Source organism: Emys orbicularis, chromosome 24 (genome assembly GCF_028017835.1).
Source record: "Emys orbicularis isolate rEmyOrb1 chromosome 24, rEmyOrb1.hap1, whole genome shotgun sequence".
Taxonomy (NCBI): Eukaryota; Metazoa; Chordata; order Testudines; family Emydidae; genus Emys; species Emys orbicularis.
Window position 1 is genome coordinate 3,759,381 of NC_088706.1, and position 69,473 is coordinate 3,828,853.

The 69,473-nt window shown below is 55.8% G+C and overlaps 3 protein-coding genes across 3 annotated transcripts in view; 1 reads left to right on the forward strand and 2 right to left on the reverse strand.

Annotated features, from left to right (window-relative positions):
* The window catches only part of TBXA2R (thromboxane A2 receptor), a 5,824-nt gene extending 2,437 nt beyond the window's left edge, over positions 1 to 3,387 (forward strand). Inside the window, exon 2 of the mRNA XM_065422383.1 lies at positions 3,118 to 3,387. Coding sequence (XP_065278455.1) covers positions 3,118 to 3,387 — 270 coding nt within the window. The remainder of the gene's footprint in view (positions 1 to 3,117) is intronic.
* Positions 3,388 to 6,852: 3,465 nt separating this feature from the next.
* Positions 6,853 to 16,113, reverse strand: GIPC3 (GIPC PDZ domain containing family member 3). The gene is made up of 6 exons (XM_065422223.1): positions 15,817 to 16,113; positions 13,823 to 14,008; positions 11,595 to 11,775; positions 8,500 to 8,612; positions 7,412 to 7,493; positions 6,853 to 7,004 (listed from the first exon to the last, which is right to left on the reverse strand). The coding sequence occupies exons 1-6, from the start codon at positions 16,111 to 16,113 to the stop codon at positions 6,853 to 6,855; spliced, it is 1,011 nt and encodes a 336-aa protein (XP_065278295.1).
* Positions 16,114 to 25,388: 9,275 nt separating this feature from the next.
* On the reverse strand, positions 25,389 to 33,611 carry HMG20B (high mobility group 20B). The gene is made up of 9 exons (XM_065422171.1): positions 33,466 to 33,611; positions 30,595 to 30,700; positions 29,962 to 30,165; positions 29,370 to 29,490; positions 29,130 to 29,182; positions 28,202 to 28,280; positions 27,311 to 27,526; positions 26,543 to 26,675; positions 25,389 to 25,472 (listed from the first exon to the last, which is right to left on the reverse strand). Exons 1-9 carry the CDS (start codon positions 33,501 to 33,503, stop codon positions 25,460 to 25,462), a joined length of 963 nt encoding a protein of 320 aa, XP_065278243.1. The 5' UTR covers positions 33,504 to 33,611; the 3' UTR covers positions 25,389 to 25,459.
* Positions 33,612 to 69,473: the final 35,862 nt, after the last annotated feature.

Genomic DNA, 69,473 nt, shown 5'->3' on the forward strand with positions numbered 1-69,473 from the left:
GTGATCCCCCCAGCCGCTGGCGCCCCTCAGCCCAGCCTGCTCTTGCCAGGGCTCCCCCCCCTCGCCCGGCCTCCCTGCGGCTTGGCCCCCATCAACCCTGAGCTGGGCCCCCCCCCCAGTACGGACAAGCAATAATCACCATCAGGATCTGGCTTCCCTCCTCCGCCCCCATCCTCACAGCCGCTCCCTGGGCTTTAGCTCCCCTCTCCTCACTGGAACGCACCAACCTCTGCCCCACCTCCCACCCCGTCCTGTCCCCCCCCCCGTCCCCCCCGGCCTTTCTGACCCCGTCCTGTCCCCTCCCGTCCCCCCCAGCCTCTCTGACCCCGTCCTGTCCCCCCCACCCCCCCTCAGCCTCTCTGACCCCGTCCCCCGGCCTGCTGCCCCCTCCCTGTCTGCCCAACAGCCGCTCCCTTAGCCTGACCTCACTGACCCCCCCGCACACGTCTCACCCCCTCCCGACCTGACAGACCCTCCCCACCCCGCTCCAGCACCCCCGCTCCCGCCTGCCCTATCCCACCCGATATGGACAAAGCCGAGCACCTGATGGTCCCTCCCAGGCTGTTCCCAGCCCCTCCCTCGGCCCACAATGTGGGGGTTCACCTCCCCTCCCCCGCTCTTCACAGCCAGGCTGCAGCCTTCACCCCATTGCCAGGATCCTCCCTCCCCCCCGACTCCTCTGTGCCTGCCTGGGTTACAGCAACACCCCCTTCCCCCGCTGCAGCCCCAGCTGCTAGACTCCCCTCCTGCCCCCCCAGTGAACCCCCCCCCCTTTGACACTTCTAGTCCCTCCATAGCCCCCCCAGCCCCGGACTGGGCCATTTGCCTCCCAGTCCCCAACCGTGCCGGCCTCGAGATCCCCACAGCGTAGCTCACCCCCTCCACCAGCCCCCTGCTCTAGGTGCCTGCCCACCCACCACAGCTGGTGCTTGATTTATAACTGCCCAGCCTCCTTGGCCGCTGTGCCCCCCGCCTGGTGTGCTCTGACCCACTGCCCCCCACTGTGCCCTGCCTACCCCCATCTCCCCCCCCCCCGGCTGTGCCCTGCCAGCCCCATCCGGCTAGGTGCCCCCCGCCTGGTGTGCTCAGCTCCATCTCCACCCCTAGTGTTCCCTGCCTACCCCCATCTGACCCCCCCCACTGTGCCCTGCCTACCCCCATCCTACCCCACCCCCCGGGCCCTGTATACCCCGTCTCTGCCCCCTGCCGTGTCCTGCCTACCCTCATCTTCCCCCCCTGTTCCCCGGTGTGCCCTGCCTGCCCTGTCCGGCTAGGTGCCCCTCCTACTCAGTGTGCCCTGCCTACCCGCATCTCCTGCCCCGCCTGGCGAGGCACACCCCACCCCATGTGCCTCAGCCCCTCAGGCAGGCTCCCCCATGTAGCGGGGGAAACTGAGGAACAGGGCGGCTAGGGGCTCGTCCATGGAGGCTGGCAGAGCAGGGTCCCAATGCTCCTGAGGCCCATCCCCGTGCACTAGTCACAAAGCCGCCCTCGTGTCAGTGAGCGGCACCGCACTGGGCAGGACCCGATCCTGGGGGGGTCCTGCCCAGTGCCCTGTGCACAACCGGAATAGAACTAAATAATAAACCCAACCCCAGGGGGCGCCAGCGTCCCCAGCCACAGCCCCACTGAACGGTAATGGAGGGGTTGGATGGCTCTAGATGGCCCCTTCGCCAGGCCAGGACTCGGAGAGACCCCGTGCAGGGATCCCCAGCTAGGAGCCAGAGCCAGAGAGCCCAGAGTCTGGGTGCACCCAGCAGACGCCCCTTGGGAGTCCTTGGCCAGACAGATGCTGCGCGGCTGTAGGCGGATGGGGGGGATGGACAGACAGACGCTGTGTGACCCCCTGTGGTGGGATGGCCAGACAGACAGACGCTGCGTGACCCCCTGTGGTGGGATGGCCAGACAGACAGACGCTGCGTGGCCGTAGGCGGATGGGGGGGATGGCCAGACAGACAGATGTTGCGCGGCCGTAGGCGGATGTGGGGGATGGACAGACAGACGCTGTGTGACCCCCTGTGGTGGGATGGACAGACAGACAGACGCTGCATGACCCCCTGTGGTGGGATGGCCAGACAGACAGACGCTGCGTGGCCGTAGGCGGATGTGGGGGATGGCCAGACAGACAGACGCTGCGTGACCCCCTGTGGTGGGATGGACAGATGCTGCGCGGCCGTAGGCGGATGGGGGGGATGGCCAGACAGACAGACGCTGCGTGGCCGTAGGCGGATGTGGGGGATGGCCAGACAGACATCCGGCTGCGTGGCCGTAGGCGGATGGGGGGGATGGCCAGACAGACAGACGCTGCATGACCCCCTGTGGTGGGATGGCCAGACAGACAGACGCTGCGTGGCCGTAGGCGGATGTGGGGGATGGCCAGACAGACAGACGCTGCGTGACCCCCTGTGGTGGGATGGACAGATGCTGCGCGGCCGTAGGCGGATGGGGGGGATGGCCAGACAGACAGACGCTGCGTGGCCGTAGGCGGATGTGGGGGATGGCCAGACAGACATCCGGCTGCGTGGCCGTAGGCGGATGGGGGGGATGGCCAGACAGACAGACGCTGCGTGGCCGTAGGCGGATGGGGGGGATGGCCAGACAGACAGACGCTGCGTGGCCGTAGGCGGATGTGGGGGATGGCCAGACAGACAGATGCTGCGCGGCCGTAGGCAGATGGGGGGGATGACCAGACAGACAGACACTGCGTGACCCCCTGTGGTGGGATGGACAGACAGACAGATGCTGCGCGGCCGTAGGCGGATGGGGGGGATGACCAGACAGACAGACACTGTGTGACCCCCTGTGGTGGGATGGACAGACAGACAGACGCTGCGCGGCCGTGGGCGGATGGGGGGATGGACAGACAGACAGACACTGCGTGACCCCCTGTGGTGGGATGGACAGATGCTGCGCGGCCGTAGGCGGATGGGGGGGATGACCAGACAGACAGACACTGCGTGACCCCCTGTGGTGGGATGGACAGACAGACAGACGCTGTGTGGCCCCAGGCAGGCGGCAGGACATGGGCCATGGGGCATGACATAGCCGTGGTCGCAGGACCACTGAGACCCTCTGCCCGCACCTGTTCCTCCCCCTAACCTCTCCCCTCCCCCCCAGATATTTATCATCCAGACGGTCCTGCAGGAGCCCGCCCCCGACTTGCTGCCCCGCCAGATCCCTCGGAAGACCGAGGAGATGCTGCTGATCTACCTGCGCATGGTCACCTGGAACCAGATCCTGGACCCCTGGGTCTACATCCTCTTCCGCAGGGCCGTGCTGAAGCGCATCTACCCCAGCCTCAAGACACGGCCCTCCATCGTCTCCCTCTACCCCATGCTCAACCCCTCGCTGCGCCGCAAGCTCACCCAGGAGTCCGTGCTGCAGTAGCAGGGGGCATCTGGGCGGGCAGCGAGCAATGGGCCCAGAGTGGGCACTGCCAGAGCCACCTGCTCGGGGCACGAGGGAGAGACGGGTCCCAGCCTGGACTCAGCCTGCCCCAGGGACAGATGGCTTGGGTTGGCACCTGAACTGATGTTGCCTCCAATCTCTGGGCCTGGCCCGCCTGGCAGCAGGGAGCTGTGGGGCTGAGTTCCCTGCCTGACCCCTGCCAGGAAGCATGAGGTTGGATGCCTGAGCCGTGGGCTGGGAGAATGGGGATCTCAGCACCAGCTCCAAAAGCCACACCCCATCCTGGATGGTGCCAGCACCCATGGCCCATGGTGCTCCTGGGATGGGTGCTGAGAGCCCCGGGATGGAGATTCCCTCCCTGATTCTTGGCTTTACAACTTGGGCAGAAAAACTTCATTTAAAACCCCACAATCCTTGGAGTAGGAGCCGCCCCCTCCCACTGCGCACCCCAGCTGCACCCACCGCCAGTGTCCCCCCCCCCCCGCCCCGGACTGCAAGTGCACCCACTGGCGCGTCGCTCACAGGCTCACCCCGGCTTCGCTCCCGGTGTCTGCCGAGATGCTGCGTCTGGCGCCAGACGGGCCGGGGGTCACGGCTGGAATTTCCTGCCTGGGCCTCGGCTGGGTGTCAGACTCGGCCCCATGGACGACAGCCCCCGCTGCTGCTTGGAAGGGAGCCATTGTCCCTGCAGCCTGGGGTGGGGGCAGGAGAGGGCTGGGGTGGGCAGGAAGGAGATGGGGCTATCTAGAGGGGCAGGACAGGGATGGGGGCTGTCCAGGGGGCAGGAAGGGGACAGGCTGGCTGGGGGACAGGGGTTGTCTCGGGGCGCAGGGGGGCACAGAAAGGTGGAAGGTTGGCTGGGGGAGAGGGACGGGGGGCTGTCCAGGGGCAGGGGGCTGTTGGGGGCAGGAAGGGGACAGGCTGGCTGGGGGAGGGGGACTGACCAGGGGCAGGGGGCTGTCCAGGGGGCAGGAAAGGGACAGGCTGGCTGGGGGACAGGGGCTGTCTCGGGGCACAGGGGGGCACAGAAAGGGGGAAGGTTGGCTGCGGGAGGGGGACGGGGGGCTGTCCAGGGGCAGGAAGGGGACAGGCTGGCTGGGGGAGGGGGATTGACCAGGGGCAGGGGGCTGTTGGGGGGCAGGAAAGGGACAGGCTAGCTAGGGAACGGGGGCTGTCTCGGGGCGCAGGGGGGCACAGAAAGGGGGAAGGTTGGCTAGGGGAAGGGGGCTGTTGCGGGGCACAGGGGGGCACAGAAAGGGGGAAGGTTGGCTGGGAGGCAGGCGATCACACCGGACCGTGGCACCCCAGCACAATCCGCATGCTCATTCCAGCAATAAAAGCCTGGTTGGTTCCGCTCTTGGCGCCTGGCTCTGCCCGGGGAAGGGGCGCGATGAACACCTGGGAGTGAGTTTGTTTTTAACACGGGCTGTCCGGCCTCCGGGCCCTGGGAGACTCTGTGGCCGACTGGAGAGCTGCCGGGCAGGCCCAGCCCTGGCACGCCGCATGGGGAAGGGGCTTTAATTCACACCCCTTAAAGCTCGTTGAGGTTGGCTTGTCAGCATTAACGCGGGGGAGGAGAGAGCTCCTGGCCCCCCAGCCCAGGGACTCCGCAGCCCTTCCCCCACCTGACAGGATTTAACTAACTGGGGGGCTTGTGCTTTGGATTTGGGGCCCTTTAGGCCGTTCACCTTCCACCTTGGGTAAGAATGGTGTCCCTAGCCTCTGTTCGTCAGAGGATGGAGATGGATGGCAGGAGAGAGATCACTTGATCATTGCCTGTTAGGTTCACTCCCTCTGGGGCACCTGGCATTGGCCACTGTCGGTAGACAGATACTGGGCTAGATGGACCTTTGGTCTGACCCAGTACGGCCTTTCTTATGTTCTTATGTTCCACGTTTCCCACTGTTTCCCCCACAACCACAGGAGCCAGAAACTGACCTTTTTTGTTTGCTTTTAATGAACGCCCAGATTGTCCCACGATCCCGAGACTCCAGGAGCTGGGGCTCTGAGAACCTCATCACATATCACGAGACGTGAGCTCACATGGCGACTCCTCCCCGCTCCGGGCTCTGAGGAGCCCAGGCCCGTCTCTCTCCCATCAGCTGCCGCTCTCATCTCAGCCTCCCCTGAGCAGCCTGCGGCCAGGGCAGCCCTTCGCCCTCATGGCCTCCCTTGAGGCTGCCACCCAGAATGGTCCCTGCCCGGCGAGGAGCCCGGCTGGGCCCAGCAAGCCGGCTCCACGGGGCTGGCCCACGCCAGCAGTCGAGGTGGGATCTGACCCGCGCCCCCAGGCGGGGAGGGCGCTGGAGCCCGACTGGCCCCGCAGCCGCAGGTCTCCACAAGAGAGACCCCCCACAGCAGGCCTGCGGAGCCGGCATCCCCACCACGATCTGCTGGGGGGGCTGAGTCCCCTCCCTCCCCCCGACTGCCCCCCATGCCGGCCGGGGCTGGCTGCTGCCTTCACGCCGCTCCCCACCTCCGCAGGACCTCAGATGACTGCAACAGCCGCTAAGCCAGGACCCTGGGCCCCTTCGGCGCTGGACAGCCAGAAAGTGCCTCGAGGGCTCCCTGCCCCAGCCCTGTGAATGGCTGGGGGGCCCACTGCTGCCCCCCGGCCCAGTCTGGGGCACAGCCCGGGCTTGCCGTGGGTCCAGGGGTGGTGGGCAAAGGACCCCCACAGCGATGCTTGGCCGTGCAGCGGCCAACAAGCCCAATGGGGGAGGCTGCTGCACTGACCCCTCGCCCCCAGAGCCAGGCCCCTGCCCCCCTCACCCCCACAGCTGAGTCCCTGCCCCCCTCACCCCCAGAGCCGGGCCCCTGCCCCCCTCACCCCCAGAGCCGGGCCCCTGCCCACCTCAGCCCCCAGAGCAGGCCTCCGCCCCCCTCGCCCGCTGGCTGCGGGTGGGGGAAGTCATTGCGCAAAGGGCGAGGAAAAGGTCAGAGTCACACCAGCCCCACGTCCCCACATGGGTCCTGGCCTGTCCCCCCCTCCCCAGGGTTCCCCCAACTGCCCCCTGGGTTCAGCCCCAGCCCTGGCCGCTATGCAGGGGGCGGAAGAGGGAGGCAGCGATGGACGGTGGCTCCAGGGGAGGGACCCACTGAGGCCCTGAGGAGCTGCCAGCTCTTGGGCTCATAGCCAGGATGGGCAGCACGGCCTGGACTAGCCCCGGGCCTGCAGGGACTGCCCCTCCCTCCCCCCGGGCCCACCACCCCATCTAACTGGGGCCTGAGGCAGATCCCCTGGGTTCCTTGGAGGGGGCCTCACCAGCCCGTGCCCAGCTCGGTGTGGGGCCTCTCTGGGGCAGGAGCTGGGCCCAGCCAGCCAGTGCGGGCACCGCAGGGCTCCCCCCCGGAGCAGGAGGACAGGGGCTGCAGCTGGGACAGGAGGGAGCGCATGGCCGGGGGACAGGCATCACAGGCCAAGTGCTCAGCCCCCCCCCCCCCCTATTTCCTGCCCCCCTTGGCTCCACTGATGGCGGCCCAGACCTCGGCCACGAACTCGCCCGGGAACGCGAACTCGCCCAGCACTGAGTCCAGGCTCTTGGCAAACTCCGCGGGGCTCAGGCACTCCCGGGCCACCTCCACCATGGTTGAGGCTAAGGAGAGAGGACAGAGCTCAGCCGGGGGGTCAGGGCTACGGGCCGGACCCTCATGACCCCAAACAGGCCCAGGGGCCAAGGGACCTGCTGAGAAGGGCAACGAGGCACTGGCCCAGCCTGGCCTCCCTTGTGTGACCAGAGCTCAGCCCCTGGCCTCCCCCCCCCATCACTGGGGCCCAGCCCCTGCCCTTCTCCTATCACCAGAGCTCAGACCCTGGCCTCCCCCCACATCACCGGGACCCAGCCCCTGGCTTCCCCCCATCACCGGGGCCCAGCCCCAGCACTCCCCCATGCCAGCCCTTGCCCTCCCCAGGACCCTGGACCTGCCCTCCCCTCCTCCCTGGGGCCTGGAACCTGCCCTCCCCCGCAATCCGCCCCCCACCCCGGGGCCCAGCCCTGCTCACCCAACTCCACGTCCCGGATGCCCATGTAGCTCTCCAGCAGGTCGTCCACCCTCCGGGCAGCCTCCTCCTCCCAGGCGCTGGGCTGTGGACGGGGGCCAGGTCAGCAGAGTCACTGTTGGCTCAACCATCTCAGCCCCTAATCGCTGCAGGGAGCTGGATCGGAGGCCCTGGGCCAGGCCCGGTGACAGCCCTGGGCTCCATGGGAGGGGCCTTCGTGGACTGGGGCGCAGCCCCCACAGGCACAGGGGCTGGTGGAGGGGAGCCCACTGGGGCGGGAGGGGCCTTGGCCAGATGGACCCTACTGTGCATCAAGGGGGTTCCCTGGCCCAACTCGGACCAGCTTTTTGCTCCTTGCTAGTTTCGGACCCCCCACGGGGTCACCTCCCCCACCCCCCGGCGACAGGATGCTGCTCAGGATCGGGGCCCCTGGCATGGAGAGCGGCTGCACTGGTCAGGCCCTGAACTCCGCCCCCCCCCCCAGGCGGATAGCAGGAGGCCCGGACAGGAAACGGCCCCTTTGCAGCACCAGGGTGGGGTGGGGAGCAGGTACCCGCCACTCCAGCCCTGCCTGGCCAGTGAGTACACACGCGTGACTGTGGGTGCACATCCAGGTGCATGCGTGACTAGGGGCATCTCTGGGGCCGTGCACGTTTGCACATGACTGTGTCCCCCCTGGCATGGGCCATGGGCGGTGACTGCGTGTACAGCACCGTGCGCACATGGGACCGACTGCACCCACCTGTGTGAGCACGTGTCATGTGTGCACATGCAATGTGTAGTCACTGGCACCCGTGCCCAGGTCCCTGGCTCCCTCACCCTGCAGGTCCTGGAGCTGCCTCCTCTCGCTAGGACGCCTGGGTCCTTGGACAGAGCTCCAGTGAACAGCGATTCTAGGCGCTCCCCACAGGGAGCCAGAGCTGGGGGGCTGGGCCAGGGAGCGGGAGTGGCAGCAGCCTGTGTTGGGGAATAGCAGTGTGAGCCCCCCCTCACACCCACAGGCCCCTGGGGATTTCGCTCCTTACACGTATCCTCCCCTTCGCCTCCTCCCCCAATTCAGTCGTGGGGAGGGGATACACCCCCCAACTTACCACCTCCTCCAGGCTGGCGGTGCCCCGGGCACGCAGCCGCAGGGTCTCCTTGCCACTGGCCACCTTGCCCTCGCCCGGGCACTTGCTGCTCTTGGTCCTCTGCCCGATCATATCTGGGACACAGATGGGGGGTGAGAGGGCTGTTCAGAGCGGGTACCAGGGTGGGCACAGGGTCCTGGTGTCTTTCCCTAGTGCCAGGGCACCATGCCCACCTGGGGAGCAAAGACCCAGCTCCACCCGGGACACCCCCTGGGGGCCAGGCAAGCCCTGGGCAACGGCCCAACACCCCCCATCCTCCCGCACAGGAAGTCCCAGGAAGTGACTGACCTCTGGCAGTGGGTGGAGGTGGATTGGCCCGCTGGGGTGTATCACACTCTTGGGCACAGAAAGGGGCTCTGTCAACTGGCCTACCCAGGGAGAACAGCCTAAGCTCCATTGAACATCGCCCCAAAACGAGAGCACAGAGCCCTTCTCTCGGCATCACTGGAATGCAGCCACCTCTGGGGTGGAACGTGGCAGCTGATCCACAGCAGCACATCGTCAAGGGCTGCGTGAGAACCAAGTATCCCTTGGATGCCTGCAGCCTGGGGGTGATGAGGGGCAGTGTGGAGGGCAGTAGTGGGGGGGGGGAAATCAGTGTCGGGGGATGTGGGCTGTGGAGGGTTGCAGGCTGTGGGGAGGCGTGGGGGATGTGGGAGGGGCAGTTGGGTGTTGGAGGGCAGTGGGAAGGATTCAAAGCTGCAGCGAGGCTGAGAACGGCATTAACTCGTTCTAGCGATAGCTCAGCCGGTGCAGGCAGCCCCCGGCCCCAAGGGGGTGCACAGTCGCAGTGGGTGGAAGCAGAAAGGCCCCGAGCTGGTCCCAGGCCTGAATTAATGGGATCCGAGCTCCCTTCCCCAATGAACACAATTAATTCCCACCTCAAACTAGGGTTGCCCACTTTCTAATCACTGAAAACTAAACATCTTTGCCCGCCCCCTGCCCTGAAGCCCCGCCCCTGCCCCGAAGCCACGCCCCCGCTCCCTCCATCCTTCCTCCCTCCATCGCTCACTCTCCCCCACCCTCACTCACTTGCTCATTTTCACCGGGCTGGGGCAGGGTTGCAGGAGGGGGTGAGGGCTCTGGCTGGGGGTGCAGGCTCTGGGGTGGGGCCGAGGGGTTTGGAGTGTGGGAGGGGGCTCTGGGCTGGGGCAGGGGGTTGGGGCACAGGAGGGGTTTGGGGTGCAGGCTCTGGGCAGCACTTCCCTGGGGCGGCTCCTGGAAGTGGCTGGCATGTCCGGCTCCTAGGTGAAGTGATGGCCAGGGATCTCTGCGTGCTGTCTCCGCCTACGGCCAATGGAGCTGCAGAGCCAGCACTCGGGGCGGGGGCAGCGCACAGAGCCCCCGTGGCTGCCCCTGCGCCTAGGAGCCAGACATGCCGGCCACTTCCGGGAGCTGCGTGGAGCCAGGGCAGGCAGGGAGCCTGCCAGCCCCATGCCAACCAGACTTTTAATGGCCCGGTCAGCAGTGCTGACCGGAGCCTCCTGGGTCCCTTTTTGACTGGGTGTTCCGATCGAAACCCGGATGCCTGGCAACCCTACCTCAAACCAGGGGCCAATGGCCGGGCCCAGCCCCGGGGGAGTCACTCAGCCCCCAGCAGCGCCCCCGGAGGCAGCAAGTCACACCGCCGGGTACAGGGCTAGCTAGGCTTCAGCACCGGGCCCAGCTGCGCTGTCAGCGCCCCCTGGTGGGAGACACTGACATGGGCTGCCCGACGTTCCCCAGGGGAACAGCAGAGAGGGGGCGGGTGGAGGCCGGTGGGGAGGAGCGGGGGAATGGAAGAACCCCAGGGCTAGGCCACGGCTTCCTGGTGACCCAGCCCAGCGACCTGGCTTCCAATGCTGGGATTGCAGCTCCACACGCATGTGCATGTGCACACACCGGTGCACACGTGGGCATACACACACGGGCATGCGGAACTGCACAGATCTCGGAACAGCCCGAGCAGGTCCAGGCCATGTCTCTCTGGGGCAATCGGGTTGGTCGCACCCCTTGCAGGAGGGGCTACCCAGGGCGACAGGCTCCCCCAGAGGAGATACAGGGACTCGCTCACCCAGCAGCCTCTGGGCCAGGCCTGGCCCAAGCCTGAGGAGTCACAGGGGCCCCATGGCGCCCCCAAGGGGCTGGGTTGGGTCCCTTTGTAAGCTCCTCACTGGAGGGGGCAGAGGGTCCTGGGGAGGTCGCGGGAACACACCCAATGCCAGGGTGGAGCGGAGGGTGACGCAGGCCAGGGCTGAGAGGCACTACTAGAGCTGGGTTGGAGACTCAAGGCTGGAGCGGGCAGGAGGGGCTGAGGGTCGGGATTGAGGAGCGCCGGCAGAACTGCGGAGGAGCGGTTTGGCTGGCCCAGGCGGCAGCTGTTTAATGTTCTCTGTACCATTCGCTGGGAGATGGGCTGCAGGGGCTAAGGGCTTTCCCACCTCTAGCATCACTGGTCCTACAAACCCAGGCCAGCTGTAGGATAGACTCATGGGGCAGACACTCTGGGCTGGGACCCAGGATCGGGGCTCAGTGCCCAGCTTGGCCATAGACTCGCTGTGACCTCAGACCACATCCCCTCCTTGCACCCATCTGACAATGGAGAGGCTGCCGTCACAGTCCTAAAGCCTGCCACAGTAATGCCCCTCACTCCTGACCCGCAGCCCACTGCTAGCCCAGCCCTGGGCTCCCCCCACAGCTCTGCCAGTGCCCCTCACTCCCGACCCGCAGCCCCTGCCAGCTCAGCCCTGGGCTCCCCCCACAGCTCTGCCAGTGCCCCTCACTCCCGACCCACAGCCCCTGCCAGCTCAGCCCTGGGCTCCCCCCACAGCTCTGCCAGTGCCCCTCACTCCCGACCCACAGCCTGGGGTCTCTACTGACAAGTGATTCCCAGTTATTCTGAACGCTGGTTCTGTGATAAGGGCAAATCTGCAGCAGACTGTGATGCTCAGGCAGCCGGTTTAACCCCCATCCGCTGGATCAAAGGCCGGGGGCAGCAAACACTTCACCCTGCGGCAGCGGAGTGTCTGTGCGCGCGCGTGCACGTGTGTGTGCTTGTGCGCGTGTGTGTAACTCACCAAAGGCCCGTTTGGGCTGCACCAGCCGCAGGGTGAAGGGCCGGGCCCTGGGCAGCTCCCGCAGCATCTTGGCAACTTCGTAGTGGCGGCAGCCCACGATGCTCTGGTCGTTGATGGCCTCGATGCTGTCGCCCACGCGCACGGTCTGGACGCGGTTCATGATGCTCCCGTCCTTGATCCTCTGCAGCGCGGGACACGCCGGTCAGCGGGGGGAGGGAGTGGTGCGAGGATACGGCCGGGGGGGGGCAGCGAGGGGTCGCGGCCGGTTGCGGGGGGGGACGGACGGACACAGCCGGGCTAAGCTGCTCCCGGTCCTTACACACAGGGCTGCCCAGAGGATTCAGGGGGCCTGGGGCAAAGCAATTTTGGGGGCCCCTTCCATAAAAAAAGTTGCAATACTATAGAATACTATATTCTCGTGAGGGCCCCTGTGGGGCCCGGGGCAAATTGCCCCATTTGTGTGTCCCCCCAGGCAGCCCTGCTTACACATCGGGGGGCCGCACAAGCGCCTCCCAGCCCTCAGGGGCGGTGCTGCTGGGCAGGGGGTGACCTAGATCTGCCCCCTGGGGTGGGGGCTGGGGGGTGACTGCAGGAGCGGGTGTTTCTCCAGCGCCACCCGGAACCGCCGGGGGAAGTCACCGCCCGGCCGGGAACGTGGCTGTTGGGCTCGGCTCTGGGTCCGGGCAGCACCCGGTGCCGTGGGGCCAGCTGGGATCTGGGGCCCCGGGCCCGGCCTTGCCCCTGTGTGAGCCTAGGCTGGACTGGAGAGACCCAGCCCCCGGGAAGGGCAATGGGGGGACTCCCCTCCCCTCCCTCCTCTGCAGGGGGAAGGGCCGTGTCCAGCTGAGCAAAGCTTCAGGCTACTTTCCCGGGGGGGGGGTATTTGCCTCCCTCCCCCCAACTCCAGGACTCTGTGGGGATGGGGGCAATCCGCAGGGCTCTGATTGACACCCCCCCCCCCCAGGCTCTCACACAGAAAGCAGCTCCCTGGGTATTTTTGTCTTCAGCTGAGGTTCCCTGGCTCCTCAGGCATCGCCCTGCTGGCCCCCCCCCCCCCCCCCGCCCAATCTCCCAGCACCGGCACTGGGGAAGGTGCGAGAATCCCTGAAGGCAGCCCGGCCCCTACAGTAACCTGTCCTGGGGCCAGGTCGCTCCTGACCCCCCAGCTAGAGGCTGGCTCATGCCCTGAAGCAGGGGGGCTGCAGGTTGAGAACCGCTGCTCTGTAGCCATGTCCACACCCTTTTCTGAGTCCTGCCAAGCGCTTGGCCTCCCTGGTATCTTGTGGCAGTGAGTTCCACAGGCATCACCTTGGATCAGTTTCAAATTTTCTGCTTTTCCATGTCATTGAACGACCCCTGCTCTCACCCCATGAGAGGGGGAGATCAGAGGCCCCCAACTCTGCCTTCTCTAGAGCAGCCCTGCTCTCAGAGCCTCTCAGCAACGCGCTCTCAGCCGCCTCCTCCAACGAGGCTCTCTCTGTTTGGTGCCATTTCTTCCATGTCCCCACTCATCCCCATCTGACTCCGTGTGCTGGGAGATTCCCTACTGTGTGCAGTGAATGGGATAGTTACATTGTGTGGGGAGGTGATTTTAATGAGAATAAATATCTGTAAACTCTCTGCTCCCGGCTCAGCAGTCCCAGGGCCGAACTGCATGAGCCGCCCCATGGGCCATCTCCTGGAAACCAGCCTTCCGTGCCCCCTGGCCCCGTCCTGGACTTTCTGACCTGAAAAGTCCCCGTGCTCCCGCCCCAAGTTTGACTTTTCAGCAACAAATAGAAAACAGAAATATTTTGATTGAGAAACGCCACCTGGTGCCTCATGGGAGTTGCAGTTCAGTGATTGTTGCTCCCACCCTCCTCTAGGCGCCGGCTTGCCTGGTTGGACTACTACTTCCATGATGCACCAGGCTCTCCCCTCTTGGTGAGGCATCATGGGAGATAGCGTCCAGCTGGGGAGTAAGGCAAATGGGAACATGAAACATCCAAACTACGGCTCCCAGGAGGCACCATGGCAGGGTTCCCAACTCCAGACAGTTTGGGTGTCGGGGGTGCAGTTTTTTAACAGAGACTGGAGGTTTCTCACAAGAAGCCGACAGCCACTTTTCACCAAAACCCCAATTTTCCATTAAAAAAACCCAAACCCCTCCTGATGGATAATTCTTGGATGTCCCTGGCACGATTTCCCCTCCACCACTGCGGCCCCTCCAGCCCATGGCCCTCACCCACCTTGATGAAGGCATAGCCCGCCCCGTTGTCGGTGATGGTCAGCCCCAGCGCATCCTCCGTCTTGGTCACCTCCACCTCCTTGGTCTCGCCCCGCACATGTGCAAAGATGAAATCCTCCAGGCCGATCTGGCCCCCCAGCAGCTTCTGCATGTCCACCTTGTGGGTGTTGAGGGTGCAGAAGAGGATCTGCCAGAGAGCAGCTCCCTCACCGTTCTGCCCACCGGGGTGGGGAGCTTGGAACACACTTTGCCCGACAGCTCAGCAGGGTAGCGGCTGGCATACACCAGAGGGGCACAGAGCACCCAGAACCATGGTGCCCCCACCCGCGTGTGGGAAATTACCTCTTTTTGCCCATTTTGAGTTGCAGACCTTGGAATTCTGCTTTTTGCCTGGGGGGGGGAACAAGCTGGTCCTGGGGCTTATTTTATCTATTTTTGTGCATTGATGATCACGTGAAAGGCGTTTGCCTCAAGAAAAGGGAAATGGGCCAATCGGGGAAGCGAGCCTTGCGTTTGTTGGAGACGTTCCCATTCCCGACTGCAGCCGCTTGTGAAAACGGAGGCCCACGACCACACGCGACAAGCCCACATCATTACTGAGCAGCACCCTGAGCCAAACGCCTTTCGGGTGATCATCACAGTGCAAAACTAAACGAATAACCCCACGCAGACTTCACGGGAACTCCAGGGTCTGCAACTCAGAGTGGGCAAAACTAGGTGCATTTTCAAACCACAAACATGATGGGGCTTTGTTGTTTTATTATAGAAGCAGGTTGGCTGTCGGTTAATTAACCAGACTGGATTCAGTACATTCCCTGACACTGACAGATCAGGCAAATTTCTTAGTTGCTCTGTGCCTCAGTGTCCCCATCTGTAAAATGGGGATAACCATCCTTCCCTGTCGGGCTTGTTTGGATTTCACACTCTTCGGAGACAGGGCCTGGCTGACGGTGTTTGTGCAGCGCCCAGCACAATCAGGGCCTGGGTTCGGTTAGGGCCTCTAGGATGCACTAAAGAATAACTAGGGTGAATTTCTGAGACATGGATCTGGTGTCTCCCGTACACTATGCTGCCAGAGCCACAGCTGAGGTCGCACGCTTGACCCCGACAAAATGGAGGGGCAGGCTCCCAGAGGGCACCCGCAGCAGCACAGGTTCCTGCGGCCCTGTCCAGGAGTAGTGAACTAAGCGTGAACAGGAACAACACAAGGGCACTAACGGGCAGTCCCAGCTCTGCCCACACGAGAGCGACACCCATTTCCTGCAAGCTCCTGAGCAGCATCAGAGGGTAACAAGTGAGAGTCACAACTCGCCTGGGCTGGATCGGAGGTGAGAGGTCCAGCAGCCCATTACTGACCCCCCCAATCCGTGGAATAACGTGCCTCTCCTAGCGCCATTCAGCTCAGAGCACCCAGCCCCATAGGGTAGGCAGACAGCCACTGCATAGATAAACCTGGGCCAACTGGTCCTGATTGTTCCTTAGCCAAGAAACCTGGGACTGACCATCCAGAGTTCTTATCACCCATACTGATTACGCAGCCACTTCTAGGCGTAGCTCTTTGGAAAGGTGGGGAAGATGGGGAAGTTGAGGCACCGAGGGGAGCCGCGTCTTGCCCAGGGTCACAGAGAGAGTCACGGTGGAGCTGGGACTAGAGCCCACAGGGGGCTTGGTAATGACCATACAGGAACGGCAGGGACCAGACAGACCCTGGCCCATTGCTGATTACCCGGGGCCTGGAAGGCAGCCCAGGCCCAGGCGGACGCTCCATGGCGTCCTGCAGCTGTAACCAGAGAGCTTGGCGTTAACCCTCTGGTGACCAGCGCCAGCCAGCTGGAATGTGCAGGGCTCCAAAGGCGAGCAGCAGACCCCTCCCCCCAGATCGAGGGCAGTGGGGAGCCTCGGCACTGGCGCAGGTGCGTCAGGCTCAGGTATCCTGGCTCTTCGGCTGGGTTAGCCCCTGCCCACCCCCCAGCCCCCACGCTGCTCCTGCCTCACCTCGGTGGGAGAGATGTCGAAGACCTCGGCGATTTTGGCATACAGCTCCTTCACATTGGTGAAGCCCTCGATCTTGCCCGTGGGACTGCCATGGGCGAGCTGCGTGTGGAAGACCAGCCTGGGCCGGACCCGTGGGGAGGGCTGCGAGCAGGCAGCGGGGGCACCATCCCCAGCTCTCCCCACTTCAGGCGAGGCCTCTGTGGCCCCCTGCTCCGGGGACACCCCGTTCTCCATGGACTTCTCCTCCTCCTCCTCCTCGCCAGCCTTCTTGCTTCGCCGGCCTGATCTCCGCAGCATCCTGGCGCCCTGCTTTCAGGGCCACAATGGTAGCTGCCCCTGCTGAATTATAGATGGCTCCAGCTCCCAGCCCAGCGAATCTGATCCCGGAGTGCAGGTAATTTGAGGAGTGTCAGATGAGCTCCCCTCCATGCAGGCAGGGCTCCGGGGGTGGGAAGAGCCAGCAAGCAAATCCCCAGGAAGAGCAGCTTTGCTGAGGGGTTACGGGGGCCACAGGGATTTGGCTGTTCGGCCGGAGTGTGTTTACCATCAGGCGAGAGACCCTATAAAAACAGCACCTTCTGAAGCACTGACGATGGGTCACCGCCAGGGACTGAACCAGCAATTTGGGGATGTATGTGCACAAGGCAGCAGCAGTCACACACCTGGAGGGGAAGGGGAATAAAGGACCATGCTAGGTTCCCAGGGGTTGCATACTTCCCCTGGCCAGGGGCACTGCAGCCCGAGCCCCAGAGACGGGCAGCTGTTCAAACCCCACTGCCAGCCCCATTCCTGGCCAGGAAACGCACAGGCAGCGCTGGGCCCCGAAGCAGCCTCCACTCCTGGCGCACCAGCCAGGCCAGGCCGGAGGCAGGAGCAGACTCCTAAGCCTCTTACAGGGACCAGCCCCTGGGGGGTGTCCCCGACCCCTGGCCAGTGTTAGCAGGAGCAGTGTGTGAAAGTGATGGCTTTGGAGGAGTGAGTTTTGTAAACAACCCCCCTCCCAGCTGGTTTCAGCCCACGCGGTGCCCTGCCCCAAAGGGGACTTTGCCTGAAGTGCCTGGCAGAGCGGTGGGTTTGGCTTTTCACCTCAGAAGCATGGAAAAGCTGCACTGATCTCAAGGTGGAAGTTATCTGCATCAGACGGCAGCATCTCTGGTCCAGCGCTGGGGTTTCCTCTCGGATGGGAGAGCAGCAGCTGAGCTCTTTGCAAAACCCAGACCAAGGAAATCGAAACAAGAACTTTGAGTTCGGGGTGGGTGGGTGGCTGTTAATAATAAGGCAAATACTTCACACGGCTGCGCTCTGTCTCTTCATGCCAGACCTGCTGCCTTGGCTGACACCACCCAGTCCTTAGCCCTGCAGGAACCGCTCCATCTTGTGCACCAGCAAAAGAGACAGCCGGGGTCCTACTGCAGAACCAGCATTGCTGGGGCTGCTGAGGAAGGCAGGGGAACCCAGCTTGACTTTCAGATCCTAGGGGGAGTTTGGGAGAAAATAAAAAGGCTCTTCTGCCATGTGAGTTGAGTCGCATTGATTTGGAATCATGGAGACACCCATCCATTGTCCCAAGGCGACATTTGTGTTGCATCACCAGGACAGCCACTTAGACGGGGTCCCCGCCTGCCAAGGAAGCTTTAGTCATTTACTCGTTCTCCAGTTTCCCCACATGCAAAGTGGGCAGTGCGAGGCCTAATCCACTCGGGGAGCATGGAACTACTGCAGGAGTGAACCTTTAAACTAGGTTCACCGGGGGAAGGAGACCAAAGCCCTGAGGTAAGTGGGGAAATGGGATCCTGGGAGGAAGCAAGAGCAGGAGAGCGCAAGAGGGGAGGACTCCTGTCTCAGACTGAGAAAGAGGGACGATCGATGAGTTATCTTAAGTGCCTATACACAAATGCAAGAAGCCTGGGAAACAAGCAGGGAGAACTGGAAGTCCTGGCACAGTCAGGGAACTATGATGCGATTGGAATAACAGAGACTTGGTGGGATAACTCACATGACTGGAGTACTGTCATGGATGGATATAAACTGTTCAGGAAGGACAGGCAGGGCAGAAAAGGTGGGGGAGTTGCATTGTATGTAAGAGAGGAGTATGACTGCTCAGAGCTCCGGTATGAAACTGCAGAAAAACCTGAGAGTCTCTGGATAAAGTTGAGAAGTGTGAGCAACAAGGGTGATGTCAAGGTCGGAGTCTGCTATAGACCACCAGACCAGGGGGATGAGGTGGACGAGGCGTTCTTCCAGCAACTAACAGAAGTTGCTAGATCGCAGGCCCTGGTTCTCATGGGAGACTTCAATCACCCATATCTGCTGGGAGAGCAATACAGCGGTGCACAGACAATCCAGGAAGTTTTTGGAAAGTGTAGGGGACAATTTCCTGGTGCAAGTGCTGGAGGAACCAACTAGGGGCAGAGCTTTTCTTGACCTGCTGCTCACAAACAGGGAAGAATTAGTAGGGGAAGCAAAAGTGGATGGGAACCTGGGAGGCAGTGACCATGAGATGGTCGAGTTCAGGATCCTGACACAAGGAAGAAAGGAGAGCAGCAGAATACGGACCCTGGACTTCAGAAAAGCAGACTTTGACTCCCTCAGGGAACAGATGGGCAAGATCCCCTGGGAGAATAACATGAAGGGCAAAGGGGTCCAGGAGAGCTGGCTGTATTTTAAAGAATCTTTATTGTGGTTGCAGGAACAAACCATCCCGATGTGTAGAAAGAATAGTAAATATGGCAGGCGACCAGCTTGGCTTAACAGTGAAATCCTTGCTGATCTTAAACGCAAAAAAGAAGCTTACAAGAAGTGGAAGATTGGACAAATGACCAGGGAGGAGTATAAAAATATCGCTCAGGCATGCAAGAGTGAAATCAGGAAGGCCAAATCACACTTGGAGTTGCAGCTAGCAAGAGATGTTAAGAGTAACAAGAAGGGTTTCTTCAGGTATGTTAGCAACAAGAAGAAAGTCAAGGAAAGTGTGGGCCCCTTACTGAATGAGGGAGGCAATCTAGTGACAGAGAATGTGGAAAAAGCTAATGTACTCAATGCTTTTTTTGCCTCTGTCTTCACAAACAAGGTCAGCTCCCAGACTGCTGGACTGGGCAGCACAATATGGGGAGGAGGTGACCAGCCCTCCATGGAGAAAGAAGTGGTTCGGGACTATTTAGAAAAACTGGATGAGCACAAATCTATGGGGCCAGATGCGCTGCATCCGAGGGTGCTAAAGGAGTTGGCGGATGTGATTGCGGAGCCATTGGCCATCATCTTTGAAAACTCATGGCGATCGGGGGAGGTCCCAGATGACTGGAAAAAGGCTAATGTAGTGCCCATCTTTAAAAAAGGGAAGAAGGAGGATCCGGGGAACTACAGGCCAGTCAGCCTCACCTCAGTCCCTGGAAAAATCATGGAGCAGGTCCTCAAGGAATCAATTATGAAACACTTAGAGGAGAGGAAAGTGATCAGGAACAGTCAGCATGGATTCACCAAGGGGAAGTCGTGCCTGACTAACCTAATTGCCTTCTATGAGGAGATAACTGGCTCTGTGGATGAGGGGAAAGCAGTGGATGTGTTATTCCTTGACTTTAGCAAAGCTTTTGATACGGTCTCCCACAGTATTCTTGCCGCCAAGTTAAAGAAGTATGGGCTGGATGAATGGACTGTAAGGTGGATAGAAAGCTGGCTAGATAGTCGGGCTCAACGGGTAGTGATCAATGGCTCCATGTCTAGTTGGCAGCCGGTTTCAAGCGGAGTGCCCCAAGGGTCGGTCCTGGGGCCGGTTTTGTTTAATATCTTTATTAATGATCTGGAGGATGGTGTGGACTGCACTCTCAGCAAGCTTGCAGATGACACTAAACTGGGAGGCATGGTAGATACGCTGGAGGGTAGGGATCAGATACAGAGGCACCTAGACAAATTGGAGGATTGGGCCAAAAGAAACCTGATGAGGTTCAACAAGGACAAGTGCAGAGTCCTGCACTTAGGACCGAAGAATCCTACGCACTGCTACAGACTAGGGACCGAATGGCTAGGTAGCAGTTCTGCAGAAAAGGACCTAGGGGTCACACTGGACGAGAAGCTGGATATGAGTCAACAGTGTGCTCTTGTTGCCAAGAAGGCTAACGGCATTTTGGGCTGTATAAGTAGGGGCATTGCCAGCAGATCGAGGGACGTGATCGTTCCCCTTTATGCGACACTGGTGAGGCCTCATCTGGAGTACTGTGCCCAGTTCTGGGCCCCACACTACAAGAAGGATGTGGAAATATTGGAAAGAGTCCAGCGGAGGGCAACAAAAATGATTAGGGGTCTGGAGCACATGACTTATGAGGAGAGGCTGAGGGAACTGGGATTGTTTAGTCTCCAGAAGAGAAGAATGAGGGGGGATTTGATAGCTGCTTTCAACTACCTGAGGGGGGGTTCCAAAGAGGATGGAGCTCGGCTGTTCTCAGTGGTGGCAGATGACAGAACAAGGAGCAATGGTCTCAAGTTGCAGTGGGGGAGGTCTAGGTTGGATATTAGGAAACACTATTTCACTAGGAGGGTGGTGAAGCACTGGAACGGGTTATCTAGGGAGGTGGTGGAATCTCCTTCCTTGGAGGTTTTTAAGGCCCGGCTTGACAAAGCCCTGGCTGGGATGATTTAGTTGGGAATTGGTCCTGCTTTGAGCAGGGGGTTGGACTAGATGACCTCCTGAGGTCCCTTCCAACCCTGATATTCTATGATTCTATGAACCCCCGTGAACAGCGGTGGCAGAACTGGGCACTGGTTACTGGTTCTGAGACACTTGGAAGGTCTATGGATCCATGTACTAAGGGGCACTTGTGTCTGCTCTAGAATCACATGCTGCTCACAAACACTCCACTTCCCTCACCCTGATCTTGTCCAGCAGCCAGGTCTCTAATCTCAAGTCATGTGTCGTGCCCAAGGTCTCACAGATGTCTGTGGCACAGCCAAGGAGGGGCCCAGATCTGCCAATTCCCAGTCCTGGGCTTTAGCCACAAAACCCTCCAGCCTCTGGGATGCTCATCTTCAAAGCCCTTCGCAAACATGGTCATTCACCTCGGAAGAAGCTAGACACATGCTAGAAGCCTCATTCCTAAGGCTACTGGCAGCTAGCTCAGAGCAAGCACTGCTAAGAACAACTGGCTTCTTTCTGGGTATGCACCAGCCCTTCCAAAGAAACCCTTGGTGCCCGGCTCTGGGGCTAGAGATAACGGCAGCCACAGAGGAGCAGCTCAGGAACGGGGGCTGTAGTGGGACCGGAGCAAAATGGCAGCTCTTAGTTCTGTCTGTAATGTAGAGCAGGCCCCCGCATCCCAGGTTCGCACCGCGCCAAAGGAGGATAGCCAGGGGCTGCCGAAGCCAGCAAGGATTTTGGTTGTTCCAGTAGCCAAGTGTCACTCTGTGACAACGCAGGCACCATGGCGGTGCTGCTACAGCCACCCACCTAGGGTGACCAGATGTCCCCATTTTTGGGTCTTTTTCTTATATAGGCTCCTATGACCCCCCACGCTGTCCCGATTTTCACACTTGCTGTCTGGTCACCCTACACCCACCCAACACACTTCGCCCACGATCCCGCCCCTCCCCCTGAACGACTCTCACTCAGGGAACACAGGGTCTCTACCCCATTTTTATTTGTATGAAACGTCTCCCTGGCCGTTCCCAGGCACCGCAGGCTGCGGCCGCGACACGGAGACGCGTACATAAACCAGAGCAGTTCTCGCTGTCGCTGCATAGCGGGCAGAGCATTAGCCCCAAGGGAGAGGCGACTGCTCATTGGAAATGGCGCTTTGTTAAGCAGTGCTAGTAAGAAAATAAGTCTCTCTAATTACATGATCGAGATCAGTGACTAACCCCACTTACCGGGGGACACTGAGTTAAGACACAGAGATCCCCGAGCTCCACAGAACAGGGATGGGCACTGCAGGTACAAGGGCAGCTCCTGCACAAGGGGAACTTTTAAGCCACTGACCTTACTCAGGTGACGTAGAATGAGAGGCACTGAAAATGCTGCTCAGCGGGCCCCAGTGGGTGCAGCTCCCAGAGCGCGCTCAGCACAGGGGAGGGGGTAGCTAGGTGCCCCCACAGCTGCCTGCTGAGACTGGGGAATCTGGCCTCACACCTCCTCGGGAGGTAGGAAAGGGAGCCGCTCTCCCCTGCACTGCTGGAGGAACGCAAGGTGCAGAGAGCGGTATGATGTGCCCAAGGTCTGTGGCAGAGCTGGGAGTTTACCCAGAGCTCCCAGGGCCCAGCCCCTTGACCACAAGGGCACGGCCCCTTGTAACTGAGCAGCTGTTCTCAGCCAAGCCAGACCTGCTAGTCCAGGGGTTTGCAACCTTTTCTCATTTACAGACCCCTACAAAATTTCGAATGGAGGTGCAGACTCCTTTGGAAATCTTACAGTCTGAGGGCCCCTGGCTGAAAAGCACTGGGCTATGGTAACGGCACCCTTTCGTGGACCCCTTAGGGTACATCTATACTTTGCTTACCGCCGAACCCGGAGGTAAGCAATCGATCTTCTGGGATCGATTTATCGCGTCTTGTCTAGACGCGATAAATCGATCCCGGAAGTGCTCACCGTCAATGCCGGTACTCCTGCTCCACGAGAGGAGTACGCGAAGTCGACGGGGGAGCCTGCCTGCCGCGTGTGGACCCGCGGTAAGTACCTTGTAGTTCGAACTAAGGTACTTCGACTTCAGCTACGTTATTCACGTAGCTGAAGTTGCGTATCTTAGTTTGAACTGGGGGGTTAGTGTGGACCAGCCCTTAGACAGTCAGCGGCTCCCCGGGGTCCGCGGAGCACAGGCTGAAAAGCACCGTGCTACTGGCTGAGCAGGGCTGGGGCCGGTGCCATGGTGGCGGACAGGCGTTTCCAAGTGGGAGCACACACAGATGGTACATCCCCAGGGAAGGAGGGATCTTGCCACACGTACCCGCAGTGCACAGCGCGCACCGTACTCCTCCCACAGACACCTAGCCCTCCTTGCAGAGGAAGCTGCTGCTCTCTGTGACCGGTGCTGGCAGTGCCTGGTGCTAGAAGCTGCAGGCAAGTTGCCAGCACTGCCCTTGGCACAGCAGTTTGGTCCCTACTCTGCCCACCAAAATGCCTGGAGAGGTGCTGTGATCGGATCTAAAACCCTCAGCCCAGAGCGTCACACTCCAGCGCCATCTCTCACGGGCCAGACCAACAGAAGGAGGCTCCAGGAGGGAACTGAGCGACTCTTCGCTGCTCACCCGGAGCAGCCCCCGTGTGCCCAGGAGGACAGACAAGTTCTCCCACAATTCACTGGGAAAGACAGTCAACTTCTTTGTAAAAACGAATGAATTGTGCGAGACGGGCCAGGCCCCCTGTCCCCGGCTGCGAGGACGTTTGGAGCCAGACCCCGTCTCTAACCTTTATGGCTGACTGGCAAGTATTAAGCGGTGAGCCCATGTCTGCACTGCAATTAACAGCCCGTGGCTGGCCCGGGCCAGCTGACTTGTGCTTGCAGGGCTCGGGCTAAGGGGCTTTCGGGCTCAGTGCTCTGGGACCCTCCCACCTTGAACGTCTGCACCACAATTACACGGCCCTGTAGCCCAGGCCCTGTGAGCCCGAATCAGTTGGCATGGTCCAGCCGCAGGTTTGAACTGCAGTGTAGACATGCCCCCAGTGGCCATCTCTGGCGTGATGTCTGCAGGATTGGCCAGGATGGAGTGGGGCTCCCACCCCTGCCCACGCCCAGAGAATGGCGCCCTCCTGCCAGGCCACAGCTCTCCACCGCACTGCCTCACCTTCCCTGAGCGCCGGGCACCTAAATGGGTGCTGTCTCCCCACCCTCAGCAGCCTCTGCCCCTCACGACCCCTGGGGGCTCAGGACAGGATGGCAGGGAATTGAACAGGATAACCCTGGAGACGTCGTGGGATAGGACTACACTGCAGAGGAACGCAGGTGATCTGCACCCAGGCCAGCCCAGCCAGGGCGAGCAGCGCCTGACTTGTTACTATGCCTGCGCCAGCGTGGCACTCGCCTGGGTGGCACTAGGACTTCAGGGGCTCTTCCCAGGTGCTGTGTGCTGCAGTGAGCTGAGCCGCTCTAGGGGTCTTTCCCAGTGAATTGTGGGAGAACTTGTCTGTCCTCCTGGGCACACGAGGGAACTGTGGGAAGGTGCTGGAGGACTATCAGCACTGAGTGATTTAGCTTGCGCCCTCACTGCAAAGTGGGCAGGTTCCCAGCCGAGTGAAAGCAGCATCCGGGCCAGCTAGCCGGGGTTGAGAGCACCACCCAACTCAGGGGACAGGGTTATGTGTGGACAGGAGGGGGTTGAGGTTCCATGGGGTAAGAGCCTGGGTTAACTCAGCAGTAAACACAGACCCTAAGATTAGACAAGGGCCCATCTATGCCACAGACCCAAATGCAGGCAGGGACCTCTTCCAGGCAGCAGGACTATAACCAGACTGACCAGGCTGGGCCTGCCACAGGTCTGACCCAGTTGGTCCAATCCACACTACAAACATGCCCCTTAGCTACTAAGGCAGAGGACACCATGCTGAGAACAAGGGAGCTGGCCTGACCCCAGACATGGCTTCCCCAGGCCCCCTTAGGCAGGGCTCAGCAGGGATAGGAAGGGCCAGCCCCATAATACTCAGCCATGCTATTTTAGGGATAGGGGAGCAGAGCTCCCTCCCCACCACACAGTGCCAGGATCACAGCACTCAAAGAGCGACAGCCCTCATGTGACTCAAGCGTGAACACCTGAGTCTACAGACAGCCTGAAACAACTGCTCCAAGAGGGGTGAACAGCCCCCTTCACGTCAGTTGTTTAACTCTGAAACCTAATGATGGTAGTTTAAATGCCAATACTGATCCATTTCACTGCTGATAGCTCGGGCTGGGTTCACACTAGACATTTTTTGTGTGGGGGAAGAGGGAACCCATCTATTTTTGCCTGAACACTGATGCAGTTCTAAGGGAAGTTGCGCTAACATGGGCAGGACAGTGGCCTTATCATTGCCGTGTCCTCTTCTGCTCAGTGCAGGTCTAGGTGACACAGGGGTAAGGACAGCAGTGCCTGGTCTACACCAGCACCCTCCCAGCGACGAGCGCTTCTGCCCTGCCTTGGCAAAACAGACTTCTCTGTCACCTTGACAACTGGAGGGTGGGGCCAGCCCGAGACACGCCTGATTTACTGTCACAGTGAGCGGCCGGGGGCAGCTTCTGGGCAGCTTTAAGGCTGTGTGGTTTAATTTAACGCAGCTGCTGCAGGATTTCCAGCCTCGCTGGAGAATCGAGGGCCAGCTTGCAATGGGGCACGTGGAGCCTGCAGCGCATGCAGTCATGCCTCCGGGGCGCTGCACTGAGCCCCAGCCCTGGCAGTCAGCGAGCTGGGGGCGCAGGAGGAGCCGAGAAGTGACCCCGCAAGCTGCCTTGCTGTCCCTGCTTGGCGGCCTGCCCCCCAAGGCCTCACGGGGGCCTGGCCCACAGTTCTCAGCTGCACGGAAGGACCAAGAGTTACTCAACCCGCTCAAAGCCCTTCTCCAGCAAAGATCTGTGCAAGGCGGAGGTGCTGAGCCGCAAGGCTCCAGCGGATTCCAGGTGTCAGGGCGGGTGGGAGGAGGTGGCTGAGGGTCCCAGTCCATGTCAGCGCTGGGCCGCAGGACACACCAGGCCTTTCATAAGTGTTCACTAAAAACAGGAAGGAAAAACACAGCTTGCTTAGACACTCTCGGCTCATTCAGCAGCTCGGGGGGTGGGGGAGCAGTGGTGTAGGGCCAGAGGGGCTGTTCCTCCCCAGAACAGGCAGTGCCCAATTCACTGCCACACGAGCCTGCCTCCAGCCCACCCTGGGGATGCCCCCGAGGGAGACAGGGGGATTTCGGTCTCCATGGGACTGCCCACACGGGCGACAGTTCACCCCAGGGGCAGATGCTGCAACGCAGACACCTGCCCCAGGAAACTGAGCCAGAGCCAGCAGCCCACTTCACACGAGTCACCAGGCAGCTGTGGGGCAGCGGCCACGTCCAGTCCCTGCCAGGCAGGGCCAGCTCCAGCCAGCGAGCAGGAGCTCAGGACAGCTCTAGCGGTCAGCATGCCACTCCCTGTGCCCCACGTCAGTGAGATGGGAAGAGCGGGGAGGGACCCCAGGACATACCCCCGCCCCACAGTTGCCATTTAAAATGGGGGCCTCCCCTGGCCACGTGGGCCCCAAAATGTGGAGTTACAAGCCCACGCATGGACCCTTCCAGTCACAGGTCTGCTCAGCCCTGAGCCGGCCTGTGGGTGCCCTGGGGGCGTCTGGGCTGTTCTAACTGCGTCCCAAGAAGGGGTGGTTGGCTGCGAGGGGCTGTCAGAACAGGCTTGGGGCCTAGGCAAAGCACAGCCATGCAGCAAAGATCCCCCCGCAGCCCCTGGCACCAGGAGTTTCCCAACCGGCACCACCACACGGGGTGTGACATGCTGTACGGGACCTACATGCCTCCCTCATCTCCCCCCAGAATGGTCCAGGGAGAAGCCAAGCATCAGGGCAGCCTGGGTCGATCCCACCACATCCTCCTCTTGCCTGCCGAGATCTGACCCCCCACCCCCCCTCCCCCCGGCACCAATTCTCTCTCACCCACAGAGGTACTGAGCACCTGCCAGGATCAGCCCACAGCTGCCATGGCCAATGCCCAGGCCAGGCGGGTCCCAGCCCCACCAGTCACCGAACCCTGCAGCTCCCCGCCCTCAGGCCTGGCAGGGAAGAGCCCCCCCCTCACCTGGCTATCCGGGAGAGGATCTCCTTGATGCGCACGACCAGCTTCTCGTGCTGGAGCGGGTTGCTCTCGATGGCGCTGTGCAGTTTGGCCATGTAGAAATCCAGGGTGCCCAGCGTGGGGGTCTCTCCGGTGCCTAGGGACGGGGCCTGGTTAGCAAAGCGCAGGAGCCCGGCTGGTCCCGAGCCCAATGCCCCCAGAGGCCAGCTGCAGCGATACCCGGGCAGCCCTGTAGGGGTCAGGACTGGCACTCTATGGAGGGGGGCAGGATGCCTCGTCCGTGGTCCTTTCCAGGGCGTTTCTACGCTGGGCGGAGGGCTCAGCTCTGAGGCCCAACCCCTTCGTCCCCTGCAACCTCTGGGTCCAACCCCAGCTGGCCCTTCACCCCCGGAGTGAGTTTACCACACGTGGGCGTGTTGGGGAGACCCCCACGCCAAGGCCGCGTCTGCCACAGACACTTTCTCCGCCCTCTGCCCCCACCTGCTGGCTGCGTGCTGAACCAGCCACACTCCAGCCTAGGCGGGGCTACACTGTCACGGTGCCAAAGAGACTCCTTTCTTCAGTGCCACCACGGGGTGCTTTGAGATGAGAGGGAAAAGGAGGAAGATTTCTGAGGCCCCATCTCCAGCCACCCCCCACATGCAGAGTATCAGACCCCCCCGGGCACCCCCTTCTAGTGACAGCCCAGCCGACAGCCAGTGGACTGCTCAGGGAGGGGATCTCTTTAGGCTGTGTTCCCATGATCCTCCTCTCTCTGCCTCCTGGACTCACCTGGGATGGGGAGAGAAGCGAAGTTGGTGGTCAGGGCCTGCCGGACGGACTGGAGCTGCTGCTGCAAGGCCAGCGTCTGCCTCTCCTCCAGTGCCAGCTCCTGCTCCAGCTTCTCCTTGGCGCAGCTCATGCTCTCCGTGTGCTTCTGCAGGATGGCATTCTGCTCCTCGAACTCCGTGTTCATCTTCCGCAGGCGCCGCAGCTCGGCCTCCCGCGCTGCCCCACCGCAGACAGGAGGGAGGGTCAGTGCAGAGGTTGGGGGAGAGGCCAGCTCCCCCCAACTTGACACAGGCCTGGGGCCAACGCAGGGCTCACACAGCGGTGCCATCAGCGACTTCGGTTACGGCAGAGCCCAGAGGGCCCAGCCAGGATCAGGGCCCCACGGCGCTAGGTGCTGCCCGTGTTCTCGGCCCATCAGCCCCCGCACCTGGCCCCTGCTGGGCCAACTGAGGTGGAAGTCAATTCCGGGCAGGATGCTGGGATCAGCGACTCTGTTCCGAGGGCTGCCTGGCACCCTACCATGACGCTGACAGGATTAGCAGGTGCAGGCCAAGTCCACAGGCTGCGACTCCCCCACCCTGAACTCACCTTGGGGCATTAGGGGTTGCATGTGGCTTGCTGGGAAGGATCAGGCATTGCCCAGCCACATGGGCCAGGGTGGGATCAGCTACGGCAAGCCCCAGGTGTCTATTTACACCAGGGATCCTGGGCCCGCCCCCCGCTGGGAGGGGAGAGCACTGGGCACCACCGTCTCTAGCCTCCCCCTCCCCTGGCCTGGGCTGTGTCGCTGATAGTATTCTAGAGAGCCCCACTGTGCTAGGCGCTGTGCAAACACAATGCAGGACGGTCACTGCCCCACCGAGTTAACCCCCCCTCCTCCAGGCTCGGTACCTTTGTTCTGGTCCAAGAACTCCTCGGTGAAGATGGGCACGTCAAACGTGGAGAAGCCGTCCCCGCCACAGTCCCCGCCCTGGCCGGGAGCAGATGCAGGTTAACGGCCAGTGGCCAGGACAGATCGACTCTAGCCCGAGGGATGAACTTCCCTTTGCCTGGGCTGGGTTCCTGCCTCCCCTGGGGTCCACACACACGTCCCCTGCTCTGCTTCAGCTCAAGGATGGGGGAGGCAGTGGGGCGTAAGAGCTCCTGCCAGTCCCAACACATGGCCCCAGGGGAGCTGGTGGGTCCCGCACGGGCCGGGCGATAGTCCCGGGCTCCCCCCAACAGGCCGGGCCAAGCCATAGTCCCCAGCCGTGGCAGCCTGAAGGGGTATTTTAAAGGATGCACAATAACTCCGCCCCCGGCTGTTACAGGCTCAGCTCCACTTGCCACGGCTGAGCAGTTCTGTCTAATCCCAGTCTGCAGCCAAGCCCCCCTCATGCCCCTCTGCCAGGGCAGGGTCACATGCAGCAAGTCTGCCAACGGCCTGAAGGACATTAGGGAGGTGTCAGGGGACAGACAGGCAGCCCCTGGCACGGTCAGTGGGTGTGTGGGCACAGGGGGGACAGACATGGACTGAGCAAGCAGCATCACCAGGGGGAGGGAGGGGCATGACACATCAGTGAGCGAAGGGCCATACAGCACGAGCCGGACATGCCTCACACCAGCCTAGTGAGCCCTGCACGGAGTCAGGCCCCACTTCACCACTGCCACCCGCCAGCCCGTGGCAGCCCTGGCAGGGCCCATGCAGCTGGACAGGATTTACCATCTCATGCTCTACGAGGGGCTCCGTGCTCCTCTGCTTCACTTCCCCAGCTGGCACCTGGCACCCAGCCCCTCTCCTGGGTACTGCCCACCCTCGCAGAGCCGCCAGGGGCCTTACCTTGTGCGGGTGCCCATTCAGCAGAGTGTTCACAGACACAGAACCAGCATCCTCTGGGGGCACAAAGAGATCAGAGGTTACTCACCTCATCCTGCTGTGCCAGGCCCACCCTGCCAGCCACAGAGGGGGACGCTCCCAGCCCCTTCCCCACCCCAGTGTCAGTGGGGGGCAGGGCAGAGCGCACCATGCTGTGCTCAGGGGCCCTGCCAAAGCCCAGCCCCACACGCCCCCAGCACCAACCTTTCTTGATCTTCTTCTCCTGGATCTTCTCTGTGCACATCTTGTAGGCCTCCGACTGCTGGTATTCCCGCAGCTCCTTCATGTACTGCTGCTTCTCGCGCTCCGCCTCGTCCAGGTACCGCTGAAACCACCCGGGGTCAGGTGGGCACGCCCCACAGCGCAGGGAAGGGGGGCGAGGTGCAGCCCTAAACACCACCCCAGAGCCTGGATCCCAGCGAGGGGCCCAGCAAGTATTCCAGGGCGTGACTCCAGGAGTCAGGGCCCTGCTCCCATAGATGCCAATGGCAGCTGAATCAGGTAGCCACAGGTTCTGGCTGACACCCCGGCCTCGTTGAGTGGCCAGTCAGGGGGCTCCGTGTATGCCCTGCAATTATGGAAGGGAACGGACCCCAGACCCACAGCACAGCAGCCAATTAGGGTACGTCCCGCAGACCCCGGTCCAGATGCAGCCTATCCTACTCGAGGTGCAATCCTCAACCGGCCCAACAGCCCGAGTGGGTCTGGAGCGTGGCTGTGACCCAGGTCCCAGCTGGATGTGGCTGGGCTAACGCGAGTGTGTCACCTCTGGGCGCCCCCCCACCTCCCGCAGTACCTGTTTGTCCGTGGGCTGCAGTTTGCTCCATTCGGCTCCCAGCATCTTGGTGATCTCTGGGAAGGGCAGGTCGGGATGCTGCATGCGGATCTGCTCGCGGCGTTCATTCAGGAAGCGGACGTAGCCGGTCACTGGGGCCTTGGGGCCATTGGGCAGGATCTTCTTCCTCTTCTTCCCTTTGGGCCAGCCCCTCTTCTTCACTGGCTGTCGCCCCGCGGCAGGGGAGGGAAAGAAACCAATCAACATGCTGGACTGGAGCTCACTAAGTGACTGTGTCCGCAGGGGGGAGGGAGGGACAGAGTGCCATGCAGCCCCCTGCAGTTAGCCCTCCCGAGGCCAGGACTCCTGGCCTCTCTTCCCAGCCCCGTGCTGCAGCCACAAGCCCCTGCACCATCTGCGGCAGCCTGGCACACTGCACGGCTACGCTAGGACTACTGCAGGGTGAGCAAATGCATTTCTATGGCACAAAACCCCAGCAACGCAGCTCCCTGCAGCGCTGTAAACCCAGCTGTCCCAGCCCCGTGCGGCTGCACTCGAGCCAGCGGGAGAGCCTGGACGAGCCACAGCAGGGATCCTGTGCCCAGGGCGGGCCGGGAAAGCAGAAGAGCCAGATTACATCGCAGAGGGGCTCACCTCCTCCTCGCCATGGGGCTTCTCGCTGCTGGTCCGGGGAATCTCCCCCTTCTCCTGCTTGATGGCGACCAGGAAGTTTCCATGCTGGCCTTTGCCGGTGGCATGTCTGCAACCAGAGAGCTCGTGTCACACTGCGGGGAAGGAAAAGGCTGAGGCACAACTGCAGAGACGCTACTGGGATGGCATTGCTGGTGCACACCGCTACGCCCTTCAGCACCTCCTGCTGGGAGGGGCTGGGCATGCAGGAGCACTGAGCTTCCCACGCAGCCAGCACTCTCCACAGCCCTTCACAAGGGCGACTCCTACCGGGAGAAGCTGGGATTGAGGTAGCTGATGGCGACTCCCTCCCAATGCCAGAGCTCCCACACCCTTCCCCACAGCAGCCCTTGCTGGGACCAGCTAGCACTGTAATAACTAAGGGGCTCAACAAACCCCACCAAGACCAGCATGGCCCAGGGTAATTTGGGGCACTCCTGCACACAGGTTACAGCCCAAATCACGCCCTCTGCTGGCAGGTCAAACAGCTGCAGAGAAGAGTCAGAACGAGAAGGGTTCTCACATGACTGAGAACTGGATCTAAAGTTATACTCCTCTGGGCACCAATTCCAAGGGCCATCCATCAGTCCTTGTACCCAGCGCATCCACTAATCTATGGCTGGAGACAACATTCCACCCTCCCTGGCACAGTATGGAGACAAGGAAAGGGCTGGTGCTGGTGCATCATACAGGAGAGCTTTGCCTTCATCTGGACCATCTTACACAAGCCACAGTCCAAGGCAGAACAGCAAACTAGGGCCCAGCTCCCGCAATCAGATATGCCCCCACGGAACCCCAGGGGTGCTCCACCTGAACAAGTCCAGTTACAGGATCAGGATGAGTGAAGGCAGGAATTAGAAACCAAAAAGCAATCCATGACAAATGCAAAAACGGGGAAGTAAATAGCAGCAGATATAACTCAGCAGTTATGAAGTACAGAAAATTAATAAGGCAAGCTAAGGACATCGGGGAAAAATCCATGGCTGGCAAGGCTAAGGACAATAAGAAGGAATTTTTTTTAAGTATATAGGGACAAAAGAAATCCTAGCAAAAGTACAGACGCATTACTAGATGGAGAAAATAAAATTGTTAATGATGATGCAGAAAAGGTTCTATATTTCTGTTCTGCATTTGGAAAGAGGCAGTATGGTATCGTGTATCATATGAGCATGATGAAGTACTTTTGAGTCCATTAGTAACTAAGGAGGATGTTAAACAACATCTGCTAGGGATAAGTATTTTTAAATAAGCAGGCCTGGCGAACTTGCACCTAAGAATCTTAAAAGAGCTGGCTGAGAAGATCTTGGAGGAGATGTTAATTTTTAGTACATCTTGGAATACCAGGGAAGTTCCAGAAGACTGGAAAAGAGCGAACGTTGTACCAATATTCCAAATGTGCAAGTGGGCTGACTCAGATAATGACAGGCCTGTTAACCCGACATCAATCCTGTGCAAAATAACGGAAAATACCAAATGATTCAATTGATAAAGATTTGATGGATGGGAGCTTAATTAAGGCCAGTCAGGATGGGTTTATGGAAAACAGGTCTGGTCAGCAAGCCTGATTTCATTCTTTGAGATTACAAGCTTGGTCGATAAAGGTAACGGTGTAGATGTAACAGACTTTGGTAAGGTATTTGAGTTACTACTGCATGACATTCTGATTGAGAAACTAGTAGGCTCCACTCTCTAAAGCAATAAATGGATTAAGAACTGGCTAAGTGACAGATCTCAAAGGGTAGTTACCAATGGGGAATCACCATCAAATAGGGCTGTTTCTAGTGGGGTTTCAGAGGGACTGGTACTAGACTTGATGCTAGTCAACACGTTCATCAATGATCTGGAATTAAATATAAAACCGGCGCCGATAAAGTTTGCGCATGACACCAAGACCGGCAGAGTGGTAACTAACGCTGAGGACAGGGCAGTCATACAGAGTGATCTGGAGCGCCTGGTAAGCAGGGCCCAGTCAAACAAAACACATTTTAATACAACCAAATGCAAAGTTATTCATCTAGGAACAAAGAAAGCAGTGTTTCCAAAAGGGTTTAGGGGTCATAATGGAGAAGCAACCCAACATGAGCTCCCAGTACGACACTAAGACAACAAGATCTTTGATGCGCTCCTTGGATGTACAAACAGGGAGTAGCGAGCAGGAGTAGGGAGTTGATTTTACCTCTGTATGTGGCACTGGTGAGACCGACACTGGAACTCTGCGTCCAGTTCTGGGGTCCACATTTTAAAAAGTCCCTTGAAAAAATTGGAGAAGGTGCAGAAAAGAGCCACAAAAATGATCTGGAAAAATGCCTTGCAGTGGAAGACTTAAAGAGCTCAATCGGTTTAGTTCATCAAGATCAAGAGCTGACTTGATAACAGCCTACACGTACCTGGGGCGAAAATACCAGGGACTATCGGGCCGTTTAATCTGGCAGAGAGGGGCAGACCAAGAACCAATGGCTGGAAACTGAAGCCAGGCAAATTCAAATTAGACCCAACATTTTAACAGCGAGGGTGATTAACCATTGGAACAAACTACCAAGGGAGCCTCCACTTGTTGATGTCCTCAGATGAAGGCTGGCTGCCTTTCTGGAAGATGCATTAGCCAAACAAGCTATTGGGCTCAATCCAGGAGTAACTGGGGGTGAAGGTCTCTGGCCCTTGCTGTGCAGGAGGTCAGACTAGATGATCTAATGGTCCCAGCAGGCTTGAGCTCTATGAATCTATTAGCTAGATTTGATTGCTGTCAGGCACTACGGGGCCTGTCAGCATCACCGTGACCACAACAACAGTCGGCCTGTTGCTGTCTGGTAAGGGGAAAGAACCTGCCACACTTACAAGATCCCAGCGGCCAGCTGTTTTGCACCATGCGACATGACCAATTTCTGCAGACACCAGCTAAGAGCACCAGGAAATGCTCAAGCCGCTCAGACCAGGCCACCTGTAACGTGCAATCAAGTTTCATTATGGACATTTCAGCAACTGGGCAGCAGGGAGAAAGGTTATTGGAAACTGGAGGTAGCAAACCTCAAACCCAGCAGCAACTGAGCAAGCTACAATCCAGCTGAAATAAGGCCCCAGCGCCCACCTGGCACATCCCACTCAGGAGGAAGTATTGTCTCCTGCTCTAATGGCTCAGGACTCCTGGGTTCTATTCACAGCTCACATACTAGCTCATTGTGTGACCCTGGTCAAATAACTTCCCTTATCACCTCTAGAAGCAAAATGATAAATGTGCAAAACAAAACAAGGTTATTTAAATTGCAACCTTAACACTGCACCGAAAAGAAAAGATATTCAAGAGATACAATAATTTAAAGCAACATTGGCACAGCACTTCATACTTAGCAGTCTGACTAGCAGCTGCTTTTCTGTGCAGGCCAGGAGAGTGGATGTTGCTTGGGGAATTTCCCAATTGAGTTATTTCAATTTATATAATAAAAGATGCTCATATGAAGCTCTAGGTGCCCTGATCCACAACCCTACTAAAGTTCAAAAGCGTAACACTATAATGTGAATTACAATCTGCACTCTCAGAGTGCTTCATGGGCTTCTGCAACCTGGGGAAACTGGGGCACGGAGGCAGGGAATGACTTGTGCAAGGTCACCCAGTGAGTCAGTGGCTAAGGCAGAAACAGAATCCAGGCCTTCTGGCTCCCAGGCCCTGAACTGAGCATGGGACACAAGCGGTCACTGCAACAGGAGAGTCACAGAGACACCCAGGAAAGGGGAACTGGGGAGACGGGCAGAGAGGGGCGGGATGGGGAGCTCTGCCCCCCCTTCTTATAGCCCTTTATTGACTAACAAGGTCAGACTAGGGGAAGAGTGCCCAGCACTGCCCCCCCCTCCCTGCACCATCTGCAGCAGCTCCTTCCCTGAGGCTCCCTTATAGCCCCCCAACCCAGGACCCCCACACCCCTGTTCCCCCTCCAATCCCCCAGCACCCCCACCTCCTCCAATCCCACAGCCCCCCGCCCCCACCTCCTCCCCCGCCCTCTCCCACTCCAGCCCCTCGCCCCCCCACCTCCTCCTCCTCCCCAGACCCCCGCCCCCCTCCTCCAATCGCACAGCCCCCCGCCCTCTCCCACTCCAGCCCCTCGCCCCCCCACCTCCTCCCCCGCCCCAGACTCCCGCCCCCCACCTCCTCCTCCAATCGCACAGCCCCCCGCCCTCTCCCACTCCAGCCCCTCGTACCCCCACCTCCAATCCCCCAGCCCCCCTCCCACTCCAGCCCCTCGCACCCCCACCTCCTCTCCCCCTCCAGCCTCCCGGACCCCCAGCCCCCCGCACCTCCCCAAACTTCCCTGGCTCAGCAACCCCGTCTCTCAGTCTCAACCGCCCTTCCCTGCACCCTCCGCCCCGCCCGCCATCGTTATGCTAATGAGCTACCCACAGCTAGGACTCGGATTGGCCACCCTGGAGGCAATATGCAGATAAGGCAGGCGGTGATTGGCCAGGGCGGCCTCCGTCAAAGACAGAGGGCGGGGCTACGGCAGTGCGCGCTGGCTGCGTCAAGTTCGGTTGCGCGCGAGAGGGGCCCCAACCAATCAGAAATCGGTTTCCGGAGCCTCAGAGAGAGGAGGGTCTTAAAGGGCCAGTTACCAAATGTAATCAACTCCCCTCCCCCTTCCCCTGCACAAGCCCCAGCCAGAGTCTGTGACCCCCCCACACACACACCCAGCCCTCCCACCCCCCCACAGCCAGGGTCTGTACCCCCCCCCACACACACAGAGGCAAGGTCTCTACCCCCCACAGCCACCAGCCAAGGTCTGTACCCCCCCATCCCGCAGCCAGGGTTTTACTAGGGTTACCATATCCAGCAAATAAAAAAAGAGGACCCTCCACGGGCCCTGGCCCCGCCCATTTCCCCACCCCCAGCCCCGCCCTAACTCCGCCCCCTCCTCCCTCCCACTCCCAGCCACGCGAAAAGGGCTGCCCCGAGTGCTACCGGCTTCACGGTTTACCGGGCAGCCCCCAGACCCTGCGCCCCCGGCCGGCGCTTGCCCAGCGCAGCTGGAGCCCGGGAGGGGAAGCGCCGGCCGGGGGCGCAGGGTCTGGAGCCTGCCCGGCAAACCGTGAAGCCGGTAGCGCTATGGGCTTCGGGCAGCCCCCTTGCCTCCGGACCCTGCACCCTCGGCTGGGCACTTCCCCTCCCGGGCGCCGGCGGCGCAGGGTCCGGAGGCATGGGGGCTGCCCGAAGCCGGTAGCGCTCGGGCAGCCCGGCTCTTAAACAGAACCGAAGAGTCGGGGAGGAGCAGAGCCGCCATTTTCCCAGACGGGGGTTTGAGTGCCGAAAAGCCGGACATGTCCGGGAAAAAGAGGACGTATGGTAACCCTAGTTTTACTCCCCCCCACCCAACATACCCCAGACAGACTCTCTAGCCACCCCCAGCCAGCCCCCCCCCCAACCTCCCCATCAGGGCTCCCAACCCCCAATAAGCCTCCCCCATACAGCCAGGACCCCCTAAACTTGAAGAGACACAAAACTTGCTTGGTTCTGGCCAAGCCTCCAGCATTTTGTGAACCTGCCTCAAATCGCAGGTGGTGGTCTGCCATTTTGGGCCTTAGCTGAGAGTCGAAGGAGCCCCAGAAAAGTTAACTCAGGGTGTGCAAACCCTCGGGGTGGGAAACGGGCACCATAGGCTCCCGGGCCTCCCCAAGAACCAGCACAATGTCAATACCCAATGGCCGCAGTGGATCTGGCTCCAGGGCTGTTTTTAAAACCAGCTTCAAGGCACAGATACAAAATAGATTCACTTGGTCAACATCTCTTGCCATGCTAGTAACACGACAATGCCCCAGCCCAGATGTGATGCTTCCCAGGAGGACTTAGGGCTGGGAGGCTCCTTGCTACCACCTCCCCTTAGTGTGAGGAAGCCTCATCAGTGCCTGCTGGGGGTCAGTTCCCCAACTCTCTCTCTCCCCAAGTTAGTGACGCACGTTCCAACCCCCTGAGCTCTCCAAGCGTCTCCCTGGAGCGGCCAGCACCTGGTTCACTGGACACTCGCAGTATTCACAGAGTCGCTGCTTCCAAAGAAACAGTTTAGCCTCGGATCACCAGCTTCGCCTTGGATCACCGCTCCGCTTAACACACAGCGCTCAGATCTGTTTATAGCAGGGATCGGCAACCTTTGGCATGCGGCCCATCAGGGAAAGCCTCTGGCGGGCTGGGTTAGTTTGTTTACCTGCCGTGTCCGCAGGTTCGGCTGATCGCAGCTCCAGGCCAATGGGGGCTGCGGGAAGCGGTGCGGGCCGAGGGATGTGCTGGCCGCCCTTCCTGCAGCCCCCATTGGCCTGGAGTGGCGAACCAGGGCCAGTGGGAGCTGCGATCGGCCGAACCTGTGGACGTGGCAGTTAAGCAAACTGGCCTGGCCTGCCAGGGGCTTACCCTGACGGGCTGCGTGCCAAAGGTTGCCGATCCCTGGTTTATAGTGAAAGCAGGCCTAGGTTTACTGAACAGCCCAGAGACTCAGGCAGTAGCAAGTAGAAATACTGGAAACAAATGGTTACATATAAACCAAAATGCTAACAAGCATTCTAGAGTCTTGACCTCCTTAACAAGATACTTTCATAGCCTGTGGAATATTGCTCACCAGCATTTTCCAGCCAGGCTGGCTGTGACCCTCCTTTCGTAACACAAACACCTGTTGATTTGCTTCCTAAATTAATGGAGATATGCTATCTCCTAGAACTGGAAGGGACCTTGAAGGTCATCGAGTCCAGCCCCCTGCCTTCACTAGCAGGACCAAGTACTGATTTTGCCCCAGATCCCTAAGTGGCCCCCTCAAGGATTGAACTCACAACCCTGGGTTTAGCAGGCCAATGCTCAAACCACTGAGCTATCCCTCCCCCCATGATGGAGGAGGGATAGATGGAGGAGCCTCCAGATATACCTTAACCAGGGCCGGCTCCAGGCACCAGCTTACCAAGCAGGTGCTTGGGGCGGCCACTTCGGAGAGGGGCGGCACGTCCAGCTGTTCGGCGGCAATTCGGCGGACGGTCCCTCACTCCTGCTCGGATCGAAGGACCTCCCGCCGAATTGCCGCCGCAGATCGCGATCGTGGCTTTTTTTTGTTTGTTTGTTTTGTTTGGCTCCTTGGGGCGGCCAAAACCCTGGAGCCGGCCCTGACCTTAACAATCCTGTGTCTTTAGTCATAAAGAGGATACCTCTGCTGCTTGGTTTATCCTGTGACGTTCCTCTCTTGTAGATTTCAGAATCTTTTCTTCTGCCTAGACTTACACTGTGAGGTGTACAACAGACTATACGCACATGAGCAGACTGGGAGGTGTGCCTCTGTTACGTCCTGCCTGAAAGGAACATGTCTGAGACACATCACCTTCTGGTGATCTGCCTTAATTTTCAACATAGAGACTAGGGCTGTCGATTAATCACAGTTAACTTACGCGATCAATTCAAAAAAATTAATCACGATTAATTGTTGTTTTAATCACACTGTTAAACAATAGAATACCAATTGAAATTTATTAAATATTTTGGATGTTTTTCTACATTTTCATATATATTGTATTCTGTGTTGTAATTGAAATCAGTGTATATTATTTTTTATTACAAATATTTGCACTGTAAAAATGATAAAAGAAATAGTATTTTTCAATTCACCCTAAGTACTGTAGTGCAATCTCTTTGTCATGAAAGTGCAATTTACAAATGTGGAATTTTTTTTGTTACATAACTGCACTCAAAAACAAAACGATGTAAAACGTCAGCGCCTACAAATCCACTCAGTCCTACTTCTTGTTCAGCCAATCACTCAGACAAACAAGTTTGTTTACATTTACGGGAGATAATGCTGCCCACTTCTTATTTACAATGTCACCTGAAAGTGGGAACAGGCATTTGCATGGCACTTTTGTAGCCGGTATTGCAAGGTATTTACATGCCAGATATGCTAAACATTCATATGTACCTTCATGCTTTGGCCACCATTCCAGAGGACGTGCATCCATGCTGATGACACTCTTTAGAAAAAAATGTGTTAATTAAATTTGTGACTGAACTCCTTGGGGGAGAATTGTATGTCCCCAGCTCTGTTTTACCCACAGTCTGCCATATATTTCATGTCATAGCAGTCTCAGATGATGACCCAGCACATGTTGTTCATTCTAAGAACACTTGCACTGCAGATTTGACAAAACATAAAGAAGGTACCAGTGTGAGATTTCTAAAGATAGCTACAGCACTCGACCCAAGGTTTAAGAATCTGAAGTGTCTTCCAAAATCTGAGATTGACGAGGTGTGGAGCATGCTTTCAGAAGTCTTAAAAGAGCAACATTCCAATGCAGAAACTACAGAACCCGAACCACCAAAAAAGAAAATCAACCTTCTGCTGGTGGCATCAGACTCAGTTAATGAAAATGAACATGCTTCAGTCCGCTCTGCTTTGGATTATTATCGAGCAGAACCCATCATCAGCATGGACGCATGTCCCCTGGAATGGTGGTTGAAGCATGAAGGGACATATGAATCTTTAGCGCATCTGGGACGTAAATATCTTGCGAAGCCGGCTACAACAGTGCCATGCAAATGCCTGTTCTCACTTTCAGGTGACATTGTAAACAAGAAGTGAGCAGCATTATCTCCTGCAAATGTAACCAAACTTGTTTGTCTGAGTGATTGGCTGAACAAGAAGTAGGACTGAGTGGATTTATAGGCTCTAAAATTTTACATTGTTTTGTTTTTGAATGCAGTTTTTTTTACGTAATTCTACATTTGTAAGTTCAACTTTCATGATAAAGAGATTGCACTACAGTACTTGTATGAGGTGAATTGAAATACACTATTTCTTTTGTTTTTTTACAGTGCAAATACTTGTAATAAAAAATAAATATAAAGTGAGCACTGTACACTTTGTATTCTGTGTTGTAATTGAAAATGTAGAAAACATCCAAAATATTTAAATAAATTGTATTCTATTATTGTTTAACAGTGTGATTAATCGTGATTAATTTTTTTAATCGCTTGACAGCTCTAATAGATACATAACTTCTTATATAGCAGCCGTACATACATTTCACAATGATTATGATGGGTGGGCTACTGGATCTCAGTAGAGATCTCACATGCCATCCTTTAGTGACCTGTTATGCATATGTCTGACCCAGGGACCCCTGTAGAACCCCATGCATTCCCTGTGCCCTCTACCCATTGGCATTGAGGTTCCTGGGTGACTTATGCCCACCTCCAGGCTCCCTCAGGCCCCCTTTCCTGCCCCTCCCATCCTGGCTGTTGAAATTGACATATTAGACTATAAAATTTGGTTGTATCCCCTCCTTTGAACTGAGCCTGGATTCCTCCGAAACTTGCCTGGATGAGAAATGCTCTGCTGAAATCCTCCAGGATGCTTTACAAGTCAGGATGTGTATGTTCTGACATCCACAAAGCCTTTCCAAGGATAAATGGATACAGTCGCAGCTGAAAGAAGCGATGGAAACCAACTCCTGGATTTTTAAAACCTCCAGTCAGGTTACATTCTGTGCTTAGCTCTTACTGTGATAAACACTATATGCAAACCTAAGCTAGATCTGAATAACTCATCATGAGCCTTCACAAAATTTGGCTCAGACTATTCCTAAATATTGAGGCTGCCCAGAACTAGATCCAGGCTCAGGGGGTTGTGACAGCTCTAGTTTGACCACAATGATATTTAAATCCATTACTAGTTGCTGGAAGGCTTTTACCTTTGTCAACACAAGTGCTTGGTTTAACTCTGCAGATCGCAGCCCTTGGCACTTTATAGCAGTTCACATTTCCAAGGGCTGCACAATATCAATTCATTAATAAAGCTGACAAGGCTTGCTGTAGAAACAACTATTAAGTGCAAAAATATTTGGCATAAGAGATACATGTCATTCTATTTAAAGATTCACTCTGTACTATTTTTTTCTTTATCATTACAAGCCCTATATTGCTTTCCAGGGTACTAAACATGCTTTCTCTGTATATATATTGTTCCCCTTTTGAGCCAAGTGGGTAACCAAAGTTCAGGGCCTTCTACATTGTTTCGTCTGGAAGAGGAAATTGATACGGGAGTCAGGTGTTCCTTTGGTGCAATCCTGTTTATTTACAAAGAGCATGCCCAGAGCCTTGTTTCCCTGAACACAGCAGGAGACAGATTCTTTCCTCCCAGCCCTTTGCAGTCAGCACTCGACTCAAAACTCCTCTCAGCTTTTCTCAGAGCGGCACTTCCAGCAGTTGTTCAGGCCCAGTCTGGCTTTATGCTCCTACTGTTCTCCCTAATGGTCCATTGACTTGTTCCCAGCTAGCCAGCCAGACTGATTGCATTCTGTCTGGTGGGTGTTCCCCAGGTAGTATAGACGTATAGTCAATATTCCTAACTTTAGATACAAAAATGATACATACATACACATAGGATAATCATATCCAGTAAATCATAACCTTTCCAATGATACCTCACATGACCTATCTTGCATAAAATACATTACAATTATATTACTGTGACATAATCATATTATAACAATATTTCTATGGAGAATATGGGGCAGGTCCCTGTAAGCTGCGCGGCCACGTGGCTTCACAGCAGCCTATTAAGCACTATGCAGGTGCTCAGGGAACCTGCCCAGCAGGGACCTGCCACGGCCGGGGGAGGGGCGCCCCTCCCCTGGCCCCAACTCAGCCCTGGACTTGCTGCAGCCAGGGGAGGGGTGCCCCAGCCCCGCCGCAGGTGAAGGAGAGGCGCCTATCCCGTGGCCCCAGCCCCAGAGCTGCCGCGCCGGGAAGAGGCGCCTCTCCCCCCGCCAGCCCAGGTGCTTGTGCGAGGAGAGAGAGGTGGGGGGAGTTCTCTCTCCCAACTGTAATCCCGGGGCAGCCTGCACCCCAAGACCCTCATCCCTGGTCGCACCCCCAGCCGGAGCCCTCAGCCCCTGCACCCCAACCTTCTGCCCCAGCCCTGAGCCCCCTCCCACAGGCCGAAGCCCTCGGCCCCATGCCCACCACATGAATTGTGGTATGTGCACCATTATGGAGGTGATGTGTCACATAACAAAATTCATTCTGCACGCGGGTGGGAAAAATGATAGGGAACACTGGGCACAGTCGCCATCGAGGGAACAGCACAAAGAACAGGCGAGGGCCTGTCAGGGCTGATTCCCCACTCTGGCACTTCGAGTGCAGAAGGTGGGGGCCCGCAAGGATTCTAAAACTTAATACTGGCCACTCCAGGCTGGTATTAAACTCCCAAGGTTACTGCTTCTCTCTGACCTTGGATGGGTAGATGCTGCCACCACCCAAGTGCAGAACCCCTTTGAGAGCCCAGGAAGGTGCACTTGGGAATTCCTTCCTGTGGGGTACCCTCAAGCCCTTTCACCCCCCCCCCCCCCGGGGAAGAGCTGAGAAAGAAAAACAAAGGAAATCAGCTGTTGCCACCAGCTAATTAAACAACATGCGCACAAACCTCTTAGGACACAAAAATCCAATTCTGTTCTTTAAAAAGGTAAATTTTATTAATAAAAAAAAAGAAAGAAAATACATCTGGGAACTCTGGCTACTGCTAGATTTTAAAAGAGCAACTACAAGGATTAAGCACTAAGAATAGACTTCTTGAGGTCCAGCTTAAAGGTTACAAGCAAAACAAAAGCACCTGGGGTTAGCACAGAGGCGTCCACAAGCCATAAAGAAATAAAAGGGACAAACCTAATCGCGTCTTCCTAAACATTTCCTGATCTACTTACGTATCTGGGGGTTTAAACGAGTAGTTTCTAGGTATGATACTGATGACTTTTTCATACCTGGCCCAAACTTCTTAAAGCATAGCTCTGCCCTGTCTGTGTCTCCCCGGGAGAACATCAACAGACAGACAAAAGGGGAGTCTTTTTTCAATTTTAAAAAGTTCTAGCCTTCCCATTGGCTCTTTTGGCCAGGTGCCCACTCCCTTCCTTTTACCTGTGCATAGCAGTGAGACTTTTTAACCCTTTACAGGTAGAACAATTAGAGAACAGCTACTAAGAGGGATTTTATAGCTGCTGGCTGGCTGGGTGTCCATAAAAGGGAGCTCCCCCCCTTATATATCACCCCCCTCCCCAAATCACAGACAGTGTTGGCCAGCCTGGTTCAGGTCGGGTCCACAGTGGCTGGGATTTCTTCCTAGAGGTTTAGGGAAACAGAGTTAATAAGATACATACACCTCTAATTTTACTACTAATTACATGAAGAACTAAACAGTATTTTCACTTTTTAAGGACTACAATGACTTAGAACACAGGGACATTTTTACCTGGCTGATTCTGGGAAACCTTCCCGGGAGAGTGCATCAGCCACTTTGTTCGAGGCTCCTGAAATGTGTTGTACTTCAAAATCAAAGTCTTGAAGAGTTAAACTCCACCATATACGTTTTTTGTTAGTCTCTTTGAGTGTGTGAAGCCACTTCCATGCAGCATGGTCAGTCTGCAGGCAGAAATGCCGTCCCCAAATGTATGGGCGTAGCTTCTCCAGAGCATACACAATGGCGTAACATTTTTTTTCTGAGACTGACCAGTGGCTTTCCCTCTCAGAAAGTTTTTTGCTGAGGAACACGACAGGATGGAATTGTTGATCTGGTCTTTCCTGCATTAAAACTGCTCCTACACCACACTCAGCCGCATCTGTGGTTACGACAAAAGGTTGGTCGAAGTCCAGCGCCCTTAGTACAGGGTCAGATGTAAGGGCCACCTTAAGCTGGTTAAAGGCTTTTTGATACTTCTCGGTCCATTGAACTGCATTTGGCTGTTTTTTCCAGGTTAGGTCAGTCAGTGGGGTGGCAATTTGGCTGTAGTGTGGTACAAATCATCTGTAATACCCAGCCAAGCCCAAGAAGGATTGGACCTGTTTCTTTGACTTAGGGACTGGCCAATTTTGAATAGCATTTACTTTAGCCTGTAGGGGGTTGATAGTTCCTTGACCCACCTCGTGTCCAAGGTACGTTACCCTGTTGAGGCCTAATTGACACTTTTTGGCCTTATGGTTAATCCTGCCTCCCTTATGTGCTGGAAGACAGCTTGGCGGTGTTCCAGGTGTTCTGCCCATGAATCTGAGAATATGGCCACATCATCAAGGTAGGCGACTGCAAATTCCCCAAATCCAGCCAGAAAGTTATCCACCAGTCTCTGGAAGGTGGCGGGTGCATTTCGCAGTCTGAAAGGGAGCACATTAAATTTACACAGCCCTACATGGGTGATGAAGGCTGACCTTTCCTTGGCTGGGTCATCTAGCGGCACTTGCCAGTACCCCTTAGTTAAATTTAAGGTGGAGATTAATTGGGCACTTCCCAGTTTCTCCAATAGCTTATTTGTGCGTGGCATTGGATAGTTCTCTGGGCGAGTTACAGCATTTAGCTTATGGTAGTCCACGCAAAAGCGGATTTCCCCATCTGTTTGGGAACCAGAACCACTGGAGATGCCTATGCACTCTCAGAGGGGCGGATTACACCCATGTGTAACATGTCCTTGATCTCCCTTTCTATCGCAGTTTTGGCTTGAGGAGCCATCCGGTAGGGTTGGCCTCTAATTCGGTGAGCATCACCTGCATCAATGGAGTGGTGCGCCCGTTCTGTCCACCCTGGGGTGGCTGAAAACATTGGCGTGAAGCTGGTGCACAGCTCCTGGATTTGCTGTCACTGCTTACACCCAAGGCTCACCTCTTCTATGCCACCGTTGCTTTTCCCTTCATAGTAGACTCCTTTAGGCCACTCAGCATCATCTCTCTCCTAGACTGTAAACTGGAGAACCTTGATTTCTCGGGAATAAAAGGGCTTTAGAGAATTAACATGGTATACTTTAGGTTTTAGGGTAGGGTCTGGGAATGCTATGAGGTAATTAACAGCTCCCAGGTGCTCTCCGTCCATAAATGGTGCTTCCATCTTATTGGCCTGGAGCGCTTTCAGGACCATGACTTGGTCACCTACGCCGAAGGAACACTCTCTGGCATGTTTATCATACCAGGCCTTGTGGCTCTTGTTGAGCATCCTGTAGGTTTTCTCGAGAAAGGGGTAGAGAGTCTTTGAGGGTGTTTTACAGGTTGGTTACAAAGTTCAAAATGTTAGTTCCTGGAGAAGATGTAACCCCCGCCCATTGCTGCTTCACCAACTGTAATGGCCCCTTAACTTCGTGGCCATAAACGAGTTCAAAGGGTGAAAACCCCAAACTGGGATGTGGTACAGCCCTGTAGGCAAACAGCAACTGCTGCAACACTAGGTCCCAATCATTGGCGTGCTTATTCATGAATTTATGTATCATGGCCCCCAAAGTTCCATTGAACGTCTCCACTAGGCCATTCGTTTGATGATGGCCAGGGGCGGCAACCAAGTGGTTCATCCCAGGAGCTTCCCAAAGATGTTTCATGGTTCCTGCCAGGAAGTTAGTTCCCGAATCCATAAGGATGTCGGAGGGCCAATCTACCCTGGCAAAAATGTCTGCCAGTGCCTGGCTCATGCTTTTAGCCCTGGTGTTGCTTAGAGCTACTGCTTCCGGCCATTGGGTAGCAAAATCCATGAAAGTCAGTATATACAGCTTTCCTCTGGGTGTCTTCTTAGGGAAAGGACCCGGAATATCCACAGCTACATGCTGAAGAAGCTTACAAGAAGTGGAAGATTGGACAAATGACCAGGGAGGAGTATAAAAATATTGCTCAGGCATGCAGGAGTGAAATCAGGAAGGCCAAATCACACTTGGAGTTGCAGCTAGCAAGAGATGTTAAGAGTAACAAGAAGGGTTTCTTCAGGTATGTTAGCAACAAGAAGAAAGTCAAGGAAAGTGTGTGACCCTTACTGAATGAGGGAGGCAACCTAGTGACAGAGGATGTGGAAAAAGCCAACGTACTCAATGCTTTTTTTGCCTCTGTCTTCACGAACAAGGTCAGCTCCCAGATTGCTGCACTGGGCAGCACAGTATGGGGAGGAGGTGACCAGCCCTCTGTGGAGAAAGAAGTGGTTCTGGACTATTTAGAAAAGCTGGATGAGCACAAGTCCATGGGGCCGGATGCGCTGCATCCGAGGGTGCTAAAGGAGTTGGCGGATGAGATTGCAGAGCCATTGGCCATTATCTTTGAAAACTCATGGAGATCGGGGGAGGTCCCGGATGCCTGGAAAAAGGCTAATGTAGTGCCCATCTTTAAAAAAGGGAAGAAGGAGGATCCGGGGAACTACAGGCCAGTCAGCCTCACCTCAGTCCCTGGAAAAATCATGGAGCAGGTCCTCAAGGAATCAATTCTGAAGCACTTCAAGGAGAGGAAAGTGATCAGGAACAGTCAGCATGGATTCACCAAGGGGAAGTCGTGCCTGACTAACCTAATTGCCCTCTATGAGGAGATAACTGGGTTTGTGGATGAGGGGAAAGCAGTGGATGTGTTATTCCTTGACTTTAGCAAAGCTTTTGATATGGTCTCCCACAGTATTCTTGCCGGCAAGTTAAAGAAGTATGGGTTGGATGAATGGACTATAAGGTGGATAGAAAGCTGGCTAGATCGTCGGGCTCAACGGGTAGTGATCAACGGCTCCATGTCTAGTTGGCAGCCGGTATCAAGCAGAGTGCCCCAAGGGTCAGTCCTGGGGCCGGTTTTGTTCTATATCTTCATTAATGATCTGGAGGATGGCGTGGACTGCACTCTCAGCAAGTTTGCAGATGACACTAAACTGGGAGGAGTGGTAGATACGCTGGAGGGTAGGGACAGGATACAGAGGGACCTAGACAAATTAGAGGACTGGGCCAAAAGAAATCTGATGAGGTTCAACAAGGACAAGTGCAGAGTCCTGCACTTAGGACGGAAGAATCCCATGCACTGCTACAGACTAGGGACCAAATGGCTAGGAAGCAGTTCTGCAGAAAAGGACCTAGGGGTTACAGTGGACGAGAAGCTGGATATGAGTCAACAGTGTGCCCTTGTTGCCAAGAAGACTAACGGCATTTTGGGCTGTATAAGTAGGGGCATTGCCAGCAGATCGAGGGACGTGATCATTCCCCTCTATTCGGCATTGGTGAGGTCTCATCTGGAGTACTGTGTCCAGTTTGGGGCCCCACACTACAAGAAGGATGTGGAAAAATTGGAAAGAGTCCAGCGGAGGGCAACAAAAATGATTAGGGGGCTGGAGCACATGACTTATGAGGAGAGGCTGAGGGAACTGGGATTGTTTAGTCTGCAGAAGAGAAGAATGAGGGGGGATTTGATAGCTGCTTTCAACTACCTGAAAGGGGGTTCCAAAGAGGATGGATCTAGACTGTTCTCGGTGTACCAGATGACAGAACAAGGAGTAATGGTCTCAAGTTGCAGTGGGGGAGGTTTAGGTTGGATATTAGGAAAAACTTTTTCACTAGGAGGGTGGTGAAGCACTGGAATGGGTTACCTAGGGACGTGGTGGAATCTCCTTCCTTAGAGGTTTTTACGGTCAGGCCTTACAAAGACCAGGCTGGGATGATTTAGTTGGGGATTGGTCCTGCTTTGAGCAGGGGGTTGGACTAGATGACCTCCTGAGGTCCCTTCCAACCCTGATATTCTATGATTCTATGAAATGGAACCTCAATTATGGGGAGTGGCTGGAGAGGGGCCTTGACCTGGTCTTGGGGTTTTCCCACCCTCTGGCACACCTCACAAGACCGGACACAGGTAGAAATGTCCTTGCCCATTCCCTCCCAGTGGAATGACTTTCCCAAACCATCTTTGGTCCTATTTACCCCAGCATGGCCAGTAGGGTGATCGTGGGCTAAGCTCAAGAGCATTTTCCTATACTTAGTTGGAACTACCAACTGTGTCTGAGGATGCCAGTCCCCCTTGTACCCACCAGAAAGGGTTACTTTGTATAAGAGTCCTCCTTCTACAACAAACCTGGACCTATCGGAAGAGCTGAGAGGCAGTGGGTCGCTCCGTGCCACCGTCCAAGCTCCCTTGAGGCTTTCATCTGCTTCCTGCTCTGCCTGGAACTGCTCCCTTGATGCTGGAGACATTAGTTCCTCGCTGGGTTGTGGACTTGGGATTGGTCCCACTGGAAGCGATGCAGGTGATGGGGGTGTTTCCGTCGACTGGGAACCGCTCTCCGCTGGTGCACTAGGTGGTATTTCAGGCTCCGGTTTTGCTTCTTGTGCCGGTTTAGCTGCCGCTGCCGGTGCAGGCCCTGTGGCGCCCTTTGGTGCCGGCTCCCCTGACTCGGGTGGGGTTGCAAGCACGGGCTCTGGTGCTGACTGCTCCGCCGGTTCCGATCCTTGGACTGGTTCTGGCTGGGGCCCAGGAACTGGATCTACAACCGCTGTCATAGACTCTGGTCTGGGGTCTGGTTCCACCACCTCTGGCTGGGTCCCCGGGCCTGTAGTATCAGGGGACACAGACTGGGTCCTTGTGAGAGGCTCAGGAATGGGGTTATGTGTGGAGGCCTGTTTAGCCTGGCTGCGGGAGACCATCCCCACCCTTTTCGTTAGCCTCGCGTGGTTGGCTAAGTCTTCTCCCAGCAGCATGGGAATGGGATAATGGTCATAGACTGCAAAAGTCCATATTCCTGACCAGTCCTTGTACTGGACAGGCAACTTGGCTGTAGGCAAGTTAAAAGAGTTGGCCTTGAAGGGTTGCACTGTCACGTGGGCCTCTGGGTTGATGAATTTGGGTCCACCAGGGACTGGTGGATAGCTGACACCTGTGCTCCAGTGTCTCTCCACGCTGTAATCTTCCTCCCGCCCACACTCACAGTTTCCCTTCCCTCTGGGGGTATTTGCGAGGCTCTCGGTGGGACCCTGGGGTGATGAGTTGCAGTCGGCTGGTGCTCTTGGGGCAGTTGGTCTTCACATGCCCCAGCTCATTACATTTAAAGCATCGCCCAGCTGACTGTGGGCTGGGGCAAAGTGGGTGGTTGGAGAGTAGGGTGGTGGGACGAGACGGCATCTGGGGTCTCCCTGGCTGTGTGGAAGGCTCCTCCTTGTGAGGTGTGGCCTTGGGCTGACCCCAATGGTGCAGTGTCGTCTCAGGTTGCCCCTTCTAGTATCCGTACCAACTGCTACTAGCTTTCTTCTTCTCTGCCACTTCCATCCATTTGGCTCCGATTACAGTTCTGGGCTTCTCATCTAGGATGTACCTTTCTATTTCCTCAGGAACACCCTCTAAGAACTGCTCCATTTGCATTAGGAGAGACAGATCTTCCAGGGACTTAACATTTGCTCCTTATATCCAGGCATCCCAATTTTTTACAATGTGATAGGCGTGTCGGGAAAATGCCACATCTGGCTTCCACCTTAGGGCTCTGAACCGCCGACGGGCATGCTCGGGTGTTAGCCCCATCCTAATTCTGGTCTTTTGTTTAAAAAGTTCGTACTTGTTCATGTGTTCTTTAGGCATTTCAGCTGCCACCTCTGCTAAGGGTCTACTGAGTTGTGGCCTCAGCTCCACCATATATTGGTCTGGAGGGAGGTTGTATCCAAGGCAGGATCTTTCAAAATTTTCTAAGAAGGCTTCTGTATCATCGCCTACCTTGTATGTGGGGAATTTCTTGGAATGGGGAGGAGGACTGTTAGGGCTACCTGGCTGACCCAGTGTAGTAGTAGGATTTTATGTTTGTATTTTGTATGATTTAAAATAAAAAATAATGAGATAATAATGTAGCATGTGTTAAATGTATTGGTGTATAATTTGATCATATCCTGCCAGCCACCATTTTTGAATAGCAAAAAGGAATGGCCTAATGGGCCATTTATTAAAGATGCATCAGCCGGAATCTGTGTCTGGGCTGATTTCAAGGCAGTAACAGACGTTTTAAGGTCACTGTTTTGTTGTAGGTTTAGCATTTTAAAATAAGTAAAAAAATGCCATGATTGTTTTCTTTTGCATTGCAACTTGATGTTCCTGTTCAAAATGTTCTGTGCAAATTAATTCTGTTTTGTGTGTGAATGAGGAATGTGTGTGTAAAGAGATAAGTGTGAAGGCCATCGCTGAGCCAGACGTACAAGGGAGGAACCAGAAACAGACGCAAGGGTGCCAGGAGGCTGCAACACAACCCTATTGAAATGTCAAAGGAGGGCAAATAAAAATAAAACAGGCACCAATCAATGGGGATAAAATAGCTGTGATAAAGAATGAGGACAATTTAAAAAAACAAGCACTTGTCATTCTCAAACAACAATTGATGACAGCATAACGGTGCAAAATTCATTGGTCCCAATGAAGGAAAATCACTGTATAAACAGGGGGCCTTGCCATGAAAGTTTGGGTTCATCCTGCCAAGACTTCCCTGGGGCATTGAGTGGTGACCGACGGAACCTGGCTCCTCCCTACCCATGTGTGACGAAGTGGGACTGTTCTTAATGTGGTCTTTGAATACTGAGGGGGGAGTGTTGGCCGGGGAAGGTGGCAGGGGAGTTTTGCTGGGACTGTCTGCATGGGGGATGAGAGACTCTCCTTGAGGGAAGATACCTGAGCATGTAACATGAGAACCCAGGAGGGGGTTGGAGCCAGGTGACACCTCTGCCTGGGAAACTGGACAAAGGCTGGGGGAGGAGCAGGGGGGAGGCTGAGTGAGACTGCTGGAAGGAGTTTCAGTTTGGAGCTGGCTGGGGAAATGGAGGGGAGCCCAGATGGGGCTCTGGCCTCCCAACAGGGCTCTGGCCTCCCTGCCCCACCCCCCAAGATGGACCTGACTGAGGGAGTCCTGTTGTCTGTACCTGCCAGACCTGTCTTGGACTGTATTCCTGTCATCTAAATAAACCTTCTGCTTTACTGGCTGGCAAAGAGTCCTGGTGAATCGCAGGAAGCCGGGGGTGCAGGGCCTTGTCTCTCCCCCACACTCCATGACACCGCGATCAACCGAGCTGGCCACTAGATTGATCCGGACTCTGGCCTGGTAACTATATCATCGACTGGCAGGACAGTGTATGTGTGTGTGTGGTGTAATTGAATGTAGATGCTAATTGTTGTATCTTCAATAAATGCGGCGTATTGCCTTTTCCCCTGAAAGAGATCCTGTGTGCTTCTTATAAGCATAACATTTTTGGTGGAGAATAATACCAGCTTAGCCCTTTCCAACTCTAAGCGCTTCACCTCCATTTCCGCTTCCAAGCGCTTCGCCTCTCTCCTCTCCTCCCCCTCCAAGCGCTTCTCCTCCGCTTCCGCCTCCAAGCGCTTCATCTGTAGGAAGAAATTCCCGTCTTCCGCAGTTAGAACTCGGCCTGGGTTAAGGGCATCCCTCCATCCGGGCACCTGGATCTCGGGTTGGGGAGGGCTGACCCTTCCCTGCGGGGAAATCTCCGGTCCCCGATCCCCTCCCTGCATTTCTGTCATGGAGCTGGATGTCTGGGCGTGATCTGGGTCTGTCTTCTCCGTGGCGTGTCGCTTTGGGAAGACTGGTTGCTCTAGGGTTTCGGTGCCCGACCGCAACCTCGTGCACAGGGTGCCCTACTCTAGCCCAGCTATTTCGTTGCCACGAAGCTAGAAAAAAAAATAATAAACTGCTTGTTGGACTCCCTGGCTTTGCAGGCTGAACCCTTTGCATGCCTGTTCCCCCTCAGCCAGCAAAGGAAAGAAGAAGAAAAAACTCCCTGGCTTTGCAGGCTGCCAAAAGGAAAAATGTGTCCATTTAAAATCCAGAGGTCTGTGCCTCTGGTTCAAAATGATCCCACCGCTCTGCCACCATGTCAGGGCTGATTCCCCACTCTGGCATTTCGAGTGCAGAAGGTGGGGGCCCGCAAGGATTCTAAAAATTAATACTGGCCACTCCAGGCTGGTATTAAACTCCCAAGGTTACTGCTTTTCTCTGACCTTGGATTGGTAGATGCTGCCACCACCCAAGTGCAGAACCCCTTTGAGAGCCCAGGAAGGTGCACTTGGGAATTCCTTCCTGTGGGGAACCCTCAAGCCCTTTCACCCCGCCCCCCCCCCCGGGGAAGAGCTGAGAAAGAAAAACAAAGGAAATCAGCTGTTGCCACCAGTTAATTAAACAACATGCGCACAAACCTCTTAGGACACAAAAATCCAATCCTGTTCTTTAAAAAGGTAAATTTTATTAATAAAAAAAAGAAAGAAAATACATCTGGGAACTCTGGCTATTGCTAGATTTTGAAAGAGCAACTACAAGGATTAAGCACCAAGAATAACTTTCTTGAGGTCCAGCTGAAAGGTTACAAGCAAAACAAAAGCACCTGGGGTTAGCACAGAGGCGTCCACAAGCCATAAAGAAATAAAAGGGACAAACCTAATCACGTCTTCCTAGACATTTCCTGATCTACTTACATAGCTGGGGGTTTAAACGAGTAGTTTCTAGGTATGATACTGATGACTTTTTCATACCTGGCCCAAACTTCTTAAAGCATAGCTCTGCCCTGTCTGCGTTTCCCCGGGAGAACATCAACAGACAGACAAAAGGGGAGCGTTTTTTCAATTTTAAAAAGTTCTAGCCTTCCCATTGGCTCTTTTGGCCAGGTGCCCACTCCCTTCCTTTTACCTGTGCATAGCGGTGAGACTTTTTAACCCTTTACAGGTAGAACAATTAGAGAACAGCTACTAAGAGGGATTTTATAGCTGCTGGGTGTCCATAAAAGAGAGCTTCCCCCCTAGGGTGACCAGATGAGATGAAGAAAATATCGGGACACGGGGGGGTGTGTGTGTGTCACTCTATCCCCCCCCCCCCCCCGCTTCATTTATCACAGGGCCCATGGAGGGGAAATAATTAACCCCCCGATCCCGTCCTGCCCAACCCATCGGGCCCGAGGGGTCTGTGCGTATGAGGTAGAAGGGATTGAAGCTTCCCACATCTCTTGGGAGGCCCCCTCAGCAGCTTGTCTCGCCTGCACAGCCTCATCTCACTTTGACCTCGTGGGCCTTCCCTCGCTACTCGTCCCTTTCGGCCACGATTCTTCGTCCTCATCACCCCACCCCCGCCTGGTCCCTCGTGACCACCTTCACCTCCTCCCGGCAATCCTGGGAACTCCCTTCCTCCTCCACCACCGCGCGGTCTCTCACGGTCCTGCCTTCTCCTGTGTCGCCGTGCTGTCCCTCGTGGTCCCATCAGCTCCTCCTCCACCACCGTACGGTCCCTCACGGTCCTGCCTTCTCCCGTGTCGCCGTGCCGTCCCTCGTGGTCCCATCAGCTCCTCCTCCGCCACCGTACGGTCCCTCACGGTCCTGCCTTCTCCCGTGTCGCCGTGCCGTCCCTCGTGGTCCCATCAGCTCCTCCTCCGCCACCGTACGGTCCCTCACGGTCCTGCCTTCTCCCGTGTCGCCGTGCCGTCCCTCGTGGTCCCATCAGCTCCTCCTCCGCCACCGTACGGTCCCTCACGGTCCTGCCTTCTCCCGTGTCGCCGTGCCGTCCCTCGTGGTCCCATCAGCTCCTCCTCCGCCACCGTATGGTCCCTCACGGTCCTGCCTTCTCCCATGTCGCCGTGCCGTCCCTCGTGGTCCCTCCTGTGAGGCAAACCTGCAGACAAACCAGGCTGCTCACTCAACTGCCATGACTCACTCCGGAGGGTGCCATCACAGAGCTGTGAACATGGGCGTGTACCTGGCATGGTCCAGCCCCTCCCCTGACACTTGCCCCTTCTGCAGCGAGAGGGAGACCCTGGCGCATGCCTATCTCAAGTGCGCCAGGCTGCAGCCCCTTTTCCGGCTCCTCCGGAACCTTCTCCTCCGGCTCTGGCTGCACTTCTCCCTGCACTCCTGATCTGTACACACCCCTCCGTGGCCCCACGAAGTCACGAGAAACCCCTCGTTATCTTCCTCCTGGCCCTGGTACCCACCATATCAGGAGGAGGAAGCGGGATGGGGGGGAGGGAGGGCTCTGCAATTGTGGGGCCTATTTCCAATCCCTCCTCAGGTCACATCTCCAGGTGGAATTCCACTGGCTCCCTGGACGCCTTCGAGGAGCAGTGGGTGCTGTTCGGGGTTCTCTGCTCCGTGTCCCCCTCTGACTCCCTGATTTTATACTGGGACTATTCCCATCCCTGTTTCTCATTTGCTCCTCCCACCCCCCAATTTTTTGATGCCTGGGTCTGAGAGCTCCACCCTTAAGCTGGGGGCGGAGGCTTTAGATGTGAGCAGACTTATGCCCGCCCATCCCCAGCACTTCAATAGGCGTCATGACTAAGGCTAAGTTTTTGTCATGGCAGGGTCCCTTTGACACCCGGGGCAGCTGGGAGCTGCAGGGGCCCCCAGCTGCCACCCGCGACTGGGCAGCTGTGGGGAGTCCATGACTTCCGTGATCTCCGTGACATAATCGTAGCCTGAGCCATGACTCAGCCTCCGACAGAGCCGCTCACTCACTCAGCGCTCACGGGGCTGCACCTGTCCCTGGGCAGACAGTTCTGATGGCTGCCAGGCTCAGGTATTTCCACACCCCACCTGAGCTGCAGGTCAGTCTGTGCAACAGGCTGACCCGGCCAGGAGCCTCCTGCTGCCTCGTGGTTCCAGGTTCCCTAGGCTGCCAGCCTGCCCTCGATCCAGTTCCTGTCTCTGCTCCAGCCTTGTCCGTGCCCAGCCTCCCACCTTCAGCCTGCATCCGGACTCTGGCTTGCCTACGGCCTCTGCTCTCGGTTCGGACCCCGGCCTGCCCCTGGACCCTGGTTCCAGCTCTGCCTTCAGCCCGGTCCTGACCCTATGTCCAGCTCCGACCTCTGCTCCAACCACCAGGCCTGACTCCCTGGGACCAGCACTCAACACCTCCTGTCACCACATGATCCCTCCTTGTCCTCCGCCCACTGCTGTACCCCTTGGCCCCACTCTTACCTCTCGACTTCTGCCCTGTCTCCCCCACATAGACACACACTCCTATCCTCCTGCCCTCTGCTCTTGGCCCTGTGCCCAGTACCTGCTCATGATCCACCCACCCTGCCCCCCTTCCTATCCTCCTCCATTCCTGAGCATCTCCCACACCTCCCTCTTCCCCTCCCCCTCTCTCTGCCTCCTGCTCCTAGTCCCCTCTTGCCCCAGGCAGCTGTTCCTCCTGTTCCTTGAGCTCCTGCCGCACGGCTCTTCCCCACCCCTCTGCATTAGAGTCTGGAAGATTCTTCCTTCCCTGCCATGCTGCCTGGGGGCAGCAGGGATAGGGGCATGGAGGGCACAGAACAGCCTCCCCGGTCTCAGCTCCAGTGCCCAGGCCCCGAGCACCAATTGCAGAGAAAGCCCTGCTCAGCCCTTGCATCTCTGGGATGGAGCATGCTCAGTCGCTCTGTAATCTCTCCTCCACATGATCCCCCATTGTCCCTCCTCCTCCAGCCCATTCACAGCTGGTCCCAGTGGGAGCTCGGGGGGGGGGGGGGGGGAGCATGCCCAGTGCGGATGGAACCTTCAGAGACTTTGGCTGCCCAACTCTAACATAGCTCTACTGAGCATGTGCAAACTGAGATTATTCAGAGGTTTAGGACTTGTCCAGATTTGAGCACGTTTTCACAAGAAATTTATCATGACAACCCCCTTACAAATGTCAGGGTCCTGCCCCAAAGCATGGGGGCGCTAGAGCTTCTCAACAAAATTGATAATTTTTTTTAACATAGCCAAAAACAATTTATTGTTCCTGAATTTCATTGTCAGAAAAGGCTGAACTGTTTGAGCTGAAACTTTCCAGAAAAATTCAGCCAGAGGCAAACACCCAGCATAGGAAATTTCAGCCCAAATGATTTATGTTTGGCACCTGAAAATGGGATCTTATAATGGGAAATATCAGCCCACATTAACTGCAGACATCGTTACCTGTGCTGCGTATAATATATAATATATAAATGAGTGTCACCTGGTTCAAATACTACCTACCACTCATGCAGTGCTTCCACTTCAACATGCTTAATGAACAGCAGCTAATTAACGACTTCATCAGCTGAGACTTAACTAATGCTCGAAGATGCACCACAGGGCAGACTCCTGCCCTGGCCTGAGGCAGGTGAACAGATGAATCTTTTCCATCTCTAATCTCGATGGGCCTCAAGCTTTTTCTCATTTCTTTGGCTTAGATCCCAGTGTAGGATCAGTTTAATATCCATTGCCTCTTCCTTCTGGGGCAGTGACAGGGGCTGTGAGCAGTGTTACCATAGGGGGTGGTGACATGTTGTCATTTTTGTGTTGGGAATATAATTGTCTAGTTATACATGCGTTATTACTGGCAGAGGTGGCATCCGGTGAGCTGTTGTGTGTGACCTGAGAGACGCCAGGGCCACGTACTTACACAGAGCTCTCACAAATGACCTCCGATCTGGAAATCCTGGGTTTTATTAAGTCCCTCCTAGAACATATCCTGGTCCACTCTAGTCACTGGAGGACAAAGAACTTTACAAGTTCAACTAATCTCACGCTTGTTGGCCCAAAGGTGTTTCTAAGGCCCGTTCGCACAGCATTTCGTGTCACCAACCCCAAAAGTTCAAAAATCACAAATCAGGCCTCCAAAAATCACGAGTCTGGCTTAAAAATCATGAGATTGTTCAATTTTAGGTTCTTTTAATTCACCTGCTGGTTTTTGACCCTTTGGGGCTCTCATGTTCAAGCTTTACACTGCAACCCTCAGAGCTAGAAACACACGCGAGTCAAACAAACACAGAGATTCTCCGGTAATCACCAGCCTCCATGAGCTGAGGCTTTAAGGAAAAAAACTACCAACTATCAGGAGATTCTCTAGGAAGTCAGGAGAGTTGGCAACACTGCCGTGAGGGCCCCAATCCTGCAGACTCATGCCTGCTTCACACGTGAGGAGTTTTGAGGACTGCAGCGGCAGTGCTGACGTGTAGAGTTATGGACGTGGCAAGGATTTGCAGGATTGGGGGCTAGCAGGAAAGAACCGTGTTTAAAAGGACATTGTCAACTTGCAAATCATACCTGATGTCAGTGGCCTGCATTGAGCACCTCTGACTGACAGAGATGAGAGATACAAACATTTCTTGGGTTTCTGTTTGCTCATTGAGAACACGTTGCGCACAATCAGTCTCGTTGTTCGCCCTGTGTAAGCATTTATCAAGCACTCTCCCTAGTCGCTGTTATTTTTATTACAGGTCCGCCGGAGGGCCAGCAGAGTGCTGGGAGTTTTTTGGGTGAGGAGTTGAAACAGTTCAGGCCAACTGCACCTGAATTCCTCTTCGTGGGCACCCACCCAAGGCTCCCGGCTTCTCAGCCATCACCTCTTCTGGGTGCAGACCCGCGTCTCTCTCTCCTTCCCTCCAGACCGGGGTTGTTCCAGGCTGCACAGTTCCCTGCCTACACTGTGAGTTCCCCAGCAAACCAGACGGCCTGACCTGGCCAGTGTCTGCACTTTGCTCACTCCCTGCAGAGGCGATGAACAAAGGAACTGCCCAGAGTGATAAGCTACCACCCAGCTCTTTCAAGCAAGCGCATGTATTCTTAAGGTGAAACAATAAAAGAACCCCTGGATCTCCAACAAGGGCTCTGCTAGGAGTCAGCCCTTCAAACCCCACCAATGGGGTTTTCTGTGATCACGAGTTCATTGCAGCTTTTGCTCTGAACAAGAACACACGTATCTAGGTCAGCCTTTCCTTTACACCGCTGGGGACTCTGATCTTCAGAGACGGTAGGGAGGTAATCAGCCAGACACTGGGTCTCTCCTCAGGGCGTAGCTTCAAAAGAGTGGGTCCAGAGGTGAAATTTGCATCTCCCCCCCCCCCCCCCGCAGGTATTTCCTAGGAAAACCACTTAACTTCGTTTGTCCCAAAAGTTCCTTCTTGTCTGGCACATTGCTTCAAAAAGTCCTTCGACGCTCAGAACACTGGTCACATCTCCCCTAGAGAAGTCAGAGGCAACCCCCCAAGAATACATAAATGTGGCCTCCAAAACTATTTAAACTAAATTCAAGATCTCGGAACGATCTTGGCGGAAATTGCTGTGTCTGTCCTGGGGGGGATTCACTAGATGGGGAGACAAGGGGAGGGAGTGGGGCAGTGGGAGGCAGTTGGGGTAGGGGGGGCAGGCGGGGAGCATGCCGGGCAGGGGAAGTGAGACTGGGAAGGAGGGGTTGGAGCCAGCCAGTCAGTACAGGGGTGAGAATAGTGAGAGTCAAAGCGGCCTGGTGCCAGGATCTCTGTTTCTGTGGCTGTCCCTCGCTGGAATTTTTCTTCCCCAGAGTTGGCCACATGTTTCAGGGGAAGAGGGCACTGCCTAGGTCCTAGTGCCCCCAACTAGGAGTGTGTAGGGGGGTGTCACCATTGCACAGCTGTGGGGCTGGCAGGTGTGTGAGGTGGCCCCCGCTGAGGGTCCTTGTTGCGGCTGCCCCTGCTCCCCTGTTGTTTGATTGGGTCTTTCACACAACATCAGGGGAGAGAAAAACCCTACGCAGAACATGGGACTGCAACACCCACACAAACCAGCAGGAGGATGTGGGGACCAGGCTACCTCGGGGCCCGAGCCATGGAGCAGAAGCTCACCGTGCCGGGGGGGCTGCACGGACACGCAGCCCCAAACAGCTCACAAGCAGGAGCAGAAACTGCTCATGTGGGACTGACTAGGGGGCCTGTCGCTGCCAGACGGTTTGTCCTGGTTCAGCCGCATCGCTGCAGCTAGGTTTCTTGGGGCCCTCAGCCAGAGCAAGTGGGGGGCCCCTCCCCACCCCTTCTGCCTGCAGCCCCACCCACAGCCCCACCCCTTTCCACCCCTTCCCCAGGCGTGCCACCCCTGTTCCACCCAGGGTCCCCCCCATTCGGCCCCCCCAGTGCAGCCCCGCAACCCTTTTTGCTCTGGAGAAGCTCTGTCCCAGCGGGGAGTGAGAGCTCCTCCAGTCCCAGGGCCCCAGCAGGGGTCCAGATGCTGGGGCTTCCCCCACCACCCCCCTGCGCTTCTGCGGGGGACCAGGGTCGGGTGCAGGGGCTTCCTTTGCCGCCCCCCAGCTTCTGCTGGGGATGGATGGCAGGCGCTGGGGCTACCCCTGCCCGGGAACATCTGCTGGGGATGGGGTCGGGAGTCGCTGGGGGGGGCTTCCCCCATCCCGCAGCTGCTGCCGGGGATGGGTCAGGGGCTGCTGGGGGGGGGGGGTTCTGGGGGCCTTCCAGTTGGCCCTGGGCACGGGCCCCATCAGCCCACTGGCTAATGCGCTACTGGGTGCACGCCCCTCATGCACCAGTCCACAGCAGGTCTTCTACTGGGGTGGGTTCTAAGGTGTAGCCACACCTGCACAAAGTCCCTAATGCACACAGGCCCTGGGCTTCACACTGCCGGTGTTCCCTTCCCGGGGGGCTGGGGAGCAGGTTGAGCTGTCGGGTAGATTCTGCCCTAGAAGGAGACAAAATATTGTTTCCGGAGCTTTGCAATTCACGAGATGTCTCCCGGGTAACTGGCTGGGGGGCATTTCGTACCTCGGACTCAGGGGAGATTTTCCAAGGCCCCATGGCAGTCGGACATCCATCGAACATGAACGGGAGGCTGGAGCCTCCCCTGGAAACTCTCCATTTTGCCTGGGGCTTGTCCAAGGATGGCACTGTCTGCAGCGGCGTCTGCGCTAGAAAAACGGTGCCGCTGTAGCTATCCTGGCGAGCCCTCCTCGCATTGCCGCCGCTGGCTCGGGGCTTGTTAGCAGGCTGCTCCAGGCAAGAACTAAGGAATCGGAGGCTGCTGGCCACAACACAAAGAGCTGTTCCCATGGGTGGCTAAGGAGCAACACCCACTAGTCACAAAGCAGGGCCCAGAGGGAAGGAGAAGGCCAGAGGCCAGAGCAGACTTATTCACAGCAGCCCCCTTTGGCTGACACGCGTTCCAGCCCCACCAGGGAACAACGCAGACAGGGGGGAGGTTTTCCAGAGCCCAGCCCCATGGGTGGCTGTTCATTCCAGACGTGCCACGGAGTCAGGAACCGGGGGCTTCCTGCCAGCACCCCCGTGAGACCTGCCCTCCTGCGTATGTTTCCAGAGGCAAGGAAAGAACGCCTGCTTCCTGTTCAGCTTTAACACCCTGAGCTCTTTAAATGGGGAACGGATTTCTCCAGCCTGCATTGCCAGATTTGCCGTTTTCACACTTACCCTGGGGCACCAGATTAGCGGAGCAAATGATGTAGAGAGCGAGCCTCGCCCAGTGATCAGTGCAGGAAGCCGCGTGTCAGGACTCCTGGGTTCTAGTCCCAGAGGTGCAGCTTTGGTTGCTACAAGAGTCACTCCAGGAAATCTTGTGGCTGGATTTTACCTATTAAAGGGCTGGATCATTTTATTACCTCTAGTCACATTTCAGGTGTGATGACAGCGAGCAAACATCATGCTTCGGGGAACAGGCAGGTTATCTGTAGGGCTGGGGCAGGCAGGAAGCCTCAGTTTACCCTGCTATAAAATCATTATAATAATACCTACTTCCCAAGGCAATAATGAGGTTATAGCCCAGGCTACAGTTAAAATTGAGGTCGACTGACTTACCTATGTCACTCAGGGGTGTGAAAAATCCACCCTCCCTGAACGCTGTCGCTATGCTGACCTACAGCTAGGTCAGTGGAGGAATGCGTCCATCAATCCAGCTACTATCACTTGGGGAGGTGGAGTTCCTACAAAAACGGAAACCCCCTTCCTTCACTGTAGGTAGCCTCTACACAATGGGGTTATACCACAGTACACCCCATAGGGCAGACCTGGCCTTAGTTCACTGTTTATAAAGTGCTTTAAATTAACAGCTCTGCATTCTGCAGGCCAAGAGAAGTTTCTCTCTGATTTCTCTTTAGTTTTGTTCCCTAGAAGCTATATTTGTCAGCCCACTGTTTTGTTTTCACTTCCTTCTAGGTTCACTGATTCAAAAGCCTTCCTCACATGACAGACGGAAACTTTGAGCTGGCTGATGCAATGGCTTGACGAGCTTCTTTGGTAACCACGGGGGAGTTTCTGCAAAAGTCACAAGACCTGGTGATAATGGGAATTGTTTGCTCAATGCCTCCCGGGCTCAGCCAGCTGCCCTGCAGAGCCTCCAAGAAGTCTACCTGGCAGAGCACAGGTAAACGAATCGAACAAACTCTGCTCATCTGTGGCTATTCTGAGCTTCACTCTAGCAGTGGGCAAGAGAACCCAGATTCCGAGTCACAGCCATTTGAGCTAAAGGAGAATCTCTGTTCGTGGTATAGGGCCTATGACACGCAGCTGAGCAGTTCTGATTCCACACAACGGAAGGCAGTGGTGCATACACGCACTGTTGGGCGCTTTGCCATATGTTGCACCTCTGAAGGACTTTCCACCTGACAGGCTCAAAGAGCTTTACAAATATTAACTAATTAAGCCTGAATGCAGCATGTACGATTGCCTGCCTTACGGGCAGGTGGCGTATGTGTGTGTTCAGCACAAACAGCTCCTGGCCCTCGGACTCCGAGTATGGGCTCTGGAGACCAGAGTGACTGAACCGGAGGAGCTCAGGGAGACAGCCAGGGACACAGACCAGGCTTTCCGGGACACAGCAGAGCAGGCCCAGCCCCAGTCTGGCAGCTTCTGTGCTGTTGGGGAGGGTGAAAGTCTCGGGGAAGGAGAACAGAGGGAAACTGAGTCCTGTAGTTGGGAGCCTCCTTCCAGAAGATGTCCTGGTATCCTCTCGCACTGAGGACACCCCTCCAGGGGTGGGGACCCTGTTGTTAGGAAGAGACAGGAGACAGTCATGGAGGTTGGTTATTAGAGAGTTGGGTTGTGATGACCGGGAGAACCACACGGTGAATTGCCTGCTGGGTGCGAATGTTGTGGATCTCTAGACAGACTTCTGTGCAGTGCTGGGGAGGAGCTGGTGGTCGTGGTACATGTAGGTACCAGTGACATAGGGAATGGTAGGAGGGAGTTCCTGGAGGCCAAATTTAGGCTGCTAGGTCAGAGATTCGAGTCCAGACCATCCTGGAGCATTCTCTGAAATGCTTCCAGTTCCACACACAGGGCCAGTAAGACGGGCAGAACTGCAGGGCCCCAACGCGTGGATGAGACGATGGTGCTGGGAGGCGGTTTAGGTTTGTTAGGACCCGGAGAACCATGTGGGGAAGGAGGAGCCTGTACAGGAAGGACGGGCTCCACCGAAGCCAAAACAGAACCAGATTGCTGGCGTGGAAAATTCAACCGTTCATCGAGGAGGGGGACAGCTGAGAGATGTGCAGGAGCACGCGGTTCGGAGACATGCCTTAGGGGAGGATTTATTGAAGGGGATTCTCTATATCCTAGTAGAGAGGAGGGGATCGAGGTTGATAAAGTGCAGGTAGGAACTGCAGAGAAACAGTCAAATGAAAAAGAGTCCCATTCAATTACTTCCCATGAAGGCAGACAACTAACTAGCGACAAATGTTATACGGGCTTGTACACGGACGCTAGAAGTCTAAATATTAAGCTGGGTGAACTTGAGCACCTGGTATTAAATGAGGCTACTGATATAGGCAGCATCACAGAAACTTGGTAGAACGATGATAACTGGGACACTGTAATACCAGGGTACAAAATATCCCGGACTGACAGAGTAGCTGCGCTGGTGGGCGAGCGGCACTGTATGTGGAGGAAAGCACAGAGTCAAATATAGTGAAAATCTTAAATGAATCAGACGGTACCAGAGAATCTCTGTGGAAAGAAATTCCATGTGTGAATAATAAAAGTAGAGCAGTAGGAATGTATTACCGACCACCTGACCAGGAAGGTGACTGTGACGGGCTCAGGGAGATTAGAGAGGCTACAAAAACAGAAAACCCAGTAATACTGGGGGATTTCATCTATCCCCATTCTGACTGGGGACATGTCACCACAGGACGGGGTGCAGAGATACATTTCTAGAACCCATTAATGACTGCTTCTTGGAGCAGCTAGTCCCAGAACCCACCCGGGGAGATTCTTGATTTAGCCCTAAGCGGTGCATAACATAGCAACCATAATGTAATTAAATGTAGCGCCTTTGTAAGGGGGAAAGTACCAAAGAAACCCATCACAGGAGCATTAACTTCAAAAACGGAACCGGCACAAAAATGAGGAGGCCAGTGAAACGGACATTAAAAGAACACTCACGAGAGTGAAATGCCTGCAAGCTGCATGGAAATTATTTAAAAACACCATAATAGGGGCTCAAACTAAATGTATCCCCCAAATAAAACAAAACAATAAGAGGACCAAAAAATGTCACCATGGCTGAACAATAGAGGCAAAAAGGCATCCTTTAAAAATCGGACGTCCAATCGTACCGAGGAAAATAAAAAGGAGCATAAACTGTGGCAAGTCAAGTGTAAAAGTATAATTAAGCAGGCAAGAAAAAAAAAAAAAAAGGAAAGCGCAACTAGCAAAAGACACAAAAATTAACAGCAAAAATGTTTTTAAGTACATGCGCAGCAGGAAGCTGCCAAACAGCCAGTGGGGCCACTGGACGATCGAGATGCTAACGGAGCACTGAAGGAAGACGAGGAAGGCCATTGTGGAGAAGCTAAAGGAATTCTTTGCATCGGTCTTCACTGCAGAGGAAGAGGGAGATTCTCCCACCTGAGCCGTTCTTTTTTAGGTGACAAAGCTGAGGAACTGTCCCAGATGGAGGAGTTGATAGAGGAGGTTTTGGAACAAATTGATAAATTAAACGGCGATAAGTCACCAGGACCAGGTGGGATTCACCCAAGAGTTCTGAAGAAATTCAAAAATATGAAACTATTACTGTGGTATGTAACCTGTTGCTTAAATCAGCCTCTGGACTAGGTGACTGTAATGTGACACCAATTTCAAAAAAAGGCTCCAGGGGCTGGTGAGCCTGACTTCAGTACCAGGCAAACTGGAGGAAAGTACAGAATTATCAGACACATAGATAAACACGATAGGTTGGGGAAGAGTCAATGTGGCTTTCGTAAAGGGTAATCATGCCTCACCAATCTATTAGAATTCTTTGAGGGGGTCAACACCATGTGGACAAGGGTGATCCAGAGGATATAATGCACTTGGACTTTCAGAAAGCCTTTGACACGGTCCCTCACCAAAGGCTCTTAAGCAAACTAAGCAGTCATGGGATAAGAGGGAAGGTTCTCTCATGGATCAGTAGCAGGTTAAAAGATAGGATACCAAGAATAGGAATAAATGGTCAGTTTTCACAATGGAAAGAGGTAAATAGTGGTGTCCTCCAAGGATCTGTACTGGGCCCAGTGCTGTTCAACATATTCATAAATGATCTATGAAAAGGGGTAAACAATCAGGTGGCAAAGTTTACAGATGATACAAAATTACTCAGGACAGTTAAGTCCAGAGCAGACCACGAAAAGTTACAAAAGGATCTCACAAAACTGGGTGCCTGGGGAACAAAATGGCAGCTGAAAATCAATGTTGATAAATGCAAAGTAATGCACATTGGAAACATGATCCCAAGCTAAGTTCCCTGTAAGCCCCACCGGAGCTGCTGCGGCCCGGGAGAGGCGCCTCTCACCCAGCCCCGAGCTGCTGCAGTGAGAGAGGGTTGGGGGAGTCCTCTCTCCCCGCTGCAGCCCTGGGGCAGCCTGCACCCCAAACCCCTCATCCCCAGCCCCACCCCAGCACACCAACTCTCTGCCCCAGCCCTGAGCCCCCTTCTATGCCCTGAACCCCTCATCCCCAGCCCCACCCCAGAGCCCGCATCCCCAGCCAGAGCCCGAACTCCCCTGCACCCCAACCCTCTGCCCCAGCCCTGAGCCCCCTCCCACACTCCGAACCCCTCGGCCCCACCCCCACTACACATCACCTCCCTATTGGTGCACATAACAAAATTCATTCCACACATGGATGTAAAAAATTCGAGGGAACACTGATCCCAAATATATGTACAAAAAGATGGAGACTAAATTAGCTGTTACCAGCCAAGAAGGAAATCTTGGCGTTATTGTGGCAGAGGCGGGTTAAGGTCTCCTGGGGTCCCGGGCCAGAGCAAGGGGGGGCTGGCGCCAGAACGGTCACCCCGCCCCACCCCTTCCGCCTGCGGTCCTGCCCCTTCCCCCGCAGTCCTGCCCCTGTTTTTCCCTTGTGGGCCCATTGGATAATCCACCACTGTATCGTGGATAGTTCTCTGAAAACATCCGCTCAATGGCCAGCAGCAATCAAAAAAGCTCACAGAATGTTAGGAACCATTAGGAAAGTGATAGATAATAAGGCAGAAAATATCATAACAACACTATATAAATCCATGGTACGTCCACATCGTGAATACAGTGTGCAATTCTGGTCACCCCATTTCCAAACACGTATATTAGAATTGGAAAAAGTACAGAGAAGGGCAACATAAAAGATTTGGGGTTTGGAACAATTTCCATATGAGGAGAGATTAAAAAGCCTGGGACTGTTCATCTTAGAAAAGAGATGACTAAGAAGGGATAGGATAGAGGTCTATAAACCCTGAATAGTGTGGAGAAAATCAATCAGGACGTGTTATTTACTCCTTCACATAACACACAAATCACAACAAAATGAATAGCCAGAAGGTTTAAAACAAACATCAGAAAGTACTTCACACAACGCACAGTCAATCTGTGGAACTCATTGCCAGGGGATGTTGTGAAGGCCAAAAGTATAACTGGGTTTAAAAAAGAATTAGATAAGTTCATTGAGGAAAGGTCTGCCAATGACTATTAGCTAAGCTGGTCAGGGATGCAGCCCCATGCACTGGGTGTCCCTAAGCCTCTGACTGTCAGAAGCTGGGACTGGATGGCCGGGGATGGATCATGTGATAATTGCCCTGTTCTGTTCACTCCCTCTGAAGCAGGTGGCCCATGCCACTGTCAGAAGACAGGATACTAAGTTAGATGGATCATTGGTCTGACCTGGCATGCCATTCTTACGTTCCATTTTGCAGATGGGGAAACTGAGGCACGGAGTGGTTAACGGCCTTATTTACAGTCACACAGCGAATCAGTGGCAGAGCCAAGCCCAGAGCTCAGAAGCCCTGACTCACAGTCCTGTGCTTTAATTTCAAGACCGTCCTCCATCTCAGCTGTGTCAGCTGATCAGCCCTGCGAAGAGGTGGGCAGCTCAATACTCTGGCAACGCTTTCTCGGCCCACGTTGTTTTCTTGGGACAGTCGACTTTACAAACAGCGTCGTCCCTATCCCGTCACATGCTGTCCAGTCGGCTGTCCTGCAGGGGCCAATACCAGATGGTCAGGGCCGGATTAACTCTCCTGTGGGCCCGGGGCTATTAGATTTTGCGGGACCCCTGTATACAAGTCTTTTTCCTAATTTAAAACAAAATGATCACAATTATGGCATCGAGGCTATTAATGCTATACTAAACTTGCCTTTTAATTAACATAAAGCTGTTCGGTGGTTACATTTCAGTCTTCAAACATGTAGAATACAGTTAAGTTAATTCAAAATAGCCTCCTTCTTACCTTAGAACAGCTGTTAGATTCGTTTCTTTCTGGGAGGGAGTTTGGGCGCAGGAGCGGATTCTGACCTGGGGCAGGGGGTTGGGATGCAGGGTCTGGGAGGGGATTCTGACCTGGGGCAGGGGGTTGGGATGCAGGGTCTGGGAGGGGATTCTGACCTGGGGCAGGGGGTTGGGGTGCAGGAGGGGGTGAGAAGTGTAGGCTCCGGCCGGGAGGCACTTACTACAGGTGGTTCCCGACCGGCGGCGCAGCAGGGCTCAGGCAGGCTGCCTGCATGCCGTGGCCCCACGACGCTCCCAGAAGCAGCCGGCTGCTGGCACCTCTCTGCGCGCCCCTGAGGGGAGGGGGATAGCGTATCTCCGTGCTCTGCCCACGCCGCAAGCGCCGCCCCCCCGCAGCTTCCATTGGCCGGTTCCCAGCGCGGAACCACCTCCCCCTCAGGGGCCGCAGAGACTTGCCAGCAGCCGGCTGCTTCAGGGAGCGGCGTGAGGCCATGGCATGCAGGCAGCCTACCTGAGCCCTGCTGCGCCGCTGGACTTTTAGCGGCCTGGAGATCACGATCAACGGGCAGAGGCTCCAGGATCGACCAGTCGATCACGATCAATGAGTTGGTGACCACTGAATTGTCTATAATTATGGATTTATTTTTGTGGGGCCCTCCCTTAGCCCGAGGCCCTGGGCTGCAGCCCCTAAAGCCCCTGCGTTAATCCAGCCCTGCAGATGGTTAAAAGGAGGATAACCCCCACACACACCCATGAGTGCCTGAAAACACATCCCACCAAACCTGTACATGAAGGGAGAGACATTCCTGTCTGACTGTACAGGTGATCGGGTTATGGCCCAAAGCACAAAGGGTGAACACCCCATCGTTATCAGCGCTTGCACACCTGCAATTCCAAGTGGCCTCCTTTTTAAAGTTCAGCCCTGCTGTTTGCCAACACAACCTCCTGTGGCGATGAGTTCCACAAGCTGCCCTCAGACTGCCCAACCGAGCGTTAGCCCTCCCATCTACACTGCCACATATGCCCAGGCTCGCACGGAGCTGGGGCCTGGGTTGAGCCAGGTGCCCAGATGTGGTTGATTTGGGGGGTGTAGACAGGGCTGAAGTTAGAGGTGAAGGAGGCAGCTCTCAGGAAAAGGCGTGTGTTTCTGTGCATGAGAGAGAGAGACAGAGACATCCTGTGTGCACTGCAGAAATAACCATGTCTGAACACAGCTGCACCAAAGGATGTTCCGCATGGTTTCTCCTGGCCTGTGTGGACATGCTATCGCCAGGTGAGAGCCTCGGTTTTTAGTCTACGGGCCAGGCAGTTACAGCATGGTCTTTAGTAAGGGAAATAACATGAAAAACAAACATGCACTGGAAGCATCTGTGTTAACATCAGGATGTCTGTGCAGAGTAAACAGGATCTGGGCGGGGGAGGGTCCTGGGTGAGTGGGTGGGAGGGGAGTTAGACAATGAGAGTGGGTTGGGGCTGCCACCCTATAGAGCATGGAACCTCCAAACGCCCCCGTGAGGAACCCACAGAAAACCGTGTTCTTTTCTTCTGCACCTGCTGGGCAGGGCGTGGACCAGGGGGAGGGGCAGGGCTTCAAGTGACCTTCGGCTAGTGCAGAAAAGTCTTCCCAGCCTAGGGAGATTTGCCCCAGGTCCCAAAAGGGCTAGAGGGGTCCAGAGGGTCAGAGCAGCAGCAGGAACCCCCAGCCCTATCGAGCTGGCAGCGTTCCCTAAAAACGGACCGACACGACCGCTGCGCTGTGAATGGTGAACTCCACGGAAATCTCTCCGTGCCTCTGGACTCAGGCCACTCGGCTCCGCCGGACTATAAGCCAAACAATCCCCGGCACATGCAGGTTCCTGGCTGCTGCAGGGAAATGTGAAAAAGTGAAGCCTGCATTTGCACACCTGGGTGTCTCAGAAGCGGCCAAATCACTTTTGAGGCTGGTGCATCTACCCGAGGGGTGTGCACTGGTGCAAAACCCCCAGTACGGAGAAGCCATCGGACGCCTAACAATGGATTTAAGTGCCTGATTTTAATAATACAAATAACACCTCACTGTTATGTGGCCCTTTCCGTCTGTAGGCACCCGTGGTTGAAAACTGTCCTTAATATTTTTTAAATGAAATTAAATTTTAGGAAGTATTTATTTAGGGCCTGATCCTGCAAACACCGGTGTGTAGAGCTCACTCCCATCAGCTGGCTCATGAAACGCAGTACAGTTACTCACTGTGGTAAACATGGCCCAGGCCCTCAGCAGTAGTTAGGTGCATAAGGGAATTAGGAGCCTAAATACCTTTGAGGATCTGGGCCCAGATGCTTGGTAGTGTTTCCAGGATTGGGCCCTTAGATTGTAACTCTCTTGGAAAAGAGACATCTGGCTTGATTCTTGCCTGCCTTGCACCTTGTGTAATTTACACCAGAGTCAGTGGGTGTTGCGTGCTGGTGACAGCAGGGAATCCTGCTTCGGTGTTTAGCACTCGCTTCGCATGGACGTACAGAATCAGAGCCCTTGTCTCTTTGGTTGTGCCCTTCCTCTCTGTTGTTGTCCATGCATACCTATGGCATCGGATGAATAATAAGCTCATCATAGTGCAAAACAATTACTCATTTAATTAGAACCGTTGCGCCATATTTTTTTCATTGCACAAACACACGCCCATCGTGAGCCCCCTGCTCAGATGTGGTACCGTGGTCGGGCCTAAAATTAGCCATGTGTTTGCAGGATGAAACATTAGTCACATGAGTAACTTGACTCATGGACTAGTCCCGTTGATTGCAATTAGGTTAACGGCCTCCATAAGTGCTTGAGAGACAGGAGCAGTTAGAGTTTGACATTTACAGCCTGGTTTGCAAAGCATTATTGTGGGGGGCGCGTAACCGCCATCTTTCATTCAGGAGCAATGTAAAGGGGACGTAAGAACAGCAGGAGCAACGGAAATACAGGGCACACGGAAAGGCTTGAGTAGGTCAGACTAGATGATCACAGTGGCCTCTTCTGACCTTGGAATCTGTGCATCTAAGATGAACATGTGGGCCAAGGGGTTTCAAATGCAGAGGCTGTGGCTCTCAGTGGTGGGACTGTTTTTGTCTGAGTGTGAGAGGAGGGGCACAGACAGGCCAGGAAGCCAGGCAGACATTAACAGAAGCGCTGGTAACATGGGCCTGAGAGGAAGCTTTTGGGGCACAGTGCTGGCTGGAAAAACTGGCTTGGAACAGCAAGCAAAGGAGCTGTCTGTCTTCTGCTGCTGGCAGAGCCCTGTGTTCAGGGAAACGGGACTTCATGTATAATCTTTGTAAGTAAACAAGATTGCATCAAAGAACATCCCTGGCTCTAGCATCAATTTCTCCTCCTAATGGAAACAACTCACAGGGCCCCGTTTGGGTCACAAGGCTAAGAGTGGTATCCACAATGCCCCTTGAATTCCCTGAGAAGTGGGACTTGCTTCCAGAGCCACGTTATTTTTACTCCTTCACCTTTTGCCTCAACTCTACGGAGTCTAGTAGGTCTGGTAAGAGACTCCTTCGTGTATGGATTAGTTGCAAGGCAGCTGCTTATCTTACTGGCTGGCCTTGGGCACTTCCCCTGCCCAAGTTCGTTTCCGCATTTGTACACTCAGTTGTTCTCTAGACAAATCTTACCGGAACCAGCCAATTGT

Bases quoted from the DNA above. Each gene is read 5' to 3' on its own strand.
- GIPC3 (XM_065422223.1), bottom strand. From the start codon at position 16,113: ATGCTGCGGAGATCAGGCCGGCGAAGCAAGAAGGCTGGCGAGGAGGAG. The intron at 8,613-11,594 runs GTGAGTTACACA...TCTGTGTCCCAG, and splicing joins GCAGCCCAAACGGGCCTTTG to ATATGATCGGGCAGAGGACC. The intron at 7,494-8,499 runs GTAAGTTGGGGG...CCCCGTCCACAG, and splicing joins CCGCCAGCCTGGAGGAGGTG to CCCAGCGCCTGGGAGGAGGA.
- HMG20B (XM_065422171.1), bottom strand. From the start codon at position 33,503: ATGTCGCATGGTGCAAAACAGCTGGCCGCTGGGATCTT. The intron at 30,701-33,465 runs GTAAGTGTGGCA...CTCTGGTTGCAG, and splicing joins CAGCTGGCCGCTGGGATCTT to ACATGCCACCGGCAAAGGCC. The intron at 29,183-29,369 runs GTTGGTGCTGGG...TTGTGCCCCCAG, and splicing joins GGAGAAGAAGATCAAGAAAG to AGGATGCTGGTTCTGTGTCT.